General features: G+C 36.3%; 3 protein-coding genes across 3 annotated transcripts in view; 2 read left to right on the top strand and 1 right to left on the bottom strand.

Annotated features, from left to right (window-relative positions):
- The first annotated feature begins 13,377 nt into the window (after nt 1–13,377).
- Nucleotides 13,378–27,609, top strand: kcnd1 (potassium voltage-gated channel, Shal-related subfamily, member 1). Its single transcript, XM_056259778.1, has 5 exons — nt 13,378–13,699; nt 14,540–14,623; nt 24,197–24,289; nt 24,390–24,628; nt 26,988–27,609. The coding sequence occupies exons 1-5, from the start codon at nt 13,517–13,519 to the stop codon at nt 27,187–27,189; spliced, it is 801 nt and encodes a 266-aa protein (XP_056115753.1). The 5' UTR covers nt 13,378–13,516; the 3' UTR covers nt 27,190–27,609.
- Nucleotides 27,610–34,960: 7,351 nt separating this feature from the next.
- Nucleotides 34,961–48,886, top strand: LOC130091588 (antigen WC1.1). The gene is made up of 17 exons (XM_056259531.1): nt 34,961–35,217; nt 35,348–35,452; nt 36,318–36,515; nt 36,769–36,969; nt 38,573–38,857; nt 38,969–39,277; nt 39,482–39,688; nt 40,521–40,841; nt 42,273–42,575; nt 42,731–43,021; nt 43,878–44,141; nt 46,297–46,578; nt 46,714–46,836; nt 47,087–47,167; nt 47,595–47,681; nt 48,265–48,411; nt 48,511–48,886. Exons 1-17 carry the CDS (start codon nt 35,100–35,102, stop codon nt 48,711–48,713), a joined length of 3,525 nt encoding a protein of 1,174 aa, XP_056115506.1. The 5' UTR covers nt 34,961–35,099; the 3' UTR covers nt 48,714–48,886.
- Nucleotides 48,887–64,826: 15,940 nt separating this feature from the next.
- The window catches only part of si:dkey-8e10.3 (serine/threonine-protein kinase SBK1), a 7,480-nt gene continuing 217 nt past the window's right edge, over nt 64,827–72,089 (bottom strand). Inside the window, exons 2-4 of the mRNA XM_056259777.1 lie at nt 69,766–69,942; nt 67,675–67,877; nt 64,827–65,590 (exon numbers count right to left, since the gene is read on the bottom strand). Coding sequence (XP_056115752.1) covers nt 64,943–65,590; nt 67,675–67,877; nt 69,766–69,934 — 1,020 coding nt within the window. The 5' untranslated portion in view covers nt 69,935–69,942 and the 3' untranslated portion in view covers nt 64,827–64,942. The remainder of the gene's footprint in view (nt 65,591–67,674; nt 67,878–69,765; nt 69,943–72,089) is intronic.

The following is a 72,089-nucleotide window of genomic DNA, read 5'->3' as shown; positions in this document are numbered from 1 at the left end:
GAATCGCGCGATGAACAGTGTGTGTGTGTGTGTGTGTGTGTGTGCGCGCGCGTGCGAGAGAGAGAGAGAGGCGCGGGCGCGAATCGCGCGATGAACAGTGTGTGTGTGTGTGTGTGTGTGTGTGTGTGTGTGTGAGTGTGTGTGAGAGAGGCACGGGCGATCGAACAGTGGAAACGTAAAAACATACTCCGTCATTTTTTTCATACAGGACATCATTAAAACTGCAAATTGTTTACTTATATTTGTGTACACTCGCAATAAAACACAACATTGTGCTTTTGTCACACTCTAAACTCTTGTCAAACTGTAACCTACACCTGTTAACAAAAGTTTTTATGGTAGTATTATTTTATACGGAAATCAATTATTTATAATTCAGATGAGAATAAAGTTAGTTAATTAAAATGAAGGAAAACAAATATCTTGATCTGAAATAGCAAATTAATTTTAAATTCATTCAGGTACAATTACCAAACATATCTCAAGGTCTTTTCGTCTTTTTAATAATTTAATTAATAAACTAATTATATAAAACTACTGTCAGTGCACTACAAATAAACTGGTTCTATGCCTTTATTAATAAAACTTATTTAAAAAAAATACAAGGCTTCAGACATTTATAAAAATGCCTTCTGCATTTTTGCTTTGCTTTTCACTCCCTTGTACCGAAATCGTACCGAACCGTGATGTCTGAACCGAGGTATGAACCGAACCGTGACTTCTGTGTACCGTTCCACCCCTAATATATATATATATATATATATATTAGGGCTGTCAAATGATTAATCGCGATTAATCACATCCAAAATAAAAGTTTGTGTTTACATAATATATGTGTGTGTAGTGTGTATAATAATTTTGTATATATAAATACACACACATGCATGTATATATTTAAGAAATATTTGCATGTATATATTTTATATATATTTATACATAATTAATATTATATATAAATATAAATATTTTATATATTAATAACACATTTTTCTTAAATATATACATGCATGTGTCGATGTGTGTGTATTTATATATACAAAATAATTATACACACTACCCACACATATATTATGTAAACACAAAGTTTTATTTTGGATGCGATTAATCGCGATTAATCGTTTGACAGCCCTAAAATATGTATATATATATATATATATATATATATATATATATATATATATATATATATATATATATATATATATATTTTATAACACACATATATTATATAAACACAAACTTTTAGATTTGACAACATTGTGTATGTGTGTGTATATATATATATATATATATATATATATATATAAATTATTTAGTATTTGTCTATATAATAATATAATAAAAAATTAAATAAAAACAACATTTTACAGTGGAGCTGTCTTTCACACCCTCTCGGTCCAGCCAATTTATCCAACAAACTCCTGATTTTCTGCCCACACTCTTTTTTTTAAATTTGTTTACGACTGCGTTCGGATACAAGCAGTAACGGCATACACACATGATCTTTAAAGCAGGTGGATGTTTCGCCATTGTTCTGGTTTAATGTTCACATCCAGCCTGCATCAGCGTGACGCTGGGCACAAACTCGTAAATCTCGAGCTGAATGTGAAATACGTCGACATATCGCTTGGATTCCTCTGTATTCTGTAGGAAGACATAAATCACACTTGGCACAGCCGAATGCACTCAGCCAGAAACAGTTCCAGAACGATCATCAAGCCACTATCAGAGACCCAGAACACCCACCCTATCATTACTACAAAGATTTACGGTGTTCGGAGTCAGTGCGCCTCCAGGACATGACAATTGTGAGGTTAACCCACATAGACTATATTGCAATTCTTAACTTGCACTACCTGACATACATCTTAACAGCTTACTGTATAATTCGGCACAATTTATATTTGTCCACAAAACTAGCATATGCATACATTTCTGTACAAAATGAACCTCTTTTAAACAGCCTTTTGCTTTGGACAGGAAAATGGTCCCCCTGAGCATAACAACTTTATTATTTCATAAGCTGCACACTATTTTAATTAAAAAGGGGGTTTGAAATGGATTATTTGGACTGAATAAGTAAGTAAAAACAGCCAACAAGTGGCTGACATACAGGTATGAAAGCTGTTTCAACCTCAGAGTAATAAATAAAACGGGTAATTGTGAGATTAAGTATTAAAATATGAAATAAAGTTACAATTGTGAGATATAAAGTCACATTATTTGAAAAAGAGTTGTGATTGTGAGATATGAAGTCACAATTAAGAGCAATAAAGTTGCGAAAATGAGAAATAACATTTAGATGCGTCTTAATTGTGAGATATAGGTCTGGTTTCACAGACAGGGTTTAGATTAAGGCAGGATTAGGCCTTAGTTTAATCAGAACATTTAAGTAGCTTTTATGAATGAGCTTTAGAAAAACACATTACTGATGTGCATCTTGAGTCAAAACAATTTCGCTGAAATATTTTAGGATATGTCATCACAAGTTTCTTTCAGGTAAAACAGCTCAAACATGCATTTTAGTCTGGGACTAGATTTTTAAGATTTAGATATACGTCTTTATTATAAGATCTGAAGTCCCAGTTAAGAACAATAAAGTTAATTGATTGTGAGATATATAGTCACACTGTGATATTTAAGTCGCAATTATGATATATTAAGTCGCAATTATGAGAAATGAAGTTACAATTGTTAGATTTAGATAATAAAATAAATCTCAGTTGTGAGAAAGTTGCAATTGTGAGGTGTAAATAGGCTTCCATATTTATTTGGACTCCTTCAATACAGTTTAAATTATTGTTTAAAAAGCATCTTAATTAAGGTAGTCCATTTTTTTCAATATCCTCGACTGGTTCTACTGTAACTAGACTGGATTTCCAAGATACCATTTCTTTTCTCCGAAATTGACATAAGTACTGATTCGGTTACACAGTTTAAATAATCATACAGAGGCACATGATCTAGCGCAGAAAACTCAATCATCTCAGGTTTATCCAAAGGTAACGGCGATCTGTCCCAGCGGTGAATGATACACAGGGTGTGTGAGTGTTTAGCATGCTCACGGTGACCAGGTGTTGCTAAGCAGAGATGATTAATGATATTAGCTCGCCGTGTGGAAACTTCAACACCTCATTTAATTTTCAGCACACGCTGACAGTTGCCCATTCATAATTGAATCAGTAATTACTTAAATGTGATTAAATCTGAGCGGGAAGGATTTGAGAGATCGGCTTTTGAACTGAAACGTTCGGCACGTCAAGTGGCAATTTTGGACACATCAGTCGCTTAGCGAGAACTTGTCAGCTGTGGAAGACCGGTGCTCAATAATCGGGACTGTCAGGCGTAATCGTTGGCCGAGTCAAAACACATCCATTTCTGTTTTGCTCGGTTTAGCTGTCATGCCCGACAGCTGATGTATTCAGTCGTGAAGTGAACTAAATGAAGTGTTATGTTTAATCAGAGAGTCTTTCAGAGTTTACGGTACACGCACATCCCGATCCCGGCAAATGCTGAGTTTGTAATTGTAGGCGGCCTCCTCATGAATATTTTATGTAGGCCTACATTTAAAATGTCTGTGCAGGCTAACATGGTCTGTGCTTTGTCAACATGGCCGTTATCTTGCTGAGCAAAACTTGTGTGATTGCCATCATATTCATTACTTGATGTTTATGTATTGAATCAAAACATCAAAGATACGTGAAAGTTGGCTTGCCGTACTTGTAAGACTTGAAAGACAGGGTTCCAGTGGATATGGAAAACCTGGAAATTTCCAGCGGGAAAACAAATCTTAAGCCATGGAGATTGTTTGAAATTTTTATAGTGAGTATACAATACAGTTTAAAGTTGTTTTTTGGTTACACTTTATTTATATGGTCCACTTTAGACATTCTACTAACTATAAGTAATTTTGCAACTACATAGGTTAGGGATAGCTGTTAGGGTTCGAGTCGAAGCTGACGTACTTGCAAAGTGACTTATACTCAGTAGAATGTCTGTAGGGAGCATCAAAAGTCTACTAATACTCTAATGACTGCTAGTTGACATGTAGTTGCAAAGTTATTTATAGTTAGTAGAATGTCTAAAGTGAAATAAAGTATTAGCTGTTTTTTAAAGCAACACTAAGTAAGATTAAGTAGCTACCACTAAGTACCTTAAAATAATGTTTCCAAAATCGTTTCAGTGGTTCATTAAGTCGTAACAGGGTGAAAGGCACTTCTGGATTCGCTTTGCGGTCCTATATCTGCTGTATCCACGCTATGTAAGATTGCCAGATCGAGTCGCGTTTCTGTAGTTCTAATGAGACATAAGAAAACTACAAATTTGACTTGCTTTACGTCAAGCGTTACAATAGTCATTATTTTGTTTTTCTTCGTTTCTGAGTCGCAATACATCATACTTTCATGAAATCATGCAAAATACTCTACCTTGTCTGTGGACATCGTTCATTCCAAAGGCGGTGCTGGATAAACAACGAGCGTGCGTGCGACAGTAGGCTGCGGTAGGCTAAATTATTTACCACAGCGGTAATGGACAATTCCGCTTCCAACCTGTAGGGTGACCGCAGAGGAAAAGTTACTTGGTGTTGCTTTAAAGAAATTAATATTAATACTATTATTCAGCAAGGAAGCATTAAGTTGACAGTAAAGACATTTATAATGTTTACAAATATTTCTATTTCAAATGAATATTGTTCTTTTGAACTTTCCATTCATTATGGTGATTTAGTGATTGTGATTTCGTTTAGTGATTGTGAACTTCACATACTTTTGAAAATCCAGCGATTAGTTGATCCTGATAAGCGCTCATTGTCACATGTTGTAAACACATCGGCTTTCTTCTTCCATGAGGGGGAATTCAACCAATCAGATGACGACTTCGAAACTCCCAAAATGTTTCCCATTTTGTGTTCCTTATGCATCACGTTCAGCCAACGGTCCGTGGGTGTGACGTCTCAGGCTGAGACTAGGGTTTGGCTGGTTAGCATTGCTAAAGGCCCACTGAAGTGCCTTGAAACACAGCATTATTCAATTTGTTGACGTAATTTCCACTGAAACAGGAAGACAGGGCAGGACATATCGATCAGCCCCTCCCCTTTTTTGAAATAGCCGATAGCGTTAAATCACAGCTCGGCCAGAGCCATTGAGCTCGGTACAGCCGTGTTTGACAGCTTATGACAGCCACAGTCTAATAGATTCCCCTTTTAGATTTAATACAATACTGTTTCTATAAAGCAAAACGGTGAACATAATCATGCTGAGGATGTGTATTATTAACACTGTTATCTCTTCTACTCATCAGTGCTGTTTCTAATGCTGAGTCTGTCTAACCGTCTCTCCTCCTAATCTCCTCCATATTGCTTTAAAATATATAGTATTCTGTGTAGAATTCAAATGGGTCCGATACGTTTTGCGGTCTGCGGCAACTCGCACACATGATCCGCTCTGTGCCCGTCGTGTCTCCGGACTGGAGCAACTGTGTGTGCACTGTGGCGGTTCGCATGACACTAACACCAATCCAGACTTCATTCACCGCAATCAAAACAGTGTCTAGAAATTAATCGTTCCCTATCCCCTATGTAGTGCACTATGCACCATTCATCATTTAGAAAATAGTAATTTTGTGAACAAGTGACTGATTTCAGCCGCAGCTTCAGCGTCTATTTATAGTGTAGGAGAGCGGGAAAGAATCTGATGAGTGATGTCATCAAAATCATTGATCCATGTTGGTGGAAGTGAGAGACTGTCAGTTGTTTTTATCTTTTGAATGTGAATTTTGTCAATGTTTTGGAGCAGACTAGCTTATAGATAACCTTAAAGGAGCTGTATGTAAGAAATTTATTTCAATTAATCATAAAATGGCCCTGATATGTCACTAGACATTAAGAAATCATGTTCATTTCAAATACTTATATCACTGACAACAGTAGTCCGGCCAGGATATTGTCCTTTAAAAAGTGAAGTTGCAGCCCTCAACTGATGTTGATGTTGTCATGTTGTGTTTTGGTCTGATACTCCTCCCTCCACCTATCTACCAATCACGAAGTCAGTAGTGTTGCGGCATCCGGGTTGCCAGCTCTACTCTAGTTACCACAGCTGCAGCTCGTCACGTTTCTGCTGGATCCTGCAGCCTATCTGGCAACCTCGAGTCAGTGGGGAGGGGGAGGGGATACACCGCTCTACAGTAATTTGAAAGTGATATCAGTACCAGTTTTGGCCACAATCTTACATACAGCTCCTTTAAGGCTAAAATATTAATACTAAAATCCAGAAAATCTCAGTTTTGATTTCATGGGGTCTTTAAGTTAGCCCCTACTGGTAGATAACATATTACTAACATATTACTCTTACTATTTCTGCTAGAAAGATGTTGTAAATATAGTAAGAGTATGCTGTTCAGAATTCAGCACGTTTCTTTATTGGCAGCCATTCAAAGATAGATTTGCATTCTGATTGTTATGACAAGGTTTGCTATTTAAATGTTGCTAAAAAACATTTTAACTGCAAAACATAATTTATATTTTCATTAATATATTTCCATGCTACTATTATCAAAGTGGTGTTTTGGAGAGTCTTAAAAGCATAAAATTTACATATATTTTCCTGTTACCTGTATGTGGAACACTTTTGTGCAATGACAGCAAAATTCAAATTGGATACTTCCAGTACTGCAAGAGCAAGACATTGAGATGGATAGGAATGTGGATAATTCTCCTCAGGTATTATAGACCTCCTTGGTTGGTTCTGACCACTCCTTTATTTTAATCGATTATGCATGTACTTAACAACAACTGACACTTCAATTAAGAATTAAGTAGTAGCAAACACAACAGTGACACATCCACTGTTAGCCCTGCTTCAGTTTGCATGCTGTTAGAACGTTGATTCCATCAGTAGAACAGCTGGAAATTTAATCAGAGGTGGGTATTTGTATTAAAACGTGTGTGCGAACACAAACACACACTAGCTACAGAAGGGATTTGAATGAGAGGGCTAGATGAGGGTTGTAAAAAGAAAGAAGGAGATTGATGTCTAGTGAAATGTAAAAAAAAAAATGAAATGGCAGTGCTGAAATCCATGAAACGGTGTTTCCACATGTAATCTGTCCACAAGCCTCCTCGATTTCCACTAGCAGATGAAAACTGGGTGTTCACCGGTTAACCCTTGACCTCCCACTGCTGGCCAGGTGTATGTTTGTGCATTTCTGTGGCTATATTCAGAATAGCATACTACCATTCTGCTATTTCTGTATGCTATGCATAGTAAGCAAATGTTTTGTATATGCATGAAATACGTGCTGCATTTGGTAAATGTGCAGTATACAGCAGAGCACACCACACAGAATACTGTATCCCATCGTATATTGTTTTACCTGAACTTTCATTTCCAATGTGACGAAAGAATCAGGACTAATAGAGTACTGCAGTGATGACGTATTTTTGTAGGCCAGCCTGGAAGTTTGCATCACCCTGGTTCCCTCGACAAAAACCCGATTTTTGGATTATTGCAGAAAATAAGCTCTCTGTGGCAAGTTATAATTCTTACACATTTTGTTCATCAAGATAACATTAATTTTGAAGCCGAAATATAATCGGCAGAAGGAAAAAGCTTAAAAGCTCCAATTTAGCCACTTGTTACACTGTAAAACACTGTAAATGCTCAAAATAGTTAATTGGTTTGTGTAGGGCAAACTTAAATTAAACAAATACGTTCAATCAAATTAACGTTTATGTGTATTTAGAACTGTCTTTTTTGAGTTGACAAAACAGACACATTTTAAGTAATCTGAATTGTTTAACTGTTTTGAGTTTAATTAACTTGTTTCTTTTAATTTAGACAAACTTAAATTGTACTGAAATTGGGCTGGGATTTCTATTTCCCAGCATTCTTTGCCATGGCACTCAAAAGGGAGAGTAAATGCTTAAAGTATTTTTTATGCAAGATTAATGTTAAGTTGGAGATTTAGTTGTAGTAATGTTTTGTAATGCTGGTTTAGAAGAGTTTCTGTTATGTTTTTTTTTTTTTGGATGGTTACTATGGTGACGTGGTACATGAGCTTGGTTTGAGAGCAGATATATGTTAAATGTTTATATTGCTGTACTCATTCAGCAATTGTTTAACTATATGCTAATGCTGATGCTATCAAAGTATTGTGTTACCAATTAGCAAGTTAGCATTTATTGAATTCGTTAGATAAAGCTAGCCAAGTTTCCACTACTAAAAATATTTGAGTTTAGATTACAAGATAATTTTAAGTTAGATGTATGAATAAGCTAGCTCAAATAAGTTAAGAGTAATTGAGTACAAAATTAAAATCTGCAAGTTCTGCTTACCGGTAATTAAACTTTGAATTTCTTAAAGTAAAATTTTGATGTAAATTATTATGTAATTTTTTTTTAGTTTTGCCAACTTATTCTGGTTTACAGTAGCCTGGATGCCAGCCCGAACCCCGCCCATAACATTTTTTGGTCGGGAAGTTCGGTCTGGACTTAATCCATTGAGGAGTAATTATGATCAGTCAAAAAATGTTCGGGCCAATCAAATTGCCAGGGCGGGCTTTATACGATGATGGACAGATGGTCTGCAGGGACGTAATCATCACGTTATCAAAGAGCGCTTGGGTTGAACTGGTTTACCTCAGAGATGACTGCAGCTGGAGAATTGAGATGTATAGATTCCGCTGTCGCGCCTGTTGTAAAAGAAATCGACAGCGCAATTATTTTAATAGACGAACAGAAAACTGCAATCAAGGCATTTATCGATCGGAAAGATATTTTTGCCGTCCTTCCTACAGGATTCGGCAAAAGTGTAACTTATCAGCTGGCTCCAATGGTCGCTAAGAAGATGGGACGCAATGAAACCCTGTGGTCGTTGTGGTTTCTCCTTTGGTCGCACTTATGGAGGACCAAGTAAAAGAAGCAACACTCGTTATTTTACTTCTTCCAGCGTGCGTGCATTTGAGTTCTGTAGTTGACAACTGTGCTATGCAAAGTAGTTGACTTACTGCGTTGCTCTGATTGGTTGTAGGTCTATCCAATTGAGTGCAGTTTTTTTTTTCCTGGTTCAGTTAAGACACGCCTCATAATCAAAGCCCTATGGAGCAGTATCAGACTCACATTCTGACTAGAATATGAGTATGACGAAGTCAGGCTAGGTTTACAGTGTAGCAACCACTTTTAACAAGACAAGTAAAAGCTTTTAAAAAAACACAAGGGGGTATTACTCATTAAAAAAATCTTGAGCTTGTGTTTACTACAGAACTTATTTCAGGCATTTAACCAAAAAAAACCACTATCTTCAGAACAATGGAACCAGAAGTGCTAAAATGCATGTTAGAGGGTTTTGGACTACAAAAATACATCATAACTGCAGCATTCTATATGAATCTCACCTTTCAGCATTTTTTTCTGAGATTATAGGATCGTTCCCTGAGAAACTTTGCTTTCGCTCGCAAAATGTTTTTTTTTGTTCCCCCGAGAAACTTTGCGTTCGCTATCAAACCTTTTGATTTCTTTGCGAGCAAATGCAACGTTTTCTCGTGGACCTCGAACGTTTTTGCGAGAGAACGCAAAAGTTTTGCGAGGCAATGCAACGGTTTTGCGAGCGCATGCAAAGTTTCTCGGGGGAATCCAAAACATTTGCAAGAGAACTTAAAAGCATTGAAATATATATTTTTTCCTTCCTCGTGTCCCTTTTGGGTCTCCGTAGAATAAAGATGCTTTTGTTGGATTACAGACGCAAGTAAATTTCTGCTTGAGTTACGCTGTTCTTGTAGTTGTCGTGGGTGCTGACACCTATGTGAACGTATAACATCATTCAAAAGATTTCATTGTTGATACCATTGTAGAAATGCACAATATGCTGTTTGCAGTCATAATTTAAAAAAATTCAATAACATAAATTGATCCGCTTCATAAGGAACATGGGATGGGCAACTTCGTTCCTGAATGGCCACTGTCCTGAGGAGTTTAGCTCCAACCCTGATAAAAACTCACCTGACTGTAGTGTAACCTGAAGACCTTGATTAGCTTGTTGTTGTAATGTTTAATTAGGGTTTCCATATGCAGTAAACAGAATATTAGCAGTCCTTTCTGCACGTTGCCTTGTGTGTTATGTGATGGTGTGCTTGTCATGCAGTGAAGGACTTTAGGATGACGAGTTGCTAATTGGGATTGCAACAACCACAGCTATTCATAGCTGAGTTTTGCTGAGTTTAAAGTGATGTCATGTTTCAAGGCCGAGGAAACAGGATTGTATCGGATTCGCAAGGGCAAAAATAGACATGTTTGAGGAAGCTGTATTTTGGGCTCTCTAAATTCTCTCCTTCTGTACCTAATCGTCCCTTTTATCTCCAGCAAGATTTCCACGAGAGAGAGAGAGTGTGTGTAAGTGGTGACGTCCCGGTGCTGGATCCCCAGGAGGAGGGGAAAAACTGAAGCATCAGCAGACGCAAAAACAAGCGTTTGCTGTTTTTCCTCTGATCTTTTCCATGCATGTCCTCGCCGTTTAATCTTCCGTCCTGTTTCTGCTCAATGTTCTCCGTGAACTTCTGGCAAACCTCCTTGACCCCTTTCCAGACCGGCATCTAGGCCAGGCAGCCTCGTTCTTGCCCAGGGGACGTCTGTCTAAGACTTTCTATTACGGGAAAATTAAAGGGATAGAGAGCTCTCCTGGATAATGCTTGAATGCCTTACATTACCTGTCCTTTTCGAGCAACTTTTCCTGTTTATGTAGCAGTTTAATGGTTTCATGTTCCAGATTAAAGTTATCATCCATATCCTCATCATGTAGATAGAAGCTTTTGCTCTTGTACTTAGTGAACTTCCTCTCTAACTACTGATCTCGAATAACAATCATAAACAACAGAATGAACATTCAAAGGTTAAGAAAACCAGGAACCACTGGAGGGATAATAGACATTGTCAGTGTACAAATCAATATTTGTTTCCTGCCCTCCTTATGCACCCGGGGCCATCTGGCGATGCCGAAATGTGGACGTTTACCAGTCGGAAACCAAATTAGGCGCACGGGCCGATGTGGATTAATACCAGGAGTGCACAAACTCTGAGGAGCTGACAAATGAGGGATGCTGGAAAGGGTTTGTAGGAGGAGTGTGTGTGTTTGAGTCTCTCATCTGATCAGGCTCTTGTGAGAAATCCCATATTAACCTGATATGTCCATAAAACACAAGAGCCCTGGTCTGACTTATGTGACAGACCTGAATGTGACTGCTTTTACTGGAGGCTTTCTGAGGAGAGATGACTTCTTGTTTTTGATCTCCGGAGAAACAGTAAGAAACATGTTTGAAAAAAAAAGAAAGAAAATTTGGCCACGTTGTTTCATTGGGATTGGTGACATGACTATTGACTATTGGCTATTTTCGCATTTAACATGAGCCTAAATGAGATTTGAGAGTAAGAATAACATGTTATAAATAATAAATAAGCATAATTAGCCAAGTTAAATTTACTTTCATTTAAAATTTAATTTGAATTATTTATAATTTATTTATTCAGAGCCCCTAAAGTGACATGGTGATGGAAAATATATGAGATGGAAAATGTATTTTAATGCCTTTACTTGCTCTCGAAAATGTTTTGTGTTTCCCCAAGAAACAAGTGCATGTGCAAGTGAAGGCAAAATGTCCTGGGGAATGCAAAGTTTCTCGGGAAATGCAAAACATTTGAGTTTTGAAATAATTTTTCCTCCCATCTCATATTTTTCCCATCCCGTTTGTTCCTTTAGTGGCTTCATATTTTTATAAGATATAATTTGAAAAACTTGAAATGAAAGAAATTACATTTCTTTTACTCCTCATTCAAATCCAGTGGGTGTCGCCAATTCGATTTGACACTCATTAAATGGAAGAGAATCAGTTCGTAAATTCAGAATTTTACCTGATTCTGCTAACTGTGTTTAAGTCATTGTAATGCACAGCCTTGAGTGGCTTATATAGCGTTTTTGTAACTTAAACAGTCGCTTTGGATAAAATTGTCATCTTTCATGAAAACGTATCCAGGTTTTGATTTGCATATTGTCTGTTCTGTAGAAGGAAAGTGTTCTGACAGTTTTGGTCTGTTGATTCTGTAAACATGTACAGGATATAAGTGCAGAACATCAACACCACTTTAAAAACAAATATTGGTTTAATTTACGCCACCTGCAGATCGGTCTCCTGTGAAGGGATGGAACATGATGTGAATGTGAATGTGCCGTATGATGATTCGTTCTCTCTCTCTCTCTCTCGTTCTCTCGTTGTGTTGTCAGTGACTGATCCAACATGCTGAGTGTACCTCTGAGAAATGTGTATCGCACCAGGGACCTTTCAGAAACATCAGAAAATTACTTTTCAAAAGTGTTGCTGTCTCCGTGTAAAGCTCTGAATAATTGTGCTTTGACTGTTTCATGCGTCACCGTCCAAACATTCTATGCCGTTATGAATGTTATTGGTGTAGTTGGTTTGAGATCTAATTGATTTTGAGTTTGATTTACCTGCTGTGAAAATATATGGCAACTTTCAGAGCTCAGAAGTTCCCAGTCCAAAATTGCATTTTTTGAATCTAAACTTTAAAAAAAATACTTCTGCAATGTTTCGACATTGACAAATAAAAGCTCAACTCATGATCTCTGGCTGATTTTGAAAGCACTTACTTCTCTTAATATGGAATAAATAGTAAGAGTACTAGTTTGTAATTCTGAATTCAGCAAGTGCCACCTTATGTCTCATTCTGCTTAGTACACAATTTATACTTTTCTTTAAAAAAAAGTATAGTATGCTGCACTGGTCCCAATGATATGACTATACGTATACATTTAAGTCAGCATGTATGAATTTTTAATCAACTTTTGAGTAAAAATGTGTTCACACATTTAGCAGATCAAATAATAGCCAAGAAAGGTTTCTGGTTCATTCTTCACACTGGAAATACAAAGTCAAATGGATGTCACTAAATTGTGGAATACAATATTTCTCAGTGTGTTCTCAGGTTGCAAACTGCACACTGTTGCATGCCTATAGAAACTTGTGCACAGTATGCATAATGTAAAAAATGTGCATGAGTAATATCATACTATGCAATTCCAAGAGATGTATGGGTTATATCTTAACCATGACCACTCCTCTAAATTAGTTAACCCTCATCCAGTGTGCAGGAGGACAGTGTTGATCACGGCTGCTGTAGTACTGTGGTGTGTGTGTGTGTGTGTGTGTGTGTGTGAGTGTTTGTGAGAAACACATCACCTTAATAGCATTCTGCAGTTCTGTGGTGGTGTATTCTGCTGTTAGAAATATGTAATGTGTTGTGTTAGTGGACTTTTAGAGCCCTCGGGGGCCTCAGAGATGGGCTTTGGAGCCTTGTAAATTGAAATGCACATGCACTCTTCCAAACTAATTTACACAATTGCAATGTGACTGCCAAATAGATCCCAAGCAAGCGCTGGTCATTAAATCAGCGTAATCATATTCACACAAATTGTCATTCTCTCTCTTTCACACACACAGAGCTGTTAAGTGTTTGATGTTGGTGTTTGTTTGCAGGTATGGAGACATGGTTCCAAACACCATCGCTGGAAAGATCTTCGGCTCTATCTGCTCTCTTAGTGGCGTGCTGGTTATCGCCCTCCCTGTGCCCGTCATTGTGTCGAACTTCAGCCGGATCTACCATCAGAACCAGAGAGCTGACAAGATGAGAGCACAGCAGGTGCTAAAGAACTTCTCTCCGTCCCAATGGGATATTCTTCTTTTTAAGTGCCATTTTAAAGGTTCCTAATTTTGTTTCGGAGGTCTCCTACAATAGGTGTACATGCATCCAAGGTCAAAAAAAGGCTATAATTTTTTCTAATAATATACACTGCAGCATCACCTCTTTTCTCACAGTGTTTGAAACAGTTCGATAAAGGATTTGGTTTCTCTACACCCCTCCTTTCTGAGAGCCTGCTCTGCTCTGATTGAAAACCAAATGGCCATTACCATATAGGAATTTCAGCTCCGGAGGCTTCCTCAGTACTTGATACACAGTGAAACAGTCATTAAGGAATAGGGTTGGCTCAAATTTATTTCAGAAATATATATACAGTATCTACCTCCCCCCCCCCCCCCCCCCCAAAAAAGTGTTAAAGCCTAGAAACACCCCTAGTCCGTCTTCTTTTACTTTTGTCAAAAATATTTCATTATCTATTCCTATTTGTCATTGAGTATGAATGTGGGTTTTACCTGTTTTTAGGAATTTGTTATTATTTATTATTGAAATCATATTGTCAGAGCCGTTTACAGTACATCACAGTACATTGACCATTGGTGCTCATACAGGCAATGTAAGTTTTTATCTGGCTTGCTAAATTTCCAAATTAAGTATCCCATCTCTCTGTTTTGTTTTGGGGTTTTTTTCACAATAAAGTAGTCAAAAGGTCAAATGGCATTGAACGAACCGTGATGTAACTAAACCGCATCACGGGCATCATTACACCTCCGAGTCACTGCAGTTGTTTGTGAAACAAATGCTTACACGATCGATTCAGATTAATGCTCTTTTGTTTTACAGAAAGTGCGACAGGCAAGGATTCGCATGGCCAAGAAGGGAACCACCAATGCCTTCCTACAATACAAAGAAGAAGGAGGATTCCAGGTGAGCTTTATCTTGAGAATTCAATTTAGTTGCACTGTAACCAAAAATCTAGTCTAAAAAGATGTGATCATTTACTCATTCTCATGTCACTCCAGACTCGTATGGCTTTCTTGCTAGAAAATGTCAAAGTGTAATTTATGCAAAGCTGAATTTCTAGCATCATTACTCCAGTCTTCAGTGTCACATGATCCTTCAGAAATCATTCTAATATGCTGATTTGCTGATCAAGAAACATTTATTATTTTTATTAATGTTGATGAAAACAGTTGTGTTGCTTCATATTCCTGTGGAAACCATGATACATTTTTTTCCAGGGTTTTTTGATGAATAGAAAGTTCAAAAGAACAGCATTTATTTGAAATAGAATCTTTTGTAACATTATAAATGTCTTTACTCTCACTTTCATTAATTTAATGCTTCCTTGCATTTCTTTTAAAATAATCTTACTGACTTAATACTTTTGAAGTGTAGTGCACATGCACTTAATCCATGTGTGCTGTGCGACTTCCGGATCAAAGCAAGTTTGTGAATGAATAGATAAGGTTGAATGAAATTTCAGTCTGTTCGCAACGTCAGAAGACTTGAATCACTGAACAGAGCACACATCATGTGAATGGACTACTTTTACCGTCCTTTTTTGTTGGTTCTTGTAAGAAAGAAAGTCCTTCAGGGTTTGGAATGACATTAGGGTAAGTAAATGATGACAGAGTTTTCATTTTTGTGTGAACTGCTGTACATCTTTAAATGATCTGAAAAACTATAGTCTTGATCAATCTCCCAGTTGTTTCACTCAGCACATCCAAGGAGGAACTATAGTTGCTGGAGTTGACAAGTGGAAGTTTGCCTCGCCTGACATCAAATCTTTAATATTTACACAAAGATTTGAAGCATAAGGGGAATCTTTCAGTACAGACATTAAACATCTAACTAGGGAGAAATAAACTATCGTATATTTGTGTGTTTTGGGAAGTCGTATTGTTGAGAGTGTTCTTTCAACTACAGTTAGTACTGCTTACACAGCGTGTAATAGATGCCTCTATGATATTCCAGCAGAAATGGTTGATATCGGATCTTCCATAATAAGATGGTTTTCTGTTAAGCGGCTAACAGTGGCATCTCACTTAACAGTTTTATTCTTAAATACTTGCATTTTGTGCAATAATTAATTACTTAAAGGGATAGATCACCTAAAAATGACAATTCTGTCAGTTACTCACCCAAATCCAAACCTTTCTTTCTTTCTTTCTTTCTTTCTTTCTTTCTTTCTTTCTTTCTTTCTTTCTTTCTTTCTTTCTTTCTTTCTTTCTTTCTTTCTTTCTTTCTTTCTTTCTTTCTTTCTTTCTTTCTTTCTTTCTTTCTTTCTTTCTTTCTTTCTTTCCCCCATTGACTTTCACTGTATGAACGAAAAAATGTTTTTCAACCCAAATTTCTTCAAAGTGTGTGTGTGTGCGTGCCCGTGTTGTTGTGTGTTCTACAGAACATTTTTTAATACTTTCTTAACATCAGTTTATGCATTAGCTAACATGAACTAACAATGAGCAATATATTTTGCAGTATTTATTAATGTTAGTTAATGAAAATGTTCATGATAGCTCACAGTGCATTAACTTTATTTTAAAGTGTCCTTGTTACATGTTATGTAATAACAGTAAATTATGCAGAATCTGACTCCTCCTAAACCAAACCCTAACCCTATGTTTTTAATTGATTTTACTCAGTACTTAAATGTATAATTACACTGCAACAAGGTCATCTTAAAATAATAATGTAACCCAACTTTCAATCTTAATTTATTAGTAAATGTTGAAATTAACATCAAGATTAATAAAAGATGGAGAATTATTGTTCACTGTTAGCACATGCTAGTTCGAATTAACTTTATACTTAGTTGAAAAACTTTCTTTGCTCCAATTTGCAAGAGAAATCTAAATTTTAAAAACCTAAGTTAAAACTATAAAAGTTTAATACAACCCATTAAATCAGAGTCAAACCCGGCAACAAGAGAATCTCAGCTTCAGAGTATTCATATTCAAATGGTGGCTCATTAAGTCATAGAGCATCGAAAAGTACAGTTAATTTTTTCTGCCACCAGCGTTCTGCTGAGCACAGAACAGATTTGAAGATATTAACGATCATACAGTCTTTTTGATCTCATCAAGCAGTGTTACAGTAGGTGTAAAGGTCAGTCATTTGGCTTCTGAGAATGTGTCAGTCCCACAAGAGCCTTGTAATAACAGCTTTTTCAAATGGCCACTGACATTCAGAGTCAGCTAAACAGGGTTTCAGGGCCTTACCTGGGGTGCTGTGAGGAAATAGCAATTAACAACACTGAAGGAAGGACAGGTGATGCGGGACAGGTGGGAGGCGCAGCAGTAATTACAGAGACCCTTTCAGGCCCGTCGGTTCACTTGGCTTTCAGCTTGGTAACACCTCCCGGGCAGCTTTTTTTCAAGGGGTCAGTTTCAGGTTAGCAGGTTTCGGTTAGCCCCCTGCTGGTAGATGCCATAAGTACACCATCTGGAGGCCTGTAAGAACTGGAGATCCAGGAAAAAATAACCTAAACAATCAAAAGTTTGGAATAATTAAGATTTTGAAAGTAGTCTCTTACAGTACACTCACAAAGGCTCCATTTATTTGATCAAAAATATAGTCAAAGCAGTGATATTTTTTAAAGATTATTAAAATTGTATATATATAAAAATCATTACTCCAGTCTTCAGTGTCACATGATCCTTCAGAAATCATTCTAATATGCTGATTTGCTGCTCAAGAAACATATTCTCATTGATAATGTTGAAAATGGTTGTGCTGCTTAATATTTTGTGAAAACCATGATACAATATCATTCAAAGGTTTGGGGTAAGTAGTTATTTTTTAAGCAAAATAAGAAATTAGTCATTTTATTCAGCAAGGATGCATGACATTAACATTGAACTGACAGTAAAGACATTAATGATGTTACAGTATAGTCAAATAAATGCTGTTCTTTTGAACTTTCTATTCAGCGAAGAATCCTGAAGAAATTCCCAGTTTCCACAAAAATATTAACCGTTTTAAACAGTGATTACAATAAGAACCATTATTAATAATTGAGCACCAAATAAGCATTTTTCCTGGGCCGCTGTTCCCCATGAAGTCATTTATCACAGTATGATTCAGTAATTTGTCAAATATTTCAACAGGTTTTCTTTCACCTTCCAGCGTATGGGTATGTTTAACATTCTCAAATAGCATTTTCTCTGCTGCATTAAGTCATATTAAGTACAGTTTTTATTCCAATGGAAACAATCTCTTGCCCTTTCCCAATCACGTCCTTTATGAGGAAGCCCTGGTTATCATTATTCTGCGGTAATTGCCATCCCAGGGAAAACAAACCTGCTTAAATATCTGTGTCTCTCTGTGGTTTTATGTAATTATTGCACTCGTTTCAGTTCCTCTAGCCCCGGGATGTGCTCACTGCGCTTGTTGTTGATCATGTTGCTCTTGTAATACATTCTGAATATAGAGTCTACTTCACGGTTAAGGGTGGAAAATTAAGATATGCAGTGTTGAATAACAGCTTATGGATTTTCCCTTTTGTTTAACATAACTTCAAAGTTGCTTAAAAATAATAAAAGCAAACGTGATGTTTACATTTTTCTGAAGAAAACTTGGTGCTTGTGGCTGCTTACATGTCCTAAGTCATTTCTTTGAAATCCATGGGATTTTTGGTTTGCATTTGCCAGGCAGTTTTTTGTGTCTATAGCATATACAAGAATGAGCTACACTGCAACGTTTAATATTCATGTTTTGGGGTTTGTGCGAATAGCAGAACCTGATTTCACCAAGTGTAACATGTTCCTGGAACAACATGTCAATCAACCAATCAGATTTGAGGGACAAGTTTACAGTTTATCTAAAGTTTAGGCTTACAACCAGAGTTAGGTGCTTCTACATCAGTGTTATTCACCTATAATTTCCCTGTGATAGTATAGGGATAGGATATAGGGTTAGATTTAGGGGTAGGGATATGGTTAGGACCAAATTTTCGGACATGAATGTTGTTCCAGAATCTGCAACACATTCTCATCATTTGGCGTCATATAGGTGACGCCATATGACATTTCGTCGAAATCTTACGCTCATGGCATCCTTTAGCATCAATATAACACGCACTGTTATGGGTAGGTTTTGGTCTGGGGATACGGTTATGACGCCTTGGGATCTGCGTCTCATATTGACGCTAAAGGATGCCATGTGCGTCGGATTTAGGCCCTGTCCCAAATGGCACACTCCGGACTTGTGGACTTCCTCAGAGTCCACACTTCGGTGACGTCATGTAGTGCAGACCTATAGGGCCCTTAGCGCGAGTCCGCGAGGGCGCATTGAGAGGTATTTTTGGGACAGACTCGATCGTCACGCCGGAAACAGGAAGACGGTCTGATTGTTGTTGTGGACAGGAGCTACAGGTTCGGGGAAATATGCTGCCTATTGTTGTTGTGTTTACATATGACTCAGTAAAGCCCTGACATTCTGTTCTATTTATTTAATGAATCATAATGCGATCGTATTATTCAGCTCGCTATTATTAGCCTATGTTTGAGACATCAACCACTGGTCGATGATCATAATGTTTGTATAAACTTGTCATAAAAACCGTAATGATAATTACACTTAAATATTTTCTTCTCAGCCATGTTAACAATTGTCCGTGAGCGAAATCTCCTCCCATCCGTTGTCTGATTGGCCTTTCGCAAGGATTCCTGGGTAGTTAAAGTGCGTGGAGCCGGCATCTATGCGGGCTTCGCGGAAGACCGCTTCAAGGGTACAAAGGGGGCGCTGCTGAGCACACTTCAGAGCGTTAAAATGCTAAATGGGACGGCCTACGGACTCGTAGACTCGGCGAGTACGCGCAATTTAAGTCCACGAGACCGAAAGTCCGCATGAAGAAGTGCGCCATTTGGGACAGGGCCTTAGACGAGCGTCACCTGTATGACGCCTTGGGTTCTGCGTCTCATATTGACGCTAAAGGATGCCATGTGCATACGATTTCGACGAAATGTCCAAAGCGTCACATGTATGACGCCTTGGGATGAGAACGGGCTGGAATATGTTGATCCAGGAACGCGTCTAACTCTGCAAAATCAGGACGTGCGTTCAAGTATGAGCAATAGTGGTGTTTCTTCAAGAATCTCTGATAAAACAAGTTTAACCTAAAAAGTACTGGTTCACTATACATAATCATATTCATGATTATTCACTCTAAATTGTAATGTAGACATGCATTTTCTGTAAAGCTGCTTTGAAACAATATATATTGTGGAAAGCACTATACAAATAAAATTGAGTTGAATTGAATTGAATCGTAGCTATATAGCATTCATAAATAGCTATTCAAAATCACTTTAAGTTTAGAGGGGTAATTAATCCAAAAGTGAAATTTCTGGCATTCATGTTGTTATAAATGTGTATGACTTTATTTCTTTAGCTGCTTTCCATATAATGAAAGTGAATGTTGACCTCTGCTGCCAGATAGTTAAGCTAGATAACTTCTTTTATGTTCTACTATTTCTTTTAAGCAGGATTTACAGCTTGCAGGATTTTTTGAAGTGCTTTGTGGCGTGATGGTCTTGAAATCGTATCTGCCGCAGCCTCGTGTCCTGTCAGTTTATCAGATCATAACTGCAGGGATTAAAGCAAAGCTCTATTCCATAAACACACCTTTTCCCACTGCTGCAATCCATCTTCACTACGCAGGACAAGAAGCTGTATTCAAAGCATGAGAGAAAGAGAGAGAGATTCAATCCGTGTCTTTACTAATGCGGCAGGTAGAGTTCTCCGGAATCTTCTCAGGTTGTGAAACCCACAATAATCCAATATTTACAATCCCCGAGTGAGGGGGTATTTTTTTCAGCATGGATCTATAAACCCATTACTAACTGGCCTGCAATGCTATTTATAAACCAGACAAACGCTTTCTTCAACTCTTCAGTCTATTCTGGCTTTGAATTTCTACTTAGGTCTTACTTTTGTCTCTGCACACTGTTATTCAGTCTTCACCTTCGACGAAAGGTCATTGGGAAGTGTTCATGTGCTCCACTTTATGATTTATGTATGATTTACCTGTTCATGTATAGCCTTAATGTTCAAAAAGAAAAATCTGATGTATTTTTTTAAATAAACAAAATCAAAAATGTATACAAAATGCAGTACTATTTAGTGGTGCTTACTAATAATAATAATAATAATTTAATAATTACATTTTATTAAACATTATTGTTGTTGATATTGTTAATCATAATTTTGCTTTCCTTAGCAAGCACCACTAAATGTATGTATAATATTGTGTTTTTCTATAATAATAAATATTTTTATTAGGGCTGCCAAGCGATTCATCTTTTGTAATTTAATTAATTACATGATGTGCTGATTAATTCACCCAATTAATCTAATCTGTTTTTATCCCGCATGCATTTTTTGTAATAATAATAATTATGATTAATCCTTATTGTGATTGCCTTAGTAAGCACCACTACATATAAAACTATATTTTCAATAATAAGTATTAAACTTAATCTCGTAATTAAGTAACCCATCCTGCAACATTTAACTTGAACTGGTAAGCATGCAACCACTTATAATTAGTCTCAGAAAATATGGTTCAAAAGTTGTAACTGGGACGGTACCCTTTCAAAAGGTACTAATATGTATTATTTGGGTACCTTTCAGGTACTAATATGCACTCTTTTGTGGTAAATAATGTACAAAGTTGTACCTTTTGACAGGGTACCGCCCCAGTGACAGCTTTTGTACCTTTTTATTCTGAGAGTGGACAGCCTAGCAATCACCCTGAACGCTCCAGCATCATCTTCCCCATTAAAAGAACTGCATTCAACAGATTTATTGATCTTTTCTAACCCTGGAGCTCTTAGAACCGGCTTTTTTTTTTCTTTTCTCGGTACAGCCTGCGTAGATGCTAATCATGGTTAGTTAAGTCATCCAATGGCTGTATCTCTTGTCTCCACTGAGAAAATTGTGTTGTTAATGTGACGTCCCTATCAGCGCTTTTTTAACAATGGATTTGTCAGTGATTGATGGTTTAATACCCTCCGAGGTTCCTCTGCTCTCTTTCCTGATGGAGTGTCCGGAAAGAGAGTGTTGCAGCCCGTGGATTTGACTGAAATGTATTTATTTGGGATTTATTGCTTGCGTATCCGTGATTGGCTGGAAAATTACACTTTTTGTTCCCCGGTCAAACAGGAAATACATTATGATAAATTGAGATTCTTTCATTTTCTCATTTTGCGTCGCTCTGAAGGATGTATGACATTCTGCTTTTGCTCTGTTGTTGTTGTGTCAAGATAACGGAGTGAATCCTTTATTGAAACCGCTCTGGAGAATTAGTTTGCTCACACACTTGTGCTTCGGGGCATTTTTAAATGTAGTTCCTGTGTTGAATTGTATAGGAGTGAAATGCTTTCTGTTATGTTAGTCGTTGTCTCCATCGACAAAGGATTGAGACGTTTTGTTTTTTCCATCTGAGAAGTGGAATTGTTCTTTGCTCCCGCTCACGTCCTACGTGATCAAACTTTCTCGGATGTTTTTGTCGGTATAGCTGCGTCATTTTATTCTACTTAAGGCTTTTTGTTCCGCAAAAACAAACCTAATTGTGCTTAGGTCCAATTATTGATGATCTTATCTGCCCCGACTCCTTCAGCCATCCTTGGTTTCGGCTGACGGGGCAGTCCTTGCTCTGTCACACAGCCTCTCTGAACAGCCTCTCGTTCCTCGATAAGATCGGCTGCTTTTAAAGCCTTCTGATGGGCTACTTCTAGATGGCGATAAACCACCTTGACTCGGGGGCCAGATGGTATCGGGGAAGCATAAAAGAGAGACGCTGAGACCGATGTTTCTTGAGAGACTTGTTCTTCAGGACAAGACATCCTTGCGTGTGATCGTTTTACAACGAGAGGTTATAGAGGTTACCGGATACGTGCGAATGGCATCAAGGACAGCGGTCTGTCTCGGGAGGTAGTTGCGTGGTAAAGGAAGGTCAAATCACAGGTGACATAAGGGAAATGAAGGCTTTAACCCAATGCAACTACATTGCAAGGTAATGTTTATAGCAGTTAGATAAAGCCTTTATGGATTAAAACTACAAAGAACAGCAGCTCTGTATCATAGCAACAAGTTTGGCAGGAAGAAAATTGGAATCTCCCAGCAAGCCAGTCACACAACATGGTCATATATTGCAGACTGTTTTGAATCATATTTAGCTAACATCCATATACGTATTTTATCTGTAATATTTTCCCATAAGTCTTAATATTTTTTACCATAGTTATAGAAAAATTTAAACAATTTATATATAATTTATACAGTTTTCAAAAGGCCATTTTCTTGCTTATGCATGGGTTTTGAAGGCGCAGTTGCACATAGTGCATCATCCTTTACACTGCCACCATGTGGCAAGCTGTTGTATGTGGAATGTTCTTCTCCTCCAAACCAAGATGGCCGACAGCCAGTCAGAAATGTCAGTTTGGTCCGGAATATCCATTGAATGTAATTTGCCGTTACGTAAAAAAGTAACGTGATTATGTAATGTACGTTGCTTCCAATGTGTCACTTTACTCGTTACATCAAAAAAGCAATCCGATTATATAATGCATGTTACTTGTAATGCCTTTCCCTCAACACTGCTCATACCAGATGAGATTAAAAACACCGGATTGCTAGTTTTTTTCCACAGTCTTAAAACATCAATAGATCAATGTAGATTTCAGGGTAATAAGGGTAAATCAACATACTCTGTGTGAAGTTCTTCTCCATCTTCTCTGGTCAAACAGGAACAAACTCAATTGCAATAACTGAAGCTGTATTATATTTTTTTGTATATTTTATAGTTTTAACATGATTTTATATCTTTTCATTTATTGGTTTGTTAAATACAGTATTACTGTGTTATTACTGTATTATGTTTAATACAGCATCTCTTCAGTTAAAAACAAAAACGCATACTGTGTCCACTCAAGTGGACACCTGAAAATCTTGTTTTTCATGCCCTAAAATAAAAACATGAAAAAAATCCTGACTGAGTAAATATATGTATTTTGGTTTTAAATAAATGCTGTTATACTGAACTTTTAATTAGGAACTTTCTATTATTAATGAATGACATTTGTGAAATATATTAAAACCGAAAATTGTAATAATATTTCACAATATTACTGGTTTTATTGTATTTTGCATGAGAGACTTCTTCCCAAATCAGTAAGAATCAACTATAATGAAGTTGAACAGTTTTTTTTTTTTGTTTAGTTATTGCAAAAACAAAAGGTAAAAACATATCTTTTATAAAACGTATCCAGCCATATTAAATTGGAGATGACAGTGAACAAAATGTTTTTGTTCTTTAACAAAAATAAACCTGAAGTCTTGATGATGCTATCAACCTCTGAAGGGTGTAAATAGTCGTGGTCTCTTTAAATAGATCTGTGTCCACTTAAGATAGATGTTTTAAGGTGAGTAGCTTGTATCTGAAACATTGTTTTTATGGATCGCCCTAAATAAACTTTTGTGTTTTTTATCTCTCAGTTTCCAGACAATGACAGCGCTCTGTGTCTGAAGAACAGATCTTCGTTTGAGCACCAACATCATCACCTGCTACATTGTCTGGAAAAGACAACCGTGAGTACAGCTCCTCCGCTCAGCAAACGATCATACATTTCTCGATTAAAGTGGATCATCCAGAAGGTTTCATTAAGCATTTCCTCCTGTTTTCCAACAGAACCATGAGTTCACAGACGAGCTGACGTTCAGTGAGATGTGCATGACTGAGTCTTTGGGTTACCGTACCAGCCGCAGCACCTCCATCTCCAGCCAGCAGGGGCTGTCGACGTCCTGTTGCCCCCGCAGAGCTAAGAGAAGAGCCATCCGCCTCGCCAACTCCACCGTATCCGTCAGCCGGGGCAGCGTGCAGGAGCTGGACACTCTACAAGTGCACAAAACATATGTTGGACCCCAAAGGTATGACATCAGACAGGCATGGTGATGTCATTTTCACTCTCAAATCAAATGGAAAAAAAGTATCATGAAATATGTATTGTGAAAAAGACTCAAATAAACTTAGATCTACTTTATTTAGCATAAAGAAAAGAGTATTTTTAGGACCATTACAAATATATCATTATTATATCAGTTATTTTTCATATATAGTATACTGTATGTATATTTATATATGTATACAGTACATACATGCATGCATACACAAATGTATTTTTTCATTTGTAAGGTAGACACATGCATTTTCTGTAAAGCTGCTTTGAAATTATATTTATTATTAAAAAAACGGTATACAAATAAGTAAAAAAGTTGTATTTCTTTTTTTAAGAATTACTTTTATCCAGTAAGGATGCTTTACATTGAGACAAAAAAATACAGTAAATACATTTGTAATGTTACAAAATACTTAAACGTATACATTTATATTAAAATACATTATTTTAAATTGTTATAATATTTCACAATATTACTGTATTTATTGTATTATATACATAAATGCAGCCTTTGTGGTCATAAGAGACTTCTTCCAAAAACAGTAAATGATCAACATTTCAGTTTAGGTTATGTTGTTTTATTATGATATTAATCATTTGTAATTATTAATAATTATACTGTATATTACTTAACCTAAACTGAAATATGTCAAATAATGATATAGTATTTATATGTAATGTTGTTTTATAATTATTATGATTTTAATTATTTGTATCAACACTTATACACTCACCGGCCACTTTATTAGGTACCCCATGCTAGTAACGGGTTGGACCCCCTTTTGCCTTCAGAACTGCCTCAATTCTTCGTGGCATAGATTCAACAAGGTGCTGGAAGCATTCCTCAGGGAGTTTGGTCCATATTGACATGATGGCATCACACAGTTGCCGCAGATTTGTCGGCTGCACATCCATGATGCGAATCTCCCGTTCCACCACATCCCAAAGATGCTCTATTGGGTTGAGATCTGGTGACTGTGGAGGCCATTTTAGTACAGTGAACTCATTGTCATGTTCAAGAAACCAATTTGAAATGATTAGAGCTTTGTGACATGGTGGAAGTAGCCATCAGAGGATGGGTACATGGTGGCCATAAAGGGATGGACATGGTCAGAAACAATGCTCAGGTAGGCCGTGGCATTTAAACGATGCCCAATTGGCACTAAGGGGCCTAAAGTGTGCCAGGAAAACATCCCCCACACCATTACACCACCACCACCAGCCTGCACAGTGGTAACAAGGCATGATGGTTCCATGTTCTCATTCTGTTTACGCCAAATTCTGACTCTAACATCTGAATGTCTCAACAGAAATCGAGACTCATCAGACCAGGCAACATTTTTCCAGTCTTCAACTGTTCAATTTTGGTGAGCTCTTGCAAATTGTAGCCTCTTTTTCCTATTTGTAGTGGAGATGAGTGGTACCCGGTGGAGTCTTCTGCTGTTGTAGCCCATCCGCCTCAAGGTTGTGCGTGTTGTGGCTTCACAAATGCTTTGCTGCATACCTCGGTTGTAACGAGTGGTTATTTCAGTCACTGTTGCCCTTCTATCAGCTCGAACCAGTCTGGCCATTCTCCTCTGACCTCTGGCATCAACAAGGCATTTCCGCCCACAGAACTGCCGCTCACTGGATGTTTTTTCTTTTCCGGACCATTCTCTGTAAACCCTAGAGATGGTTGTGCGTTAAAATCCCAGTAGATTAGCAGTTTCTGAAATACTCAGACCAGCCCTTCTGGCACCAACAATCATGCCACGTTCAAAGTCACTCAAATCAACTTTCTTCCCCATACTGATGCTCGGTTTGAACTGCAGGAGATTGTCTTGACCATGTCTACATGCCTAAATGCACTGAGTTGCCGCCATGTGATTGGCTGCTTAGAAATTAAGTGTTAACGAGCAGTTGGACAGGTGTACCTAATAAAGTGGCCGGTGAGTGTATACTTCATAAGTGTATTTATAATCATTTTAAATAATTGTTAGTATGTGTATACACTATAATCCATAAATGTGTTTTAATAACTATAAATAATTATTTTATTTTATATTTATTCATTACAGTAATGAGAATGAGACTGTTTTGAATATTTCTTGACATTTTTCTTATAAGATGTCTTAAGATTCTTCATTTTTACACCTTCATATAACCTAAAAATGAAGATGGCAATATTCAGAATAATCAATATATTTCACACACTGATAAATACAGCTTCTTTTACTGTATTTTTCTACATTTATGTGTATGGCTCCAACAAAAACAATAACTTCTATATCAATTCCAGTGATATCCCATCTAACCTAGAACTTTTTTTCTGTCCATGCGCGCCCAAACAGCCGCTCCAGTCTGAACGCCCGGACAGAAGACCTGAAGCTCAATTGTGACGATAGGGATTTCACAGCGGCTATCATCAGTATACCCACCCCTCCTGCCAACACCCCCGACGAGAGTCTGCCGCCCTCTCCTGCCATTCCCGGGATCTTACGCAACTCCCGCTGTTCCTTCACCCACGAGACAGTGAAGATCTCCTCCTTATAACCGCCACAAGCACACAAGCACCCTCTACTGCACAACAGAAAGCAAGTGATGGGGGAAAGAGCGCTTCTCCTAGGAAAAGACACAGTGCATCTCGTAACATATCTGCTTCATTCCAAATCGACAGTTTGACGCAGACTCGCATGAGCTGACGTGCTTTTTTGTGACCCTGTTGTACATCGGAGGACCCCGGACTGTTCACGCAGACTGATCGGACACGCTTGTTCGGGGGAGATTGAAAGGACAAACTCAATCCGACGCATTTTACAATGATAAATCAGCAGTCATAGTGGCACAGAAGGCCTTTTACTTTTAAAGATATGCAATGTTTCAACAAGCAGGAATTATGCCTATATACATCCACTGCGTAATACAGTTGCAGGAGAGATTACAAAAGGTGGGAATGATCTTTGCAGGGAAAAATGCTATTACAAAAAAAAAAAAAATGATGGCCGATATAGAGGAGGTGGTGTATATGTATCAATATTTGTATCATACCTCTTTAGATCACATGCATCTTCAAAACCCCACAAAAAAAAAAAGAGATTTCTGAGCAATCCTACCCAAACATGCATGTTGTTGTATAGTAGATACCATGGCAGAGAATGGAGCCGCCAACATGCTACTCTCACATACTTTTGCATGAAACTTAATTTACCTCTGTTTAGTTTGTCCTGTTTTCTTTCTTGACATTGATGAAAAAAAGATATTTACAGAGTATTAATGATCAAATGTGCTGCACCAGATGTGCACATTAGAAAGAATGATAAACAAACAAACAAAAAAACATTCAGGCATGTTCTTTGCAAAAATCTAAGGCTGGGCTAGTGATTGAGTGAGTGAGTGCGCGTGTGTGTGTGTGTGTGTGTGTGTGTGTGTGCGCGTGTGAGAGGGCTGACTCGGAATTTGATCACAGATATGCATGGATACCGTTATAGGTATTTTTATGTTTTCTCCCATGGGAAAATGAAGCGTTCCTATAGCATTTTAAAGCGAATTGAGGGCGTTTACCACTGTCATTGAGTTTTACCGCAGTAATTAGTCACTTCAACTGATTCTTTTTTCATTTGGCTTGGTAATTAAGTGTAACCTCTAAACCCTAGTTAGCTATTTTTATACAGTAGTTCAAGCATCGAACACTGCTATGTCCAGTGGGTCATTTCTCTAATTTGTTTTGATGCTCTGTTAATGTTTATTTAAAATTCATAAGCAGCAATGAGACAGGCAATAATAGTGTAATTATTTTTTACTACAACTGAAAAGAAAGATACAATTCTAAATGAGGAAATGAGTACAAAACCGGTGGAATGCAAATTTGCACTTGACTGTGATGAAAAATATATTTGTTACTCTGTTTACAAGCCTTTTTATTTTTACGTTTGTTTTGGTTCTGTCTCTACCTCCCCTCTCCAGCTTCATAAAACGGTGTGAAGTGGTAAATTTAGTAATTGGTCAGGCACTTGCTCATTTTCGGCAGGGGTTTTGGATGAAACGGCTCCTGGTAGAAGATTAAAGAGTTAGATATCAAAAGCACAGAGGTGTAAAGTCTATTCCACAAATAAAGTGACCAGAACTCAGAAAACACAATGTCTGTTGGCTCTCAATCACATCTGAACATCTGCATCGATTATTTAGTTTGAAGTGTTGTGTTACATATCAACAGTGCATGGCATCAAAAAATGTTCTTTTCTTCAGATATGCTGACACCATCTGATATTTTATAGTGCTAATCTTGAACGCGATGGTTAAGATGTTCACTTAAAGTCTCATGGCTAATTGTTTTCTGGTTTTCTCCTGAGGGAACACTGTGTAATTGGCTATCAAATTGCATAATGTGAGAATTTGCCATTAAATCAAAATAATTTAGCTGAGCGTAATTACTCGCACCACAGCCAATCTTTTAGCGTTAAGTCATTATGAAATGCATTCGAAATCCATTTTACATCTCTAATGTGACATTTCTGAGAGGAACGGGATATTTAAAGCTGGAAATATGTAGGGCGGGGCTTGATTTTAACTTCCGGGAATTAGGAAGTTAAACCTACTGGATGTTTTTATGTTGACTTAGCTGCGATAAAGCTGCGATAAAACAAAAGTAGCAGGGATTTCTTCCATGTTGTCACATACATTTGTGTGTAACAGATGATCAAAAATGCATCGGTTGTTGATTGGATATTGAGATTTAGCAACTTTGTCGCTAGATTAGCGACTTTTCACACGCCTTTAGCCGCAAAAAACACAAAAAAAAAAACATTGATAGCGACTTTTTGGACTGCTGGTTGACATTTAGTCAGTCACTATATCAAACTTGTTCCATTGTCTGACAGAAAATATTTAAATAAGAACAGCTTTATTGGACATTTGGCTATATATTATATTAAAATACAGTATGTGAGCACGGACTAGTAGAGAAAACAAATGTAAAGTGCCGACAGTTGACGCATTACGTCATCTGGCGATATTTAACGTCTTTTTGCGCAGGCTTTAGCAACTTTCCACTAAAAATAGTTGGCAAAACTGGTCACCAGAGGGAACAATTGTTTACAACAAATTCTAAATGCATTTAGAAAATATATCGGGTGAATTTTCAATTCAGTGAACTGAAACTGAAACCCATAGCCTATAGGCCTAGCCTACTATTGTATAACTTTGATATGATGATCAGTTTTTTTTTTCTGTATATTTTATTTATTATATAGGCTTGTTTTATGTAATCAAAGCTGTTACATCCAGTTCATGAATGTGATTCAATATCAAGCTCCACTCCACCATCATTCCCTGCAACGGAAAAGCTGGCCAGGTTTTGCATGTCTGGAATTTATATTTGAATGGGAATGCTGATGGATTCCTTTCTCCGGGTATGGCAGACATCCAAAACACAACATATAAGCTGATTATTAGATATAGAGAAACAACTCACACCCTAAATATTAGATGTTTATATTCTTGACCCTGCTCTGCTGTACCCCATTATGCACTAGGCTCTCTGTTAGGATGACAGAAAGTTAAATTTTTAGGCTGGTCTGCCTCAGAGGTCTATCAGAGGTCATCAATGTCAAAATAATTGAGATGGCCAATCAAATCAAAGAAGGCCGTTACCGTTCACAGAAGACTCGAATTCCAACGCGACGCTTCACACTTGCTTTAGTTTCAATGGTAGCCTAGAACTAGAAGAGCGCGTGGTGAGATCGTGAGATCCAGTCTTATGGGTGAGATGCAAGTAGCAAAACATCTAATATTTGACAACTGTTTTACGATAAATGTTTTATCAAATATTGAATTGTTAACATACTATTATTTTAGGCCTACACGATTAGGCCTAATTCATAACTGAATGGGACGTTCGCTATTTCGAGATATTTGGCTACGAATAAGAATGAATGTGGGCATATTTTAAAATAAAACATTATTTGCAAATGGTTTAATTGATTACTTCATTACTACAATTAGATCTATAACTTTTTTTTAGAACCATTTTAATTTATTTTTTATTTTACCATCTATCCTGTCTAATCTTCTTGATTCTCCTTTCCTCTCAAGGCAACTAGCAAGAACAGAAACGATAAAATCGGAATAATTAATCTTTTTCTGCAGCTTTCATACGTTACTAATGAGCAGGCTGTGACATGTGAAAGGCGGGAAAATGGTTACGCAACACTGACCTCTAGCGAGTAACAGCAGCGCGAGCTCAAGAGGACAGGCTGTTGAAGGAAAAGTTCACACTAAAGTTACAATTTGTCATTGCTTTATTCACATATATAAACCGGCACTCATGTTAAACATTGTTTTGTTTTGTTTTTTAAGGACGCGATAGAGATTATGGAATTGTTTGCGCCACTGCATTAAAAAGGTATTTTTTTAACTCACAATTCTGACTTTTTTTAAAGCGCAATTGCGAGTTTATCGTTATAAATTTTAATTGCTAGTTTATATCTAAAACTTCTGAGGAAAAATGTCACAATTGGAATTCTGTGAAAAAGAACAGTGAGAATTTCGAATTGTGAGATTTCTTTTATTTATTTCTTTTTTTACTCCGCGGCGGAAACGAGTTTCCATGGATTAGCCTACAGAGTTTGTTTGAGAGGATTATCAGCGAATATACTGCTTAATTTAAATACAAGGCTCATTCTATCAATGCAGTTGAATGGTCTCAGATGAAGGAAATGAACAGGATGCTAATCAAAAATGAAGTGACATCACAGAGCCCTTAAAAGCAGATACAGCACTTGGCCTGTCCCTCTCCTCCGTCCTCCTTTCTGAAATCATGTGGTTCCTGCTCCTGTATTTGCAAATATCAGCTATTCAAGGCAAGTGAAAAACTGTATTTCCTAATTAAAACAAATTCCATATTCTGGCAGTGTTTACATCTATTGTGGTTTACATCCATTGTGTTCTATGCTGCTGTTAATGGTTCACCTAATGGATATAGGCTAAACAAACAGGCTATTGAAATAACATGCACATTTATTTATTTTGCATAGCCTATGTTTGTTTAATCTGGGTCCAATAGTATTCTTTTGCATTATTTTGTAATTCATTGCAACATTTTTCATTAGGCTACGTATCATTCATCAATTTATAGTATCAAGATAACAATTAAAAAAGAATACTAATTTTGCTTTAATGGCAGTATCACTTAAGCGACATGAGCAGAACCTGATGGCCATGTTCTCCAGCATGATTTATGATGATCCAAAGAGCATCTGGTGCTTCAGTGGAAGCAAGAAAATCTGACTGATAAATCTGATAAAATGGCTAATGAGTGACCTAGAAACAGTATAACTTTTTTGTTTTTAACATTTTCAAAATAAAAAATCTCTTTATTAACATGAAAATTAAGCTATAATCACGGTTTTACTATACTACTTGGAAAAAAAATCTGAAATCTGATTCGATTATTTCAATAACCTATGTTTTGGATGCATAATGCAGACAGAGAAATGAACAAAAAAAATTCGCCATCATTTTTGCAATCTGCAGTCTGCTAATTTATTTATGTATATGTTTGTTTATTCATTTGTTTGTTATTAATTTCAATAACATTTCCGTAGCTTCATTTTTATAATATAATAAAAATATATGTGATATGCCTGTATATATATGCATGGATAAACAAGCATCTTATAATGTAATACATCTTATAATGTAAATAATGTATAAAGTATTTATAAATGCAATTGCAGTTTTAAAACTTATGGCTAATTTGTTTAATTTCTATGTCTGCATTATGTAGGATCATGTCCGAAACAAAGATTATTGAAATAATTATACAAAATAAATTTTTTAATTAGTTAAATTTGAAAATAATTAATTAATTAGTGGATAAATAAATTAATAAATTAACAAATTTAAATGAAGTTAAATGGAGAAAAAAATGGTTATGCATTCACATATAGCATATAATTGCATATTTCTTACGGTCTTTTACTTATCTCCTCAGTATAAATTAACAAATTAATTTAAACATCAAAATCACTAGCATTCTTTCTAATATATAGAAGAATATGATAATGCATCTTTGTGATATAAAATGTATTATTATTATTTTGCTAACACTTTACAATAAGGTTCATTAGTTAGCATTAGTTAACTACTTTAGTTAACGCGATCTAAGAATGAACAATACTTTGACAACATTTAATAAACTTAGTTAATGTTAATTTCAATGTTCAATACATTATTAAAATCAAAAGTTATGTTTGTTAACATTAGTTAACGCACTGTGAACTATTACGAACAATCAATTAATGACTTTTTTTAATTAACTAACATTAACAAAGATGAATAACAAGTGTATAGCTCAGTGTTAGTGCATGTTAGTTAATACATTAACTCATATAACAAATGAGACCTTATTGTACTTTATGGAAAAATGGCAGGAATACATGAATATTTATGCACATTAAAACATGTTACATGAGTTGTTTATGATTGTTGCAATAAATTTCAAAGCTATAGACCTGAAGATTCTGAAAGCATGATCATTCAGTGGTTTGAATGTTCTTCATAACCCTGTGGAAAGACACGGTTATGCCTGTGGTTAACTGGTTAACTGATGCTTATGTGCAGCGGGTTTATCTCAGAATCTGCATAAACATGCAATTTGCCAGAATTTGAGAGCTGAAAGCCACAGGCAGATAAGAGACCGCTGCAGTTTCTGCAGAGCGTGTGGTTCTTCTGCTCTGAGAATTCACAACCACATTTTCCAGCGACCATATAAGGTTAAAAAAGACACCTTGACCCTGATGATATTATATCATATAACACTTTACAATAACGGCTCATTAGTTAACTACTTTAGTTAACATGAACTAAGAATTAGCAATACTTACAGCATTAAATGATCTTAATGTAAATTTCAACATTTACTAATACATTATTAAAATCAAAAGTTGTATTGTTAATATTAGTTAACGCACTGTGAACTAACACGAACAAACAATGAACAATTGTAGGCTATTTTTATTACGGTAACTAACATTAACAACGATTAATAAATACTGTAACAAATGTAGTTCATGTTATTAATACATTAACTAATGTTACCAAATGAGAACGTATGGTAAAGTGTTACCAAATTATCTTTCTGTTCCCTTTTTTGTGTGTTTTGTAGTACACAAATCAAGAAGCCTGCTTAAGTAAAAGTAACACTGTAAAAACTGTCATTTTTAATCAACTTGGATGTTTAAGTCATTTAAACTTAAATTAAACGGACTAAAAAATGTGTTGAATCTTGTTTAACGTATAAAAAAGTTGTTAAAAAGTTGATAAAAAAGTTAAAATAAAATTTTGATGTGTTAAGGCAATGTAAAAATATATGTTGCCATAACTCATATAATTTGTTACAGTAGTAATATTACTCCAGTAAAAGTATTAAGTACTCATTTTCAATTTTACTTGAGAAAAAGTACAAAAGTCCTTGATTTTTTTAGAATCAAAAGTAGAAAGTACTGATGGATTAATGTTTAATATTATTATTATTGTGTATTATTATTATCAAGTATCCAGCAGGACTATAGTTTACAAACAACTGACAGTCGGGGACCGAGGATCTCCTGTTCTTGGCTCATTTTAAGACTTGTGATTTTAGTGAATTGTTAACTGGAGACTCTTTCTCACCGGATCATTTGAACCAGTGAGTTGCTGACTCGAGAACAGAATGAATCGTTTTAACAGGTTAACTAGCAAATAACAAAAAACGAACCGCTTATTTGAAATCAGCTCGTTTACGAATCGGTTGCGTCTTGAAGCGGGTGACGATTTCTTCAGTTCAAAATAACGAGGAACGACATGTTTTTATGAAATGTAGAGGAGTAAAAAATATGATAGGCCTGTTATGCTTTAAGAATGTAGAGAAGAAAAAAAATGTTTCCAAAAAAATAAAAATGCTCTGATAAAGTACATACAGCCTACTTGAAATATGTACTTAAGTAAGTTACAATGTAAAAATAAAATACTTTGTTACTGTCCACCACTGTTTATGACAACATAAATTCAAGATATAAAATATATCTATTCAATCTGATAAAAGTTATGATGTATAGCACTTGAAAGTTTACTATACAATATTTTATTGCATTTAAAATAAGTACGGTTATTTAAAAATAAAAACACATTTTCATATTTTTTTTTTTTTTTTTTTGAGAATTCTTATATATATTTTTTTTTTAAGCAAAAAAAGTTTGTTTTGTCTTGCAGGCCTCAATGTGGCTTTACGTGGATCGAACAGCCCGTGTAAAGGCCGGCTGGAGGTGCGTTACGGTAGTGACGGTCAGTGGGGCTTGGTGTGTCATCACGGGTGGAAGAAAGAAAACGGACAGGTTGTGTGTAAATCATTAAAGTGTGGGGACGTGAAGGATTCCGGTTATCAGATTGCCCTGTACGAAAATCCACCTCCACCCAGACAATATTTGATGGATCAAGTGGACTGCATATCTAATGAAACAAGCCTTTTGGAATGCCCATTTTATGGTGGTGAAAACATTAAGTGCAAAAAAGATTTTTCTTCTTACGTTGCTGTTGAATGCACTGGTAGGTGGTGTTTCTGGTTTTGCATGTTTAACTGAAATTATTACATTTTATTTTTATGTTTTGAGGTCATCTTGGCTAGTATCCAGAGGTGAATCAAGACACAGTGTTGATGCCAAGCTTTTCACCATAGGAAATGTTCAACTGAGTTTGAATGGGCAGTGGGGTAAATGTGCTGGAATGGTGGAGTACACAACGCAGAACGGCAGCTTTGGTGTCTGTAAAGATTCTGCCTGGGGTAAGTGGACAAAAACAAGAATTTATTTTTCATTTCTAGTTCTTAGACACTAAATGTTGACTAAAAAGAGGAATAAAAAAATCATCTTTTGGAAATTGATCTTAATGCCTTAAAACTTTAGTATTGGTGTGTTCACTTATGCTAAGCACTGTAAATAAATAAATGTTTAGCTTTATGTATATTTTGTGAATTATAGTCTGTTAACTTTGGTGTTTGTCAATGCATATTAATATTAAATATGTAATTATTAATAAATATTTGTGTATATATATATATATATATATATATATATATACACACAAATGTTTATTAATAATTACATATATATATATATATATATATATATATATATATTAGGGCTGTCAAATGATTAATCGCGATTAATCACATCCAAAATAAACGTTTTTTTTACATAATATATGTGGGTGCACTGTGTACAATTATTTTATATATATAAATACACACACATGCTTGTATATATTTAAGAAATATTTTCATGTATATTCTGTATATAGATTTATATATAATTTATATTATATATAAATATAAATATTTTATATATAAATAATATTTTTTTCTTAAATATACATGCATGTGTGTGTATTTATATATATACAAAATAATTATACACAGTGCACCCACATATATTATGTAAAAAAAAAAAAAATTTGGATGTGATTAATCGTGATTAATCATTTGACAGCCCTAATATATATATAACATTACTTAAGGCCATGAAATTCAAATTGGTATTTTGTGGAGGAGTGAAGTATATATATGTGAAAAAAAGGTATGTACTATTGAAAGTGATAGCTGACACTTTATGCAAGGATTATCTTTATGTATTTAATTGCATCTGGCCAAGGTAAAAAACCAGCAGACAAGATATGCCAGGAGCTTAATTGTGGAGATTGTTTTCGGGGATGTGATAAAGAGAATGGACTGTTCAAAGGACAAAAGAGCGAAGAAAATGTATCGCTTAAATGTCATGACAAAGAAAAGTTCTCTTGGCAATGTATGGAGTTGTCAAACTGCTCGGAACGAGTCGGTGTGATCTGCACAAGTAAGTGTAAAGCTACTATTGTTAAACAGCTTTCTGGAGTGTGTCGCTCTGATTGGTGGCATTCATATTCTAATATTCACCATCATCCATAGCAACAGTGTAAATCAGTCTGTTCATCCAGGAAACGGAACATTTTCACTGAAATTCCTTGACATTTTTTCAGTAATTGTCCCAGACAGTATTTCCATGGTTTGTATCAAGTGAGTGGTAGCATTCACACTCATATTTACACTGGAACACTTGTATTGTACAGAACACAAGAGGTTCCGTCTGCGAGATGGCGACGATCTTTGCTCTGGGTTTGTGGAAGTGCACAATATCACAGATAAATCATGGGTTCCTGTTAAGGAGGAAGATGTCAGCCCTAAAGACATCTGTACGCAATTAAATTGTGGTACCTCTGGAAATTTCACTAACGATAATGGAAATAACAGTCTCCGACTGACATGCTCAGGTAATGCTGTTTTTTTTTTTTTTTTTTTTTTTTTTTTTTTTTGTGTGTGAATAATATTACATAAATAAATATTAATAAGTATTTAAATGTTTGATACGTTATTATTAAATATGTAATTATTAATAAAAAAAATACTAAATTGTACAAAAACTGTGTTTCTCTCTATTTGTATTAATGTTATTATTACAAATAGAACATTTTATTTTTTCTCAAGTTAAATTAATACGAGTTGCAATTTAATTATTGGGTTATTAATTATTATTATGCTGGTCGTAAAACCTTGTAAAATGTGAATATGATGTAAACGTTATTACTAGACTATATATTTGTATTTATTATATTTTATTATATTTATTATGTTTTTTGTACAATGTTATTGAAACAATGTTACAAAGTGAACATTGTATTGTTTCATCTCAAGGTAAATGAATACATGAAAATGTGTTGCAATTTAATAAATGGGTTTTTATTATTATTATTATTATTATTATGGTAATAGGGTAGACAGTTTGAGTTGACATTACACGCTCAAGGTCGTACAACCTTGTGAAATGTGAATGTAATTCTGACATTATTAAAAATAAAAATAAATATTTATATCTATTTATTGTTATGTGTATAGTCATATAGATAGTAAATAGACTACTTAACCAATATATCTTATTTAATAAAATAAAAAAGCTTTTAATAATACATCACATCAACTTAAAATCTCTCTCTCTGTCTCTCTCTCTCTCTGTCTCTCTCTCTCTCTCTCTCTCTCTCTCTCTCTCTCTCTCTCTCTCTCTCTCTCTCTCTCTATATATATATATATATATATATATATATATATATATATATATATATATAGGGCTGCTCTTATGGAAAAAATTATAATCACAATTATTTTGGTCAGTATTGAAATCACGCTTATGCAACATGATTATTTCACATGACTTTGGGAACTTGTTGCATTTATTAAAAAGACACCTTTCAACAATTCTTAAAAAATTGAAATTTGAACATTTATTGTACTTTTTGAACTATTAAAATAAATAGTTCTTTACAAATGCTCTTAAGCAAAGGATAAGAGTATTCAAGTAAAAATTATAACCACAAATAAATAAGATCAACAATAAAGTGCACTTCCACAATCTCTTGAAAACAAGTTTCTTTATTAGATTGTCATAGGTCACTTGGTATTTAATTTTCAAGTGGTTAAGCAAATTTGCGGTGTTCCCTTGCGTTGCAGCCACTACCATGTAGCAAATCTTGCACAAAGCATGTTTCTGCTCCTCGTTGCTTATATATATATTATTATTAAACACTGGGGTAGTAACAGGCCAAAAAAGCCATCCTTCTAATGAAGGAAAGGATGAATGTGACACGAAAAAATAGTCACCGAATTTTTGTGATTTTTTTTTATTTTATTTTTTTAAGAAAAAAAGTATATTTGAAAAGTCAGCATATTGTTTTGTTTGATGTACATTAGTAGTTTGTGTTAATAATGCATACAAGTTTTATTGAATGCTAACTGCAAATGTTTTATTTCAATTCACTGTTTTCATTTGAATCCTTTTTTATTTTATTTGGGGTTTTTTAATGACATTTTCTGTGTTCACAGGCAAGGTCAAGCTCCGCAAATTCACATCAAAGTGTTTCGGAGATGTTAATGTTAGTGTGAACGGCTCTGACTATGGAGTGTGCTACAGTGAATCAAATAAAAGACTGGGGGAGCAAGTGTGTAAAGAGCTTGGCTGTGGAGAGTTGCTGGATGAGAAAGAGGGCCGCGCCATTTCTAATGGTTTGCTGAGTAATGTTGAGTGCCTGGGCAACGAGGCGTCACTGTGGCATTGCCTGGCCAAACATGAGATAAAACGATGCAAGGCAACCACTGTTATATGTGCAGGTAACTGAGACAGCCTTGCAGTTAATTATGATCTATTCAAAATATACAGGAAAGTTACTTGAATCACCTGCAACTGAGGCAATAATAAAATATGATGGTTTTAAATGGCAGGCAGCTTGGATGTGCGTTTGAGTGATGGTCTGGGTCAGTGTTCTGGACGTGTAGAGCTGCAATGGGAGGGCTCATGGAAGTCCATAAACTCCAACGGGTGGACCGCTGTGGAATCAAACATGGTGTGTGAACATCTCAAATGTGGTCAATCTACTTCAATGACTAAACTCTTCATTGAAGGGAAACAGAAACAACTGGAATCGCCATGGCGTTTCAAGTGTGAAAGCTCTTCAGCAAAACTCTCTGAGTGCTTAAAAGAAACGAGAACTTTAAGTCCAAGAGCGCCAAATGTACAAATCATGTGCCAAAGTAAGTAATAATATGATATAAAAATATATACCAATTTTGTGTTTTTGACATATTTTCACAATATTTACAGAATTTTCTGCATACTTAATCCCAGTAGTTTTTACTTCTGTTTATTAAGTAATTAAAGCTAAGATATGACTCTGATTGCTCTTCATGTAGAGCATGCACTATAAGTAACCACAAATCTTTTATCTTCATTCGCAGAGGAAGAACTTATGTTCTTTGAAGGTGATTCACCCTGCAGGGGAAGAGTACTCATCAAGTCATTTGACGGTGAGGCCGAGGCCCGCCCGCTGTCTGAAAAACCAGTGGCAGACAACAAGACAGAAGCCAACGACATATGCCGTGCAATGCAGTGTGGTGACGTAGTCAAAAAGCAAAACGGCACATATGCCGATGTCACATGTTCAGGTATGCGTGTCAACACAATGTCTCTGATTTTAACCTAGTATATATGACTGCAATTTTCTGCAAACTTGCTATTTAGCAAAATGAATGACTTGAATAACTGATCTTGTGAATAGTTTTTTATTTTAGCATTACAGAGACCATATCATACACTTTTTTTACAGCATTTTTTGAGGTTAGTCAAGGGGTCTTATTCCAGTCACTTAATTGACTCTGTTATGATTGGCTATTGACTGTCATTTTATTCTAATTTTATCAATTGCATATTTCAGCACAAATAGTTTTGTGATTTTGAAAATGCTTTGCAAATAATTTTTTAAGGAAAAGCTACACTGCCTAAAAAAATACATTTACAATTTCTTAGTTTTTGAAAGAAGTCTCTTATGCTCACCAAGGCTACATTCATATGATACAAATTACAGTAATACTGTAATATTGTGAAATATTATTACAAATTAAAACTGTTTTCTATTTGAATGTATTTTTAAAATGTAATTTATTTCTGTGATGCAAAGTTGAATTTTCAGCATCATTACTCCAGCCTTTAAATGTCACATGATCCTTATATTGCTTGTATATATTTGAAAAGTCTTCCAGTTTTGGGGATTTACACATGCAAGAACAGCCACTATAGTTATAGAAACTGTAATTTATTTTCTCTGATAATATTTCCTATATCTCTGTACCATCAAACCACATTCATCTGCAGAGGAGCAAAGCATTTTCAAGATTTATGCAGTTTTATTTTTAAGCACTAGAGGGCCAAGAGCTACATAGTGTAGGTTTAACATTGCTGTGTGTAAAATGCTAATATTCTTAATGATGCCACTTGTAGGCTCGGTGAACGTGACACTTCGAAACAAGCCTGAAAAGAATGAAAGATGCTGGGGAGTGGTAGAGGTCTGCAAAAATGGAATATGTGGTGGAGTTTGCATGGACACCTGGAAAATTGAAGACTCCACAAAGATCTGTGATAACTTGGGCTGTGGTAAACCAATTCAGATCACGTCAAAAAATCAGATTCCGACACAATACCATGGATCTGTGAACCACTATAGTGTGTACTGCTTGAATGAGGTGAAAAATATAAGCATGTGCAGGTTTATTCCCAATAGCGACTCCATCTGCAATAATCCAGCCCAAGTGATATGCACAGGTAATGCGTACAGTTGCTTTGTTCACCACCAACTGTTTATGTTTTTTTAGTCATTAGAATTGTGGCAATGTATTTTTTGTTTTTTCATACTTAAAAAAAAAATTGAAGTGTCAAAATTAGGGATGCACCGATGTATAGGCTAATAATCGATATCGACGGAAAGAAATATTTTCACTATCGGCCAATGGCTGATTGTTTTAAAACAGCTGATGATAAGGGCTGATTATTATATCCCGTCAAACAAAAGGGGGTGGGAAAATGTGTCAGATTCCAGATTCTGTCCATTTTATCATGAAATTCAAACAATAAATTGAGTTTTTGAGTCATCTTTTCGTCTTTAATACAAACAAAAAACATGCATGAACGTCAAAAAGTATGTTGGGAAATTCAGTAGGCTACAACTTACCGAAATCATGTCTCATGTAATCGCTAAATCTGTGTTTCAACCGCGGAAAGACATCAGTAAAACAGCTTGAGAACATTTTCACGTAACGTTGCATTTACCTCAGAAAAGTTATCCAATGTGCACAGTTCATTAATTAGCTATAAAATAAATAAATAAATAAACTAGAGGGGACCTTATTTAGTCTTTTTTATTATATATCTGTGTGAATACATTTGTATTAAAATAAGCGTTTATGAAAACTACCTTATGTGCATATGTGAATTGTATACAAACATTTCAGTTTTTATTTGAGTGTAATTATTATATCTGAAAATAAATAGCAGTTGAATATAATAGTTTTGTCTCTGTTGTTAATTTTAATCTCTAATATTATGCAAATATACCAAATGAGAGCATTCCCTTTATAGTTTCCCAGCATTAGCTGGAAGAGATTTCTTTCCCTTATGAAAATCAAACTCGGTAACAGTATCGGCAGATATCATTCTGAATAATCTGCTTTAATTTAAATTTAGTATTGGTGCATCTCTCATGTTTTACACATACCTTTGGGTACCTGGGTACCTACATGGGTACCCTTTCCTACACTTGTGAACCCTGGGATAGGGTTCTTGTTTGTATATGTAAAATGTTGATATAAGAAAAATACAGCACAGTATGAGCATGCAACATGTGTGCTAGAAATGTTGCAAAATAAATCTCCACTGTCTCCTAAAATGTACCACAAAAACAGTGAGAATTCTTCCAGTTTTGTACATTTGACATTTTGAACCAAAATTGTACAATTGACAATCCCTATTCAACATTTTTTCCGTTGATGCCCGAAATAAACAGGGTTTAAAAGTTTTTGTGACTACAAAGTGCTTGAATATTTTGTGAGGCAAGCATTACAGAATTACAAGTGTGAAATGCTGGCTAACACTGAATTAAAATGGGCCTTAATCTCGGGTTAAATAAGATGTTAACCCAGGGTTAAGCACAATGTGAAAAGCCGTTTAATAAACATTTATTTGATACACTCCCTGCAGACAGCGTCAAAGCTAAACTGGAGGATCCAAGAGACAAATGCGCTGGAACTGTGTCACTGTATTACCCTGGGAAGTGGACACCCGTCTGCGAAGACAGTCTTGATACAAATCTTAGAAATGCAATCTGCAGGGAATTGAATTGTGGGCAGTATAAACCTACTACATTGACTTTCCAAGACAAGTTTCAAAATGCTGGACTATCAAGTATTCAATGTACGAGTGATGCCAACTCTGTTTCCAAATGTAACCTCGAAGGCATTTTAGTCAAAACCCAATGCACTGTCGGCTATCTACAATGCACAGGTATTTAGCATTTTATTGATGATAATAACTCTTGAAATGTGCAAACATTACTTTTTAGGTGAAGGGTGTAGTTTCTGCATATCCTCTGACTTTTGACCTCTCCATCTTAAACATGCTAACAGAAACCTTTAATATTTCTGCCTTTCATGTAACAGAACAGAAACGATTGCTCCTGTATGAACAGAAACACTCCTGCAGTGGTCCTGTATATGCTCTGAGTGGAGGGAAAACACAGTTTGTCAGTGGACAGGGATGGGGCAAAGAGGAAGGGCAAAAGATGTGCGAGTATCTACAGTGTGGAGACTACATATCACACTCCACTATACCCAAAGACACAAACGAGTGGTGGAATAGGACCTATAATTGCTCAGGGAAGACGGATATTTGGGAATGTGAGAGACATGACCAGGCCTCCCAGCTTCAACAATTAAACATCAAATGTAACGGTAGGTATCACCTCAGTTATAAACTCTTACTTTTTGAGAAGTTTTTTTTTAGCAGCACTGCCAACAATTTGTTTTTTTGACATTTGAGTAAACCAGGGTTGTGCACCATTCAGAATTAAATTGACAATCCCCTTCTAATTCCAGTTCAGTTATAAATGAATGAATATATTTGTGCATATATATATATATATATATATATATATACACTGTTATGGAAGAAAGTATAAAAGTAAAGTATATATATATTAAATGTACAGTATATTAGGTTTATTATAGTTAACTGAAACTAGTTGCCAAAGCAACATTTCTCATTGTAATTTAGTTCAACTTGTACAAAAATAACCTCAACTGAAATCACCTATATAGACATATTTTAAAAAAAATACCAAAACTGTTAAAAATGACAAAAACACAACAAAATTGCTAAAACTTTAAATAAATGAAAAATAAAATTCAAAATATAAAAATAAAAACTTTCAAAATTTTAATAAAAACTGGAATAGTATATCAATGATGCTAAAATAACACACACACACACACACACATATATATATATATATATATATATATATAAACATTTTACTTTTTTTTTTTTACCATTATAGAAGACTTAATTTCCCAGAATGCTCTAATTTACCCTAAAGTGTTCAATACGAACATAAACAGCATGTCAGTATTTAATATTTTGCCTGTTTAGTTGGATTTTGTTTTGGTTTGCAATTAAGTATCAACTCAAGATACCATGGGCGTGCCAAACTCATGACTTGAAAGGGCATCAATTCTTAAACTCTTTCCCAACTACTCTATAAACATACCACACAGGAATATCTGATTGTCTGGTTTCATTCCTCTCCAGGTACACCTCCAGCCATTGTCCTCTCAAAAAAATGCACAGGCGAGGTGAGAATAAATAACGAGAATGTTTGTGCGTCTATGGACGATCAGATGTACAGTGAGTTATGTGACAACCTCGGCTGTGGTACGGCCTTCCACCACTGGAGTACAGATTTAAAGAAATCAAATTGCTGGGATTTCAGCTGCACTGGCAAGGAGACGCTGCTGTGGCAGTGCGGCTTTAAGAAGGACGTATTTAACAAAATCCTTTCTGTGACATGTCAAAGTAAGTCATACACATAATACTGGGCTATAAATAGGACTGTTACTGTAAATAATGAATGGATGCTGAAATGTATAGTTCCTCTTTTTAAGGTACACTATGTAACTTTTTTTTTTGTTCAAAATTTACAACATTTAAATGAGTCAATCCATCATCAATCCTTTTTTTCCAAAACGTGTATTGTCTTACCCTGATTCACTATGGTAAGCCTGTTATAAGTTTTTATATTTTATTTCTCTGGAAATTGCATACACACTTCACTCACCTGCGCGTATCTGTAAATAGAGAAAGGTTGCTGGGAGTAGCATATGTTAGTTGTCACAACGAGTGAGAAAGGTTGACATGGAGCTGCTAAATCTCGAACTTCTCAATCTCGAACTTGATAAATATAATGCGCCAGAGCTCGTAATAAAACCAGAATCAACATAGGATTTTCAGAGATGGTGACAACTGAGGGATTTGAAACGTGAAAGTAAAATGCTATAGCACTCTAACAGAGGTCATTGTAAAGCATTATCTATCGCAGTGTTAATTTCGTTGACGAAAATAACGACGAAAATTATTCGTCAACGACATTTTTTCACAGCCGAAAACGAGACGATAACTAAATAAAACCTAGTTTTGAATGACAAAGACTATGACGAAAATCTATTGACATTTTCGTCAACGAATAAAAACTAGACGAAAATGTTAGATAGTGACGATTTGGGAAGCGATCCGTCAGAACTGATGTCCTGCGTGTGTGGTAGATGCGCACATTTGTAGGCTACTGTAACGTGATCTACCCCGCGGTCATAAAACGTTAAAAAATGTGAACGTCTGGGAGAATGAGTAGAGCAGACATATAGATCTCTGAATAAGAGTGACGATGCAAAAAAGAGCTCTATTCGGTGCGGTTTTCTGTGCGCACACACCTAACCCGAAGCGTGCAGTCATGCACAATACACCTACAGCGCGCGAGTAGGCTACTGAATTGAGCTTTCGTGTCTGAATGGAGAAATACACAACAGTATGTCTAAATGTCCTTTTTGGAGAGTATTCATGTAAACTATGCTGGTTATGTCTTAAACTGTGAGTGTGTCAGATGTGCATCAGTGCAATTGTATCCGCATGTCATTGGACATGATCCGACGTCTTAAAGTGACAGTGGCAATAAACCTAATGCGGTCCGTGTCCTTAATTTTGATCAAGCAACAAAATAAAAAAGAGAAAAGCATTCACTGTTTGTTAATAGCTTTAATAAGGATTAATTATATTTAATTCATACAAATAAATATGTCTGCTTGAAAGAATAAAGAATGATGTGTAAGTAGTTATAAGGAATGACTATATCATTCATTGTAAAGAAGACTGTGTTGTACTTTAGGAAAAGTGGTTTTATTTCATTTTAAGATATGTTTTAAGTAACAGCAGTTAAATCTGTATCTGTATTGCATGTTCAAACTTAAAAATCATTCATATTAATAGGTTAATAGATGTTTTCCCCGGGAGTATATGGGTTTGGAAATTTTAGAGAAATTCTAAATTAACGCATTACAATTGAACTAAACCCATTATATTTTAGTCGACTAAATCTACTGTAGATTTAGTCGACTAAAATGTTATTGTATTTCGTCGACTAAAACTAGACTAAAACTAAAACAATTCAGATGACTAAAATATGACTAAAACTAAATGGCATTTTAGTCAAAAGACTAAGACTAAAACTAAATCAAAATTTGCTGACAAAATTAACACTGATCTATCGGATCATTTCATTATGGTTGTTGTAGCGCTGTGCTGGAATATATTTTCAAGGAAGTACAGTGTCTATTAATGGGTAAAGCTACAGTAACGTCTTCAGCTTGAGATCCTTTCCATCTAAACTGGTTATATCTCTCAAGCCTAGTAGTGAATGTTTTATGAGCAGCAATATAACCATATTCATCCGCACAGTCACGCAGAACCAAAACAATGTTCTTCCGCAAAATGCATGCGGTTTTGATTTTTTGTAGCTGTTGGTCAATCTCTGTTTGCTCATCTATATGCTTATGTACTGTATTCCTAATTCACTATTAACAGATATTTACACGTTTTGAAACATTAAAAAGATTAGTCAAATGTATGGAATATACTTCCAGTTACTTCCACTGACAGAATTGACATTTTTTTATTGCAGAGGGTATTGAGTTCGGCTCCACTGAGAAGTGTGGCGGAAAGCTTGTGGTCAAGTATGGAGATCAATGGGAATATGTCTGTAAAGATATATTTGCAGCTAATACTACAGAAGTTTGTAAAGTGCTTAACTGCACGAATGGTCAAAAACGTGTGGATGAAAGGGACATTGCCAAAGAAATAAAGGTGACCGTTAAATGCCCAGAGAAGTACCAGTACATTTCTCAGTGTGTGCAGCCTTTCAATGAAAAATGCACACTCGGCCCTGTTGAAATCAAATGTGAAGGTAAATAGAAGAGACGACAGGAAAATAATCTGTCTTTTTAGTATTTGTTTTACCATTGCTTTCTTTCTTGTTAAGTAGCTTGAGTAAAGGTTAATAGATATTCTGACCTGTGAAACTGTATCATTAAAACTGCAGGTTATGAAGAGAAAGTTAAATCTACAGGGAATTCTGGTCTGATAGTGGGTCTGTCGCTGGGCATGCTGGGGTTGCTGATTATGGTTTTTATGTGGATGAATAGGAAACGCCTACTTTTAGTCTGTGAGTATCGCTTGCACCTTACAGAAAGACGTCATCTTGATCTGCAGACGAACATTATTTTCAGTTACAGTGATATTTGAAGTGCCTTCATCTTGTTGACCTGTTGATGGCGGTGCTTCCCAGTCTTTGTCTCACTACAGACTCGCATAAACATAAAATGATAACATTTACGCAACAAAACATTAACTGTATCCATTTATCGTCCCTGGCCTCCAAAAGCACAATTTTCTACCTGTTTCTCTTTTTGCAGTACGAAATTACAGAAATAAAAATGGCAAAGACATCAACATTGACAGGAATGAAATGAATAACATGGAGAAAGAGGACAGAGGTATATCATTTAATTATTATTTTGAACGATGTGAATATAAAGACATAGGATAATGCATATGTAAAAAAAGCATGAGCTAATACAAAACATTTGAAAATTATATCCAATGGAAATGTAGCTGTGTGTGTGTGTGTGTGTGTGTGTGTGTGTGTGTGTGTGTGTGTGTGTGTGTGTGTGTGTGTGTGTGGTCCAGGTAAACCCTATATGTGGACAAAATATCCCCACAAAGAATCGTAATATCTGAAATTAATGTCTGTGTTGGTCTATAACTTATAAATATTTAGGGGTGGGGGATATAATATACAGTTTGTTCAGTATAAAAATCATCATGTCTATGGAAATTCCCCATAAAACATGAAAACATAACTTGTTTGTGCGCGTGCCTGTGTATATTTGTGTATATTTAAAGCAAAGATATTACTGCTAGCCAAATCTGTTTCAGATTTGTCTCAAGGAAAGGCGTCATCATTAGAATATGATGAATATGAGGATGCGGATCCTGTCAGCAAGACGGGTAAGATATTCAAATAGTTGTCTGTCTGTCTGACTACACGTCCATTTTTCTGTAACTGTAAAATTACTGATGACATTTTTCATTATGACTTTTGCCAAACAATAATCAAGACAAGATTGAAAATATGATAATTAAATGATTTTATTTACACTGGTTTTCTTCTTTTTTTTAATGTTTGATAAACTAAAATGTTAATTTTGGTCAGCTAAAATGACATCCCATATCAGGCTAAATAAATTAAAATGTATGGATAATATGAATCAGACTGAAATGTATAGGAGATTTTTGGACTATGAGAAAAAGAAAAAAATTTATATAAAATATTGGAATATAATGTATCTAAATATGGTTATATAAATAATTATATATCGTAATATATATTTAGCATTCGCATATACTCAGCATTCATACAGTATCCAATATACAAATGCTGTTTAATGATGCTTACTCTCACGTTTTATACGAGAAAGGACACATAGGTTAAATTGAAATGGAATAACAAAATCATAATTATCTTCACACAATAAATATATATTTACTTATTTGTTTGTGTAAGAGTAAATCATATTCGGTTCTCCAACAGGAGAGGAGGATGCAGATGATAGAAGTGAAGTCTCCTCTGGGACCGAATATGATGACATTGAGGGACAAAACAGTGACATCTCTCCTCACCAATCCCACGCTGATGACGACCTCCCACTCCTTCCCAAGCGACCCGACAACATTCTAGGTACAGCACTAAAATGCACACGTCGCAGTGTGTGTGTGTTTGTGTTTAGTTAGTACCATTGTGGAAATGGTGGTGACCTTTTTCCTTCATGTTCTTCAGATCAGGACACCTATGAAGTGGAGACAGAGAAACAGGAGGACTATGATGATGTCATGGCTTTCGAAAATGCAGGGATGGCAGACACACGAGCACAAGTAGATGTAGCTGTGAATGCAGGCACAGATTCAGAAGCAGGTACAGGTGTAAATGCAGATGCAGTGGTGGTGACCACTGAGGTAGAAGTTCATGCTGAACAAGAGTAAGGATGCAGCCACATGGTTACACACTTTATTTCTATAGTCCACTTTAGACATTCCATTAACTGTAAGTAACTTTGCAACTACATCCATAGTTCGGGTCGAGAAAGTCATTTTATTTTCATTTTTGAAATTGGAATGCACACAAGCACACACACACACACACACACACACACACACACACACACACACACACACACACACACACACACACACACACACACACACACACACACACACACACACACAAATTGACTGGATTCAAGGAGTTTTTGTGGTTGTGATAAAAATAGTAATTAATCCTAGTTTTTATCTATGAAGTGTTGACCCAAATTTTACTTTTAAGATAATAATAATAAGAGATAAGATTTTATGTTTTTAGCATATTTCATATCAGTAGAACATTGGGAAGAAAATATAGGCTTAAATATGAATGCTGTGAAAAACCACAAAAGGTTTTGATGTATTTTGTAGTTATTTTGATCTGTTTTTCTTTTTCATTTGTTTTGAATGTGTTGAAGCTTGAGATTTCTGCAGAAATCCTTAATTTAAATTTGATATAGGCTATCCTGTTCATTTGTTTTTATAACATCTTTTAAAATTGTACAAGAGCAATGCCTTTAAAATCATCAAGACCCGGTAAAACAATGTTTGTATAAAAAATAGGCCAAAGTTCACTTAAAGGGATAGTTCACCCAAAAATGAAAATTTGGTCATCACTTATTCACCCTCAAGTTGTTCCACACACACCTCTAACACGAAATAAGGTATTTTGAAGAATATAGGTAACCAAACCGTTGATGAGCTCTTTTGACTTCCATAGTATGGGAAATAAAACAATCATCTGTTTGGTAACAGACATTCTTCAATATATATATATATATATATATATATATATATATATATATATATATTTTTTTTTTCAGCAGAAGAAAGAAACTCATACAGGTTTTAGGGTGAGTAAATGATGACAGAATTAAAAAATTTTGGTGAACTATTCCTTTAACACACTATAGCTGCGTCCCAACTCAAAGGCGGCATCCTTCGTAGTCTTCATTTGAAGAAGAGCCGTGCAACGAAGGCTGTCGCATGATTCATTGTGCACAGATGACTTTTTAAGAATAAAGTGCCAGATTACATTTTTAAATGCAAGGATTAGGTTTCAACTTGAATATCTACCAAATTTGATCTAACTGAATTGGACCACAGCTTATGACTGAACACAAATTAACTATTTAGTTTCCATCCATTTTCTGGATCATTAATAAGGAAAAATTTACCTTGTAACAATATAAATTTAGTTATGCAAGAAATGGAAGAATCTGTAACCAATTGTTTTCTTAATGCTACATAATACTCAAGAAAATGTAAAAACGCTGCTCACAAACTCCCCAGAATTGAATATTTACAGCTATTTGGGGAAAAGGGAAGCATATTTCATTTGGGCCGACGACAATGAGCATGTATACAGTTATAATTATGTGACATTATTTTGACTAATTCATATATTTTTTAAAAGATACTACTTATTTTAAAAGGAATTATGATGTACAATTTTACAATAAGATCCAAGTTTTCTGTTCTGTGTTTTATTTTATTTTATTTTATTTTTTTTATTTTTTGTGTGTTTTATCAAATATTGCACTGTTTAGATCCTTTGCGGTCTTTTTGTTTTGACCTGCCTTCTTTTATTTGCTTGCTTTGAAAACTGCTTTGATGGATTTTTCCACTTTATAGATTTATTTCACATTAAAGTAATTGATAGTTCTGACTCTTTTGTGCATTATTATGCATTCTCTTTAAACTGTATGTATGTCCAGTGAATCTCAAAAGAGCTGGAGGGTGAAACGATGTCAGTGGAGATGCAGTGCTCTGGTGCCGTGTGTTAAACTGTATCGTTCTATAACACCTATAGTTTGATTCACAGCACAAGTGTTTGCTCTCTGTGTTTCATCAGGAATTCTACTTCTAAAACCCACTGTCACGGCCGCCTCGCAAGCCGCAACAAAGAAGGAGACAACACGTTGGATAATGCTCAAAAAGAATAACATTTATTTAAGTAAGAATAATTAAATGAGACGAGACGCAAAACAAGGCAAAGCAACAATCGGATCCAAGACACAAACGGCACGAGAATGGTGAGAGCGCGCCCCGTCACAGCTGAAGGGAACTGCTTTATTTGCCGGCATCAGTTCCAACACAGGTGTAACTCCTTAATCAATAATGACGTCACTCACTCTAACTCCATCCTGCAAACCAAACAAAAAGAAACACACAAACCACAAATATAACCCATACTGGGTTCATAACACCCTCCCCTATAGAAAAGGGTTGACATTTATGAATCCCAACTTAAACCCTTCACCCGATAACCCCACATTACTGTATGACACCAACTTCATCTTACCCCCAATGTCCTCAGCAACTACGGGCCCTGTAGAAGCAATCTTAGGAGAGTAAAGGAAAGCAAGACAAAACATTGTTCATAAACAGTTAAGAAGAGTAAGGAACTCTAGACAATGCGTCTGCCACCACATTGTCAGTACCTTTGATGTGTCGAATTTCAAGGGCGTATGACTGTAGGAAGAGGCACCAACGAGTCAAACGTTGATTTGGGCACCGCAAAGAGTGTAAATAAGTAAGTGGGTTGTGGTCAGTGTACACGACCAAAGAATCTGACACTGATCCCACATACACCTCAAAATGCTGCAGGGCCCAAATCAGCGCTAAAGCCTCTTTCTCAATCACCGAATAATTTAACTGATAAGAAGAAAACTTCTTTGAAAAATAACTCACGGAACGGTGAATTCCCTCATCATTAGCTTGTAACAATACAGCTCCCGCACCCACGTTGCTAGCATCCACACACAACCTAAAAGGGCGGTCAAATTTGGGAGCTGCTAACACAGGAGCGGAAGTAAGCACTGATTCAGCTGCCTCAAAAGCTTCCTGACAGACAGAAGTCCAGATAAAATCGGCTTTTGCCTTCAGCAAATCAGTGAGTGGGGCCACCACGGTGGAAAAATTCCTACAAAATCCCCGGTAGTAACCCACTAACCCCAAAAAACGCATCAACTCCTTTTTGGTGGATGGAGAAGGAAATAGATCAATGGCCTCAACCTTGGCCCGAACTGGACGCACACAACCCTGTCCAACGACCTTACCCAAGTAAGTCACGGTGGCCTTGGCAAACTCACATTTGGCCAAATTGACCGTCAGACCAGCCTCAACAAAACGGGAGAACAGATCTGCAATATGACTCAAGTGCTGCTCCCATGAATCACTAAAAACCACCACATCGTCCAAATAAACCGCGACTCCCACCAATCCAGAAACAACCCTATTCATAAGTCGCTGAAACGTTGCAGGCGCATTTCTGAGACCAAAACTCATAACATTATATGAAAATAACCCCTCAGATGTAATAAAGGAAGAGATCTCCTGAGCCCTTGGGGTCAACGGAACCTGCCAGTAGCCCTTGAGCAGATCAAACTTACTTACAAATTTCGCGGCCCCAACCCGATCAACACAATCCTCAATACGAGGAAGTGGAAAGGAGTCTGGTTTCGTCACTTTATTTACTTTCCTATAATCGGTACAAAACCGATAAGTTCCATCAGCTTTATTGACAAGCAAGCAGGGGGATGCCCAGCTGGAAAATGATGGCCGTGCAATGTCATGATCTAACATATATTGAACTTCAGCAACCAGATGTAAGAGTTTATTTGGGGACACACGATAAAAATGTTGGCGAATGGGCTCAGCATCCCCAACATCAATATCGTGCTCCGCCCAATGTGTACACGAAGGTACATCACCAAATAAAGAGACATGATGATTAATAAGAGCAGTCAAGTCGGTACGTTCACTTTCTGTTAAATGGGTCAACATTTTATGGACATTCTTCAGAGTCTCTGAATTTTTAAGACGTCCCAACAGCACCGTATCCTCAGGGAAAGAAACCCCTTCATCAATTTCCTCTTCCAAAGGAGCAGGGGAAATGCTCTCAACTACCAGTGCAGACTTCACATCTGCTCTGGTCTCTAAAGCTTTAGGAGAACGACAATAATACGGCTTCAACAAATTAATATGACACAGCTGTGTTGACTTCCTTCTCTCTGGGGTGGCAATAAGATAATTTAAGTCAGTAACTTGTTTCACCACTACATACGGACCAGTAAACCGAGCTTGAAATGGTGAGCCCTCCACAGGTAACAGAGCCAACACTTGATCACCAGGCATAAATTGTCGTTTCTCAGTTCGCCGATCGTAAAGTGACTTCATACGTCCCTGCGAAGAATGCAATTGTTCTCTTGCCATCTTACCTGCTTCATACAATCTGCGCTTAAAGTCATTCACATAACTTAACAAATTCTGAGGCGGTGTACCTTCAGTCCAATTATCGCGGAGCACAGCCAGTGGTCCCCGAACGGTGTGCCCAAACACCAAATCATTGGGACTAAAATGAGTACTTTCCTGGCTCACCTCACGCGCTGACAACATCAACCACGGCAATCCCTGCTCCCAATCACCCCCCAGCTCTGTACAATAAGCACGCAGTAGGGACTTCAGCGTCTGATGGAAACGCTCTAAAGCCCCTTGGCTTTGGGCATGATAAGCACTAGCTTTATTGTGCTTAATGTGCAACAATTTCAAAACCTGCGAAAACAAATGAGACGTAAAATTAGAACCTTGATCACTTTGCACAATCTTTGGAATGCCAAAAATAGAAATGAATTGAGTCAAGGCCTTCACCACCGACTTTGCAGTGATCGTACGGAGGGGATAGGCCGCAGGGTACCGAGTCGATGCACACATCACAGTGAGCAAATAAATACTACCTGATTTTGATCTAGGCAGTGGGCCTACACAATCGATGATCAAGTGCTCAAAAGGTGGACTAACAGCTGGAATAGGAAACAGTGGAGCAGGTTTGATCTTCTGATTCGGCTTGCCTGTTAGTTGACAGGTATGACATGTCTGGATATACTTTGACACATCCTTCTTCAATTTAGGCCAAAAAAAATGACGAAGGATTCTGTCATAAGTCTTTCTTACCCCTAAATGTCCAGCAAGTTTATCATGAGAAATCTCCAACACCAATGAACGATATTTCTCTGGAACTACCACCTGCAAGATAGGATCCCCAGCAAAGTCACTTCCATGAGGAATCCATTTCCTCACCAACATTCCATCCTGCAAGAGATAACCCTGAGCAACATGCCTAATTTCATCAGGAGACATCACACTCTCAAACAATTTATGGAGAGAAGAATCAAGTTTCTGCTCCTGGATCAAATCAGAAGAGGAAACAGAAAAGTCATCAGGCAAGGAAAATGCTGGTCTACCCAAAGAATCAGATGTTAACCTTGGCTGTGCAGAGGTCATGGATCGAGTTACAGCACAAGCAGTAAATACCTGCGGAAAGTTCTTGTTGCCCTCATCAGGACCTGGAAGGGGAAAAGATGAAACAACAGGAGGTGAAAAGGTAACAGGCCAAACCCTGCCCCCTGCCAAATTATTTCCCAGGATTATATCCACCCCCTCCACTGGTAATGATGGACGCACTCCAACCACCACTTCTCCATTCACAAGTTCAGATGACAACATAATTTTATGTAATGGGACAGATAGGACATTTAACCCAATTCCCCTAATAAGAACACTAGTCTCAGTATCACTCACAGAGGAAAAAGGCAGCACGTCCTGCAAAATAAAGGACTCCGAAGCTCCCGTGTCCCTCAGTATCGTTACTGGAACATTTGTCTCTTTACCAACAAGCGACACGTGCCCATAAGTAATAAAAGGTGCATAATCTCCATCTTTTAACTGGTCAACTGCTGTAGGAGATCCTTCAGAAGACAAGCCAACAGAATTCAACAATGGTGCCACAAGACCTGCTGGTTTAACGCGAAGAACCTTTCCTCCTTTACTCTTAGCCTTAAGCACAGGACACTCATTTTTCCAATGGCCTTTACCACGACAATAGTTACAGATCAGAGATGAATCCTTGGGCATGCGATCTACTTTACCTTCAAAAACATCATCCCTTTTCCAAAACTCAAAACTACTCTTGTGCGTTAAAACATAGTCATCAGCCAACTCAGCAGCTTTAGCAGTTGTTTCAGCTTTCTGCTCATTTATGTATGTTGCTATTCGAGCAGGAACAGAGTTCTTAAACTGTTCAAGCACAATTAAGTTAGTCAACTCTTCAAACGTGGTTACCTCAGATGCCATACACCAACGATTAAACGCAGAAGTTAGCTCCCTAGCAAACTCCACATGAGCCTCCTTTACACCCTTGGACAATGTTCTAAATTTTTGTCGGTACGCTTCTGGTACTAACTCATAAGCTTTTAAAACTGCCGCTTTAACGGTATCATAATCATTGCAGTCCAAGTGTGACAGGGCAGAATAAGCTTCTTGAGCCCGGCCAGTGAGCACACACTGTAAAAGGAGTGTTCGTTCCTTACTAGGCCAACCTCTTGCCTCCGCTATTCGCTCAAACAATATAAAAAAGGTATCTGGGTCTCGCTCGTTAAACTTAGGCATTAACCTCAAATTTCCAGCAGTGTCAAACACTGGAGAAGCACCCTGCAAAGCATCAGTTGAACCATTTAGCCCACCTTCTCTTATGATCTCCAAGCGGTATTTCTGCAGCTCAACATTAGTCTGTTCATTTCTAGTTTTCTCACGCTCTACTTCCAACTTCAAACGTTCCTGTTCAAGCTGTAACAACAATAAACGTTCCTGTTGTTCAAAAGTTAAAGAGCCGACATGAGGTTTAACTTGAGAGGTGATAGCTGTATCTGACTTTTCAAACAAGACGGCCTTCTCTATTAGTCTTGTTTTAAGTACCTCTCTAATTGTACTATCCTTTAACCTCTTATCTCCAAGTTCAATTTCATAATGATCCGCAATTTCAAATAACTGATCTTTTGTACATGAACCAAGCAAACCTTCAGAAGGAGAACTAATAAACTCTACAACTAGATTAGACATCTTTCCAACTTAATATGCACGTTACAAATAGAAGTGTTTTACAAACCTCAGCAGGAGTAATAAAATGGTTCCCTCTCCCTAGCTATAACAAAAAAAAAAAAAAATTCTAGCTAACTCAACCCTATAATCTTCATGTGGTTACTGGTGAGGGGTATTTTAAGCACCAAATCCCACTAGTACGAAGAAAAGCAACCAGCACGCTGGCGACTCACTCATACCATGGATATGCACCCGAGACCACTGCTCTACTCACGTTCGCCACACAAAAATAAAAAAAAATTACATTCTATCCACTTGTTCCAAAAGGGAACGAGCAGCTGAACCTAACCAGGGAACACAAATAATATTCCTCCCACAAAAGGATTTGCAAAAACACTTACCTTCTACAGATACAGTCCTCCACACATTCCGTTGTCAAAACCAAACAAATCCAACGCGTATTTCCTTCAAAGTACGATGTATAAAACATCCCAAACAATAGCGCTTAACAAACGATCTCTCTTACAATTTTACATTCGGTTAATCAACACGCAAATTACCTTACAAAATAACCAAACGCAAAAAAAACAAAGCGCTTCCAAATCATGACGAAATACAACTGGAATTTTCAAACGTTAAAGGACGGACGAGCCCCCATTTGTCACGGCCGGCTCGCAAGCCGCAACAAAGAAGGAGACAACACGTTGGATAATGCTCAAAAAGAATAACATTTATTTAAGTAAGAATAATTAAATGAGACGAGACGCAAAACAAGGCAAAGCAACAATCGGATCCAAGACACAAACGGCACGAGAATGGTGAGAGCGCGCCCCGTCACAGCTGAAGGGAACTGCTTTATTTGCCGGCATCAGTTCCAACACAGGTGTAACTCCTTAATCAATAATGACGTCACTCACTCTAACTCCATCCTGCAAACCAAACAAAAAGAAACACACAAACCACAAATATAACCCATACTGGGTTCATAACACCACATGATCTGTGTATTTAATTGTCTGATTACATTAGACGTCTGCTCACACATGCCCGCAGTAACAGCTGCTGTACTATAACTAGTAGTACTAGTGTTAGTGTATTTTGGTGACGTCTTCCTGTGGCTGGTGAAGTTCACATGTCATCTGCTTTACCCACAGGGGCTCATTTGTAAGTGCTTTGTGTAAACAGAACATGTTTCTTTTGAAGAGAAGTGACCGTGTGTCTTCAGGGGCCGGAATCTCTGAATAGAACATTCCGAAATTCAAATGAGGATTATCTGGGATTTGTTTAACATTCTCTACAGTTCTGTGAAAACTCAGCCTATTTAAAAAGTTTACTCATGCCTGTGCCAATTTGTGCTGGACTAATGGGTGTGAAATAATGGGTGGACATTTTGTCTTTTGTTTATATTGTTGTTTTGACCTTGTATCATTTTTCAAAACAAAACATTTTAGCAGCTGGTTTACTGAAGTAATCATGCAGATCAGGTAATTACACAAATGCGGCCAGAAAATTTGCAATTACCCGAGTTTGCAGGCCGATTCTGAGAGTTTGGTTGTGGATGATGCCGCAGACCATTGTAATCTGACATAATCTTTTGGTTTATAATCACATTTTCACACTGCATTCTTTAATAAAGTCTTTGGGAAAGTTTATTTTAAAACGTAATGTGTTAGAATATTGTATTACTTCCTAAAAAACTGACTAATTGCGTGGTTACTTTTTATGGAAAGTACACTGATAAAAATGATATGATCAATAAGTTGTGACAACATGTTTTTACATTGCTTTAACTCATTAAAATAAGTTAAGCGATTTTCAACATAGCCTATACAAGATTCAACTCATTTTTCAAGTCAGTTTAATGTAATTTAAAGGGATAGTTCACTTTGAAATTAATTTTTGATATGTTTTAGCTTACCTCAAGGGCTTCCAAGATGTAGGTGTCTTTGTTTCCGCAGTATTTTCAATTTTGTTATTTTTAGGTCAAACCGTTCTTGTCTGTCAGTCATATAATGCAGGTCTATGGTCACCACCTCAAAGAGCATACACAGAGAAGTCCAAATTAAACATGATTTAATGACTCGTAAATGTAAGTACACATTGATGGCCTGAGACACGAAACGAGCGGTTTGTGTGAGAAAACGAACAGTATTTATATCGTTTTTACCTCTTGTAATCACAGTCACGTCCAAGTACTCTGATGGCGCGGGCGCCTCGGTCTGCGCAAGCGCCGGCAATCGCCGGCAATCGCCAGAAAACCCCCGTTGTATTCGGGTTCAAATAAATATGGTTTTGAAATAAATTCTACGTTGTCTGTTGATATACCGAAATCGTCTTCCATTGCGATTTCCTGTATATCTAAATATGTTTAGATCTTCACAGTGAAAGGTAAAACGTCCGAAATCTCTGTGTAAACAACGAGTGACGTACACGCGCGAGAGATCACTTCCGGCGCTTTCCGGTGCTTGCCGGCGCTTGCGCAGACCGAGGCGCCCGCGCCATCAGAGTACTTGGACGTGACTGTGATTACAAGAGGTAAAAACGATATAAATACTGTTCGTTTTCTCACACAAACCGCTCGTTTCGTGTCTTAGGCCATCAATGTGTACTTACATTTACGAGTCATTAAATCATGTTTAATTTGGACTTCTCTGTGCATGCTCTTTGAGGTGGTGACCATAGACCTGCATTATATGACTGACAGACAAGAACGGTTTGACCTAAAAATAACCAAATTGAAAATACTGTGGACACAAAGACACCTACATCTTGGATGCCCTTGAGGTAAGCTAAAACATACCAAAAATTAATTTCAAAGTGAACTATCCCTTTAAGTTGAAACAACTTAATTTTTCAAGTCAGTTTAATGTAATTTAAGTTGAAATAACTTAATTTTTCAAGTCTGTTTAATGTAATTTAAGTTGAAATAACTTAAACATCCAAATTGATTGTACTTACAAATGTATAGTGTTGTGTTACTTTTGCATACTTTTTCTCACCTGGGCTGGCTTAATTGTTTTTTAACAACAACAACAACAACAAAAAGTTTATATTTTTGGCAAATGTAATGGCCCTTTCACGCAAAAAGTGAAATTAATAAGCCTCGGGCTGATGGAAATGCAAATTCACACCTGTACAGTATAGAGGTCGCAACTCAAAACACCTTTCAGCTGTGCAGCCTTTCTGGATTGCAGAAGAATAAGATGCAGGAGAAGAAAGTTCAACACTCTGGCTGCGTCCCAAATCGCATCCTCTCTTATTTTGTATAAGTACTTCACGACGGTTAAAAAAATACATTCTATACAGTATAAATGTGTGTAATATGAATAATCTGGACGTTCACCTTGTTGTCATAATAATGTGAGCGACCAGCGTCCAATACGTCACTTTACTGCCATTTATAAACCCTCTCCTGTGGCCTCAATTGTCCATCATAAGCACACTTCAGAATCTCGCTGCAAGTAGTAGGTCATTCGGGCACTTTTTGCCCACTTTTTTATGAGTACTGTGAACTTTTGACATGCTTCTTTTGTCACATACTGATTTTAGCCTATACAGTAGGAAAGTATGCGATTTCGGATGCAGCCTCTTACTTCAGCAATAAAAACCAAAACAAAAAAATAATTGCAAATGTGATTTCACTAAAGAAATGTGTTTCGCTAAAGTATATTTTGCTTATTATGGTTGAATTAGATAATCAAAGGTCAGCAGCAAAGACATTGGAAAATAAAGTGAGATGAAATACATAAAGTATATATTTGTATAATTTAACATTTAATTATCTCATGTTTGTGTAATATTCTGAGTTGGTATTTCCCTGTTTTTATTCATTTTGAGAAAAACTGAGACTGTTTTTGTGCAAGTGAGATACACAGCGCACATGACGATTTCTCTCAACATGGCGACAGGAGAGCTGTCAGTCAATAAATGGGAAAACAAAGTAACTTATTTGAGAAAAATGAAGTCAGATAGGCCTGTTTTGTTGTAAATTAAAAAGTTACTTTACTCGTTACTTGGAAAAAGTAAACTGATTACGTATCTCACGTTACTCGCAAAGCATTACCACCAACACTGTCACGGTTATAATAGGCCTTCTTTAAAATTATAATTCTAAAATGTTCTCAATATTCAGTAGATTATAAATGATATAATAAACCTAATAATGCTCATAAACAGCTTCCATGCATAATATCATCAGTGAGTGATGCTCAGAAATATAATCAAGCTGTCATCTCATATGATGTTTTGCTCAATGTTTCCATGAGTCTAGGCACACTGTGCTGTACTGTGAGAGCAGAAATAACCTTCGCAAACATGCCTGTGGATTGGTGGTATAAGCAGTTGTTGGCTGTGAGATTGTGATTTTCCATAACAGCAAAGATTTATTAGCAGTAGTGCTGCATGAGCCGCTGGCAATAACAGTAACACAGATCCATTGGTTCTTCGGCCGCTGCTTCATGGCATCTGGCCCTCAAAGCCTTATGGGATACTGGAGAGAGTGATGTCATGTGGAGGGGTCCTAGCTGATTTTTATGTTCCCACATTAAATGACAAATATGACAGAAAATTGTTTGGAATAATAATTTTTTTGTTTAATGTTTTTGAAAGTAATCTCATGCTCACCATTCAGGGCTGCATTTATTTGATCAAAAATATATTGTGAAATATTATTACAATTCAAAATAACTCATTTTCTGTTTAAATATATTTTTAAATGTAATTTATTCCTTTGATGTCAAAGCTAAATTTTCAGCATCATTACTCCAGTCTTCAGTGTCACATGATCCTTCAGAAATCTTTCTATTTTTGAGATTTGCTGCTCAATAAACTCTTCTTATTATTATCAATGTTGAAATGCTGTTTTTGCTGCTTAATATTGTTGTGGAAACTGTGATACACTACTGTTCAAAAGTTTGGGCAAAGTAGTTTTTTTTTTTTTTTAAGAAATTAGTACTTTTATTTATCAAGGACGCATTAAATTGATTAACGGTAAAGATATTTGTAATGTTACAAAATATTTCTATTTCAAATAAATGTTCTTTTGAACTTTCTATTCATCAAATAATTCTGACAAAAATGTAGCATGGTTTCCAGAAGAAGAAAAAAACAGCAGCACAACTTATTATTTATATTATTAATAGCACCAAATTAGCATATTTTAATGATAACAATTCACCAATACAACAAATATGAATTGTCTTTCAGTTGCAATGCACAAACCATTTTGAATGTTTAGCCTTTCATATTATATACTTTCTGTTGCATTTATGGGATAAAAAATAGTTGTAAAATCTAGCTGTGACTGGTTTAACTGCAGCCACTGTGGTGGATGATATTTTAGTGTCATCGTAAAACACATAAAAGTCAAGTTGTCGAGTCTGTCAACAAAGTACAGAAGCTCAAAGAGCATTTTTAACATACGTTGCATGCTGGTTAGTTTAAAGCACTAGAGCAGTCCACCTGTGCTCGTCTGTGTTGCACCTCTGAGTGGCATTTATTAGATATATCAGACAATTAGAGCCTCGTATTGGTGCAGTGCAGTGTGATAACTTCATTTCCATTTCAGCAGGTGTCAAAGTTCCAGGAACTGACACCGTATCGGTTGGCGTTGTTGCTCCAGTGGCCTCCAAAAAAGTATTCAGACACTTAAAATGTCTGAACCTGATCGCATGACTTAAGAGAACACGACACTTTTATTTATCATTTTTCTTCAACTCCTAATGTTTTGAGGGGTTTTAGTGAATGAATGAAGTCAGTTTTCCTCAAGTTCAGACAGGGACACTGTTATTTTAGTTTTATTATAGTTTTTTTTTTTATATATTATTTTATAGCTTTTATTTTTATATTTTTAGTTTTCATGTTATTTAGAATTTTAGTTATTTCATTTTGTGCTTTTGTCATTTTTTTCAATTTTAATTTTAGATATTGCTAGGCTATTTAAATATTGGTTCAATTTATTTGTATTTCAGTTTTAGTTTTAGGTTTAGGCACATATAAATGTCAGGAAACACTATTCCTGGCTGCGTGTTAGTATGGTTTACTGGATCTTTGCTAAGTTGTAAGGAACACTATATCGAGTCCAACCTTCAATTTAAACTGATAATCGTTTGTTTTACTCATGTTTTCTCATGCATGGACGTCACTTTCCCGCCAGAACACACTCCCTCAGCCGGACTGAGTGGCAAAAGAGCTGCTGAATGACTGGATTTAATAGAGAAACTGTGAAAACATGAGTAAAACAAATGATCATCAGTTTAAATTAAAGGTTGGACTTACAACTTAGCAAAGTGATCCATACTGACATGCAACCTGTAGGAAATGTGTTTTATGACATTTATATGTGCCTGATTTTGACGCCGGGGAAATACATTAAGCAAATTTGCCTGTGAACGCTTAATATAAATATATATATATAGGTAGGTCTAAATCCGGTCACTTATAGGCTATCAATGTTATATATATCATCATATCGTCCAGCCCTTAAACTACTTTTTGTTAGTGTTTATTGTAAACATCAAATTAGGCAGAATATATGATGCTAAATATGTAATTGATGAGTTGTTAATACAATATATAACAAAACAATATATAGGATATGATTTTACCACAAATCTCAACGTATTGAGACAAAATGATAACTGCAAATCCATGTTTCGCTGCCTGGAGTTCAGTTGTTTCTGGGAAATCCATTTGCTTCTCTTTTCTGTAGCTTTCAGTCTGTAAAAAGATGTAAAAATTTACCTCAGATTTCTTTGTCAAATCTGTTTGTACAGTCAATCTCAAAGCTTTTTCCCGTTTTAGATGTGTTTTGTGTGTTTATCGCGGCATTCACACTGAAAACTAATGCTGCCACTCAGTCTTTTTGCCACTCAGTGAGCGTAACCGCAGTCACTTCGGCTGACGGTGACGCCACGCGCATACGCTCTATAAGAAGGTTGATGTGTAACTTTTAAAAAAAATTATGAGGGGGAGGGTAGTAGTGTTGACCCGAGGTATGTATCATGTACCATGACCCGAGGTATGCGTTTAAGGGCTAATTTTCTTTTAGTTTAAGTCTTTCAACTTTATTTCAGCTTTATTTCAATGAACATAAATGTTTCAGTTCGCGATAATAACCCTGCACAGGAGTCCACTTATTAATTGACAACCATAAAGTGTCCGTTTCCACAAAGTGACCAGCGAAACGGCTGTTATTGCCAGACGCTTTGTAAGAAGAATCTGGCTTAAAGTAACAACCGAAACAGATTATGAGTCATTGCTGAGGAGTCAAGCCTCAATGAAAGCTGTTAAACCCTTTACCCCATGATGGGCTTTTGGCTGCTGTAGAGTATTTAGTAATGAAGGTCTTTGATTGGACCAGCTCATAGGGACTGCGGTAACATTATCCCGGTTAGTGTAACGCTCGAAATATGCTGCAAAGCAAAGGTTCAGAAGTGCTGTGTTCAAATCCCCAGCGTGACGACACCCCACCGGGACAGTTTCTCTAGAGCTGGGCCTAAAACAAACACCAGCCCAGAATCCATCAATACCACACCAGCTGCAACAGATGCCAGGAGGTCTCTGAATGCTGAACAGAGAAGCTTGTAGTGCTCTCTGTGTTTGTATGTACTGTAATAAATTACTGGGGTTACAAGCAAAGGCCATCAGTGACTTGGAAGGGGTTTCAAAGCACAGTTTGCAACAACAACAAAAAAGGTTTTAAAGGACGGTTGGGGAGGTGCTTGTTTGTCAATCATATTTCAAGGGTAAATAACTATACCTCACTCAGGGAACTTTATTTTTAAACTGAATTGCTTTTAAAGCTAATTATCTGTTTTCTTTCTTTCATCAAGTAGTCTAGAGCTCTCTGCTCAAGCTCATGCATTATGAAAAGCACATCAGATCTGTTTTTTTTTTTTTTAATCATGCTAGAAGTAAATCAATACTTAAGTGGTTTGACATTTAAGGGCAGTTTTATGTTCGTTTTTAGTGCAAATGTACATAAAAATAATAAAGTTAAATGTTTTAAAAGCAACAGTCATATCTGATATTATGTTGCCTTTACACAGGAAATGTTTGGCATAAAGCTTTGAAATTTTGTCTCCATCTTTGACATAAGCAGCCATTATTGAATTTTATAATTAAGTACAAGTAAACTAAAAAGGTTAGTTAATACACAACATTCTCAAACACTAGATTTATCCTTAGGACAGGCTTTAATAGTGACATGGGTCTCATCATAAGCACACAGCAAACAAAACAAACAGGTTGATATGAAATCTATACACATTTTATACAAATATATACTGTAATAGATATTTCAAGAAACATGTTTAAAATCTACCGCTCATCTACACTACATTTAATGTCTGGTTGTCTTTGTGTTCTTTATTCACTGGACCCTCATTTATGCTAGAAGCAAAACTGATTGGCAAATCATAAAATAATACAATATGGATCATTCCTGAAAGTGTCTGTAAATTGTGTGTGGAGGTAGAGGTTTGAATTGTGCGTGTTCATACCTGCATCAGAGATAAAAGGGGAGGAGACGGTCCACTCATATAGAAATAAATGGGATAATTGTAACGCTCAATAGTCAATATGGCAGCTGTTGTCCTCGGTTAAAAGTGTCACATTTTTGAGAGATGCACTGTTTGTTTACTCATGTATGTGCATGGACCAGCCTGAAAAATAATTAATGTGTAATTTAAGCTGATTTGAAGCAAGATTTATGATGGCATTGTTGTCAGATTTTGTCCCTGATACTATTTAAATAACATTGACAAAAAGTTTTGGAAATTTTGAACAAGATGTCGTCTTGTGTCAGTGTCGTTTATTGAGCGTTACAATTATCCCTGCTTCCTCTGCCCTTACTATTGGTATAAAAATAGTTTTTTTTTTTACAATAATAAAGATTTCAAGAACATTTTACTACAATTTCACATAAATCGCATCTAACCATGTGCGAATCAGATCTTGTAGAAAAGTGTTTTGTTACAAAGGCTTTCTAAGGTCAAATAAACCTACAGTATACATTACAAGTATTATGTTATAGCTTGAATCCTCGTATACACATTTACTTTTATATAGACAATTAATTATTAATTGCTGTTAAAGCAGCCTAAATTGTATTTAATACGCAATAATTTACTTATTTACTTCGGAGAAGCAATATCTATATCAACACCTCTAATGATGTCAATTCAGCCCACCAATCATCTGTCTGCATTGCAATTAGCACCGCATTCTGATTGCTAATTTGTCACATAACACCATCACTGTTCATCACTGTGGCTGCTTCTGCAAGGGCTCGGCGTGGACGTGCTGACCTCCCCGTTTTCTCCCACCCATCCGTTGGCATCCTTCGCTCGTACCCAGTCTTTACCCACATAACCTTTGACCTCCCCTATGGAGCACCTCTCACTGGCATCCAGCGCTAACATCCTCCTGAACATCTGCATACACATGGGTGTGAACCTTTTCCACTGAGACGGCACGGGGGTCTTTCCCGGCGCTCGGCGCCAGTCTGCAAACTCCTCGTAGAAATCGTCGCTGTCGTTGCAGCGCTCCCAAGGGAAGAAGCCCGTGAGGATACAGAATAGAAGAACAGCAAAGGCCCAGGTGTCTAAAGTGGGCTCCACTCTGAGCGGAGGGGCTTTCACCTCCTTCTGACCTTCCTCTAAGACCATGGCGCACAGCTCTGGAGCCATATACGGCAGCGTGCCTGATATGAAGCGGATGAAGGTTCCTTGTCTCTGGGTGAGGCCGAAGTCGGCCAGTTTGACCCGCCGGCAGTGTGTGTCCAGGAGCAGTATGTTCTCAGGCTTGATGTCCCGGTGGACCAGGCCACGCTGGTGGATGAACTCTAGAGCACAAGAGATCTGAACGGCACAGCGCTTCACTGCGCATTCAGGGATGCCCACCTGGAGAAGAATAGAAATACAGTACAGTTTATCAATAAACTTTTGTTAAACGTAGGTTGTATTGTACACAAAAATAGCAAAAAAAAAACTGTAATATTTAGTAACATAAAATAAATATGAAATATAAATGACATAAAATGACAAAAAACTAATAAAGTAAATCTATATTTTTATATTTATATATACACAGTCAAAAACAAAAAATATTCAGACACCATATATAATTTTTGATATATTTTTTAACAGTAGACACTATAGTTTCACATTTACACATATACACATTTATGTAGGTTAGGATAGCAAGGTGTCTGAATAGATAAAATTTTGGTTTGACTGTATATATATATATACATATACACACATTTTAAATAATATATATATATATATATATATTACATAATATACAAAGTAACTACATCTTTTACATTTAAAAACAATTGTGAACTGAAGTAATTTACTTCGGTAATATGTATATGAATAATAGTGTATAATGTATATAAATAACATTTCGCTAAGTCTGCTTATGTGCAGGTCCAAAACTTTGTCAAGACAACATCATTGCATTATAATTGAATATATGGTTGTGAGTTTAGGAGCCCCTGCTGTGTTATTGCCTCTTTAAATCTTTCCAATCCTTCAGTGCGTCTGGGTTAAGGTTTCACTGGATATGTTGAAGTAACAGAGACTCATGTTGTGACAGAGAAAAACAGCTGCTCTGCTCTTTTACTCACACATTATTACACCCTCCAAGATTTCCTAAGACATGTGAACATTACCGAAATATGTCAGGCGTACCTCCTGCTCCTTATTCAGTACGAAAAGCATGTGAACATGTTTAGCGTGCGGTCTGGATTCCAGATCCTTAAAGTCACTCCAGGCCTGCACTGGATCTGGAGCTTTATTAGTCACATACTGTGCAAGTGTTTACTTCAGCTATGGCACTGTGGACATAATAAAATAAACCTAAAATATACTTTTCTCACTAGTTTCTTTCATTTGTGTTCTAAGAATGCCCAACAGTAAATTATCCGATTAACGTCATTTCCACCATCTCAAATTATGGAATCACTCTGTGTTGGATGTTACGGTAGAGAAAATGACATTTAAAAATGTTTTTTAGTAAATTGACTCCATAGCTTATTCCATTGCTAATATTTTCTTAAAGTATCTGGAAGTTATGAAAGCCCTCAGAGGCCGTGCATTATTTTCTGAGACAAAAAAATCTGTACATCACCCATCATATCTCTAGTCCGCAATGCATTTAATCAGCATCTGTCAGACATCATTCTATAAGCATGCAGACATAAAATATACCACATCTGGAAACACATAGTGTCTGTGAGGATAAAATTGTAACCTTCTCAAGTGTCGGACATTGATTTGGAAGCTATCTGGCAATGACAGACATAGAGCAAGTCAGTATGTCTGGCTATATATAGATATGCAAAAAGTACAAAAATATTATTTATTTCTGTATATTTATATATATAGTGTGTGTGAAAGTGCTTTTATTACCTCCAAACCAAGAAAATGATCACAACAGATTAAGACAACAAAAAAATCTTGACTTATGTGGGCTTCAGTATTAAATATACACAAATAAATAATATTTTTGTACTTTTTGCATCATTTGACATAATTACAGATTTATTGGAAATGATGCACAATTTAATATTGACATGAGATATTGATCTTGATTTTACTGTAATATTTACACTAATTGTGGCATCATTTCCACCATGATCAACATCTTGTAATTTGTGTAAAAAAGTACATATTTTTTTAAAAGCTCTTAAATTGACATTTAATGTATTTAATTAAACATTTAATAATAATTATGTTATGATGAATTGTTATAGTTAAAGACTGAATGTCCGGGACAAAGGACAAATTTATATATAAAATGCAATTGAAAAGTAGTAAAAATGATGGCGGCATGGTAAAAAGTTTCCAAATCAGTTTTAATGCTTGTAAGTTTTAAAGTGCCCATGGTTGAAGAAAGACCCATGCGTCTGTGAATTGGCAGTTATAGCATTACTAGTGCCTATGAATAAAGGGAAAGATCTGCCGATGTGAGCACCCACCCGTGGCTGGATGATGGCGAACAGGTCCCGTCCTGTGACGAGCTCCTGGGCGAATCCGTAGTGCTCGTTGGACTGGAAGGCGATTCCAAACAAGCCCACGATGCAGGGGTGGCAAGACAGGTGCAAGGAGATGCAGTATTCTCTCAGGAAGCCCTGCAGTTTGGTCGAGGCTTTGGGCAGCACTTTGAGAGCCATTGGAGTCCCTGTGACAGTGAAAAATACACAAGATCAGAGGACTTTTGGCCTTCATAGATGGTGCTCTATGAGACATAAAATGATGACGTATAGTCTTAAGTTTGTAGTGGAAAGATTTTCACAGCTGTTATGATGTCTTGGCATTAAGATCTGTGGGAGTGTAAAAGAGGAGATAGTGTTTCATTTAAATAGCATTAAATAATTCCTGCACTGCTCAAAGTGTTCTCTATAACAGAAGTGTGCATGCAGTAACTCTATCAAACTGTAATACTATAGTACTTTGATACACATCATGGCATGGTGCTGAATGATTCCCATGTTCATGTAGCAATAAAGAATAGCCAAGCCAAGCCCAAAATGGCACTTTCACTTCAACACTTTCGTTGTCTTAACCACAAATTATTGGTCAGGAAATTGCTTAATTAGTATAATAATGAAAAGTATTGTATGCTTTTGGTAGGCCTACATAAATGAACTAGCTGTTATATAATGTTTTTTGTCTATAAAATCAGTTTATCAGATAAAATCAGATAAACTGATTTTATAAAAGTCCAAAATATTCTACTTTAGGTTATTTTAGTAAATGAAACAGAAGGGTTTTTCCACCGGTAACATTTCAAATAGTACGCCTGCCATGACCTCGGCATGTTCAATTCAGTGAGTGGTGTCCAGTTAGTTACCATCTTGAGAGTAAAAACAATTATTATGTGTTTTCAGAAGCTTTATGCCGAATGTCACATGATCAAACAGGTCTCACGCTTTATGCCGAACGTCACATGATCAAACAGGTCTCATGTTTTATGCCAAACGTCACATGATCAAACAGGTCTCACGCTTTATGCCGAACGTCACATGATCAAACAGGTCTCATGCATCTGCTTGTGGGAGAAAGTGTTAACGGCAGTACTAACTGACGCCAATGTCTATGGACTTTTAAGCTAATCCGCTAAGCTAGTTCTCTTTTTTTATAGTTTTTATTTGATTTAAATATCTAAATGTTAGTGATTAAAAACAAAACAAAAAAACTTAGATATCAATTTGCATATACAATGGAGATCAGATATGATCATCTTTGCTTGCTCCAGTTAGATTTTGCTGTATTTGGCCGAGTGGTCGTTTGGATGGCTCGCTAATGTGTCAGATTTCTCTAATAATAAGTTTGACCAGAGTTCGTGTGGGGAAAATAATTTATTGAAAGTTTGTAGTGTAGCAGTTCTTCAGCAGCGATGTTAGCATCTCGTCTTTCAAAAATCTTAACCCAAAGTTCTGTCTGTGGGGCAGAAGTTTCTAACAGAGACTCAATACACAAGATTTGTGTGGGCCGTCCGGCCTACACCTATCAGTTCCTATGGGCCATTTGGTTCACACCTTTACAGACACAGTTTCAGTTGATTGCATCTTGAGGCACAGTAACAATGTAAATGCATCTGACTTAAGTCAACTGAAATACACATAATCTTTCACTCCTTTGGCAGTATCTTGAAAAAAAAACAGCTCTATCTGTATTCGATGAAGCACAAAAGACCTGAACCGGAAGCGATGCGAACTGTATTACAGAATACGGACGTTTTTTTTGTAGTGCATAACCCCATTGCGGTTTCATTTTATTTCATTTCTGCATTTGTCCGGACTCACGTTCTCAAACTGTTTTCGTCTTGTGTCGTATATTGTGTAAGTGAGTGTAATAATTTGTGAGCTGGAAAATTTACAGTCAGTAAAATAAATCCATTCAGGGTGATACAAGACCCCAAATGGGTTAGGTAAAAACCCTAGATTGCACTTTTTAATGCAGGGATCAGGTATGTATTGTTTAAAAAAAAATCACAGAACTTACTGAACTGTTAAAAAGCACAGTGAGTGACTTAATACTGTAAGAATAAAGGCTCAATAGCGTACCTTTACAGCGGTGGGTGACCAGCAGCACATGGCCATACTTGCCACGGCCAATTTCTTTAATGATGTTGAAATGTTCTTTAATCTCGAGCTGACATAAGCTCTGAGATGTCAACTCCATCAGCTCGTCTATCAGACTGCTGCCCTCCTCCACTGAGCCCAGTTCAATCATTGCACTGCCTGTCCCGGGAAATAAAAGACAACCAAAGAATATTTAGCACACTGAGTGTGTAAACGTTAACGACATAATGCCTTTCAATAGAAACTGTGCCCAGCTGTGCATTTGTCTATGTAGGCTATATGATTATTATTCAAAATATATTATTAATATTATTACGTATAACACACATATATATATATATAATATTAAAATAAAAACGTTCAAAATCACAAAAAAGTGTGGCTTAACTAACATACAGTAAACAATTTTCGGTAACGCTTTAGATTACAGCCCGGAAAGTACTGGGTAATTAAAGCAATTTTACAGCGTAACCTTCGGTAATTATAGTGTACCTATAACGTACTTACAATATAAGTATAAGGGAACAATATTTTAAGTTTGGGGAATGAAGGGGTAACAACCAGGAGAATTAAAAAATTATTAATATTGTGAGTATTATAGAACTAAGGGGTACTTATTCTACTATTATGATATAACAATCTCACATTTGTGATCAATTTAGCAAGAACATACACTGCGTACCGTTTTGAAATAATGGTGAACCAGTACATACTGTATAAGCTTTATAAATAGATATAATAGATATGTACCCTGTAATTTTTAAAATGTAATCTTTTTAACAAAAGTGCACTGAAAACGAAAACTATTGCAACTTTTGCTTAAATATTGGGGAAAGATACTCTTGTTTCATGTAGTGGTGCTTGTTACCCTCTTGTTTCATGTAGTTACTGGGTAAGTGACATTGCGGGCTGTAAATTAAAGTGGTTCTTGTTACCCTCTTGTTCAATGTAGTTACAGGGTAACAATAAAAATGCAAACACACAATCTTATATCACTGACTGCTCGGTTTTTAACAAAAAGGAAACGTTCAAATCGCTCAAAACAGACGCGATAGCTGATTCGAACGAGTGATGTTCGACGGCGGCATCCATCTTTGTAATGTAGGCTACAAAATCTGCTTCAAAATGCCAGCGCTGTCGTCATCGTGTAAAGCCCGCCCCAACGTTTCTGATTGGTGCCTCGATTTCGACGGATTGGAAACGGGCTTGAATGAGCTCTTTGCCAGACTAACTTTCAGAGCAAATCTAAATTTGCCGGAAGTGGGTTTTCCCAGGCTACTAAAACTGTGAATTACATCACAGAAAGGACCCCTGTAGACCCTGTGTACCAATTTCAGCAGACCACTTAATAAATATAAAGTTTTTCCTTTACACCATCTTGGAGAAAATTATTTTTCACCAAACAGGAATTTTAAATAATAAATAAAAAATAATAGAAATGTTCATCAAAAACTGATTCTTAGCTTTTGGAACTCTTGTATTGACTTTGCAATAGCGGAGTGTTTCTGTTTGTCCTCGTCACTCATCACTGAACAATCAACACATTCCTCCTCAGCTTCACAAACTCTCACTACATACATTCCTGCTCTTGTTAAGCTCCTGTGCTCTCTGTACTCTGATACTCTACAAAACACGTGTGCAAGACCTGCCGCATCAGGAATATAAACACAGAATGTAATGTGGTTATGTGTGGTATGTGTGATCATCGTTTATGAGCTCTTCCTTCCGTTTAGGTTGTTGTAAATGACACTGCATGCTATTACAATGAACAGGAAAAAAATTAAATAAAAACATGATTCCATGTATGATGCTGTTAATAACTTTACTTAAAGTAAATATTTATAAATGTGCATGTAATTACTTTATTAATGTACATGTGAATTACATCACACAATGTGTGTGTAATCTTCTTTGTTGTTGCAGAAATCCTTTTAGAATTTATTCAGCTTTTCAAAATCAACCCTACACTGAAAAAATCGTAACCGTGAAACTTGAAACATCTAAATCAACCGGTTTTAATCAAGTCAAAAATAGTATTTAACATCACTGAATCCACGTGAATAAATTGATTTATACCCACAAACTAATTTGAATGCATTAAATCAGGAAGAAAAAGTATTTAAGGTAACAATTGCATGTCACCACTTTTACTGTGTATTTAATCTGACCAAAATTGAGTTTTCCATCAATATCAACATAGCAGTCTTCAACTGCATTGGCAATTTTAAGAAACATTTAAACCCACAATTATATACAAATCACTCCAATGCAAAAATTTGTAAATTAAGACTAGCACAATAACACAG

The sequence above is a fragment of the Rhinichthys klamathensis genome, unplaced genomic scaffold (assembly GCF_029890125.1).
Source record: "Rhinichthys klamathensis goyatoka isolate OS25496 unplaced genomic scaffold, OSU_Roscu_1.1 h1tg000169l_1, whole genome shotgun sequence".
In the NCBI taxonomy this organism is placed as follows: Eukaryota; Metazoa; Chordata; class Actinopteri; order Cypriniformes; family Leuciscidae; genus Rhinichthys; species Rhinichthys klamathensis.
The sequence above is the reverse complement of the archived record's forward strand: the minus strand, read 5'-3'. Positions and strand labels throughout refer to the sequence as shown.

What these genes read in the sequence shown, in the direction of transcription:
- kcnd1 (XM_056259778.1), top strand. Translation starts at nt 13,517, where the DNA reads ATGTTGGTGTTTGTTTGCAGGTATGGAGACATGGTTCCAAACACCATC. An exon ending in ATTGTCTGGAAAAGACAACC is followed by an intron (nt 24,290 to 24,389) that starts GTGAGTACAGCT and finishes GTTTTCCAACAG; the next exon opens with AACCATGAGTTCACAGACGA. An exon ending in ACATATGTTGGACCCCAAAG is followed by an intron (nt 24,629 to 26,987) that starts GTATGACATCAG and finishes GCGCCCAAACAG; the next exon opens with CCGCTCCAGTCTGAACGCCC.
- LOC130091588 (XM_056259531.1), top strand. Translation starts at nt 35,100, where the DNA reads ATGGATCAAGTGGACTGCATATCTAATGAAACAAGCCTTTTGGAATGC. An exon ending in CGGCTATCTACAATGCACAG is followed by an intron (nt 42,576 to 42,730) that starts GTATTTAGCATT and finishes TTCATGTAACAG; the next exon opens with AACAGAAACGATTGCTCCTG. An exon ending in CCTTTCTGTGACATGTCAAA is followed by an intron (nt 44,142 to 46,296) that starts GTAAGTCATACA and finishes TTTTTATTGCAG; the next exon opens with AGGGTATTGAGTTCGGCTCC.